The sequence below is a fragment of the Fundulus heteroclitus genome, chromosome 1 (genome assembly GCF_011125445.2).
Source record: "Fundulus heteroclitus isolate FHET01 chromosome 1, MU-UCD_Fhet_4.1, whole genome shotgun sequence".
Lineage (NCBI taxonomy): Eukaryota > Metazoa > Chordata > Actinopteri > Cyprinodontiformes > Fundulidae > Fundulus > Fundulus heteroclitus.
The window spans coordinates 43,189,625-43,258,992 of NC_046361.1; the positions used below are offsets into that span (position 1 = coordinate 43,189,625).

General features: G+C 49.0%; 3 protein-coding genes across 6 annotated transcripts in view; 2 read left to right on the forward strand and 1 right to left on the reverse strand.

Moving 5' to 3' along the window:
• Window positions 1-210: 210 nt before the first annotated feature.
• Window positions 211-16,143, reverse strand: ptpn18 (protein tyrosine phosphatase non-receptor type 18). The gene is made up of 16 exons (XM_012857969.3): window positions 15,670-16,143; window positions 13,183-13,291; window positions 13,036-13,106; window positions 12,864-12,959; window positions 11,684-11,722; window positions 10,949-11,017; window positions 10,762-10,824; window positions 10,539-10,681; window positions 10,131-10,197; window positions 9,886-9,963; window positions 9,409-9,501; window positions 8,017-8,066; window positions 4,255-4,380; window positions 3,444-3,616; window positions 3,280-3,369; window positions 211-722 (listed from the first exon to the last, which is right to left on the reverse strand). The coding sequence occupies exons 1-16, from the start codon at window positions 15,751-15,753 to the stop codon at window positions 649-651; spliced, it is 1,425 nt and encodes a 474-aa protein (XP_012713423.2). The 5' UTR covers window positions 15,754-16,143; the 3' UTR covers window positions 211-648.
• Window positions 16,144-18,401: 2,258 nt separating this feature from the next.
• On the forward strand, window positions 18,402-44,319 carry gripap1 (GRIP1 associated protein 1). Of its 4 annotated transcripts, none has more exons than XM_036143563.1 (29): window positions 18,402-18,534; window positions 20,970-21,036; window positions 21,444-21,505; window positions 21,577-21,603; window positions 21,713-21,820; window positions 21,900-22,044; window positions 22,245-22,411; window positions 23,834-23,873; window positions 26,931-27,094; window positions 28,448-28,495; window positions 28,576-28,607; window positions 30,423-30,470; window positions 30,840-30,939; window positions 31,092-31,169; window positions 32,159-32,236; window positions 33,560-33,694; window positions 33,761-33,856; window positions 33,925-34,035; window positions 35,431-35,532; window positions 35,655-35,768; window positions 35,868-35,945; window positions 37,479-37,574; window positions 37,919-37,975; window positions 38,068-38,167; window positions 39,165-39,295; window positions 39,498-39,614; window positions 40,982-41,075; window positions 42,863-43,035; window positions 43,337-44,319. In XM_036143563.1, exons 1-29 carry the CDS (start codon window positions 18,487-18,489, stop codon window positions 43,415-43,417), a joined length of 2,697 nt encoding a protein of 898 aa, XP_035999456.1. In that variant the 5' UTR covers window positions 18,402-18,486; the 3' UTR covers window positions 43,418-44,319. The 4 variants fall into 4 exon arrangements, with proteins under 4 accessions (XP_035999456.1, XP_035999448.1, XP_035999452.1 ...); XM_036143555.1 differs by lacking the exon at window positions 18,402-18,534 and adding an exon at window positions 18,742-18,942; XM_036143559.1 differs by lacking the exon at window positions 18,402-18,534 and adding an exon at window positions 18,742-18,942 and having other exon boundaries at window positions 27,024-27,094.
• Window positions 44,320-66,370: 22,051 nt separating this feature from the next.
• The window catches only part of LOC105920544 (potassium voltage-gated channel, Shal-related subfamily, member 1), a 52,497-nt gene continuing 49,499 nt past the window's right edge, over window positions 66,371-69,368 (forward strand). The window contains exon 1 of the mRNA XM_036143572.1: window positions 66,371-66,554. The gene's annotated coding sequence lies outside the window, so the exon portion shown is untranslated. The remainder of the gene's footprint in view (window positions 66,555-69,368) is intronic.

The window sequence follows — 69,368 nt, forward strand, 5'->3', positions numbered from 1 at the left end:
GCCAGGGGCCCCAGATTCCCCCCACCCACCAAAAATCACTTTTGTTTGACCCCCCCCCTCCCTCCCTCCCTCCCCCAACACCCATTGGACCTGGGAGAACCCCCCCCCCCCCCAGGCCTGATAACATCGTTCCCAAGATCTTTGGGCCACTCCCATTTAAATTAAACTGGTGATTCCACAGAAATCCCCAAATGTATAAAAGCACACAGCAGAGATTCCTTACTGTCATTTTTATTCAGGAAAGATGGAGACAGATAAGAAAAGTTTGTGGAAAATTAAGAGTAAATTCTCTTAATAGGTACAACATATGCAGAACCCTGAGAGGTCTAACGGCATTGGTACTGATCTGCTTTATGTCAGGTATTGTCAGGAAATGAAACTGCTTAGACTTGAGTTAAACTTTGGGTTTTTCTACGAGACAAATTAGATAAAACTCTGGTTCAGGTTTAACCGGACTTAACAGCGTATTTGAAATAACTAATTGGACAAACACAACTAAAGCTCTTCCTACAATTCCAAACTGAAACGACAGAAAATGTCCAGAAGATTTCAGAAAGCGGCCAAATCACAGTGACGCCGGTCTGATGAACCCAAACTTGCATTTTGAATTCTTCCTGGTGGAGAACTGACTGATCCGGACTCTCTGGTTTATCTCTCCAGCCGGCCCCACTCCGCCGGGGGGTCTCTGGGTCCTTTAGGCTTCTGGATGCGACAGTTAAATCCTGAAAGAAAACCAGAGAAAAACCGTGAACCACAAAGTTTTCTAGGACTTTAACGGCGTATTCAGAAATTATTCAGTCCATGATCAGTTTCAGTATTTCCCAGCCTCATCAATAATAACCAAAGGAAACTAAAAGTCAGAATAGAAACAAACTCTGGTTTATCGACTCATCAAAGGGTCACGTATTCAAACCAACAATTTGACAAATACGTAATATTATCCGCATAATACAGACTAGCAGACCATCATGACAGTAGTTCATCTTATTTTTTATTTATTTTTATTTTATGGCTCCAGTGGCCTTTATTTGCTAGTTGCTAGACAGGAAATGGGGAAATGGGTGTTTCTGATTCATGTGTGGATTAGTGCTTCAGTCATTCTTTGATAGGAAACTGTTCATTTCTTGGTGTTAAACTAATTAAAGACTAACATGAGTAACATGGCCTTTAAAGTTTAGATGCTGTCAGTTGTTGCTGGAGCTTCTTTAATTATGAGCACCTTTAGGATCATGGATGACGACACTGAGGAAGGAGTTTATGGCGTTCAGTCATCTGACAGCAAAGAGGTAAAGTTGTAATTCAATCAGCGTTTTTATTTAGTTTCTCTGTGCAACAGGAAGCTCACATTTGACTCAGGTGGTTTAATTACCAGCGGTGTTACTGCGTTTATAAAATGTAAAAGTTTTATTGTTGTTTTATCAAACATAGCTTGCATCTCACTGAGAATACCAGTATAAACAGAGATTAGATTTAAAAATATGTAAACAATAAACGGTAATGGTCTGAGAACTGACCCTTAAGGTGCTCCACACGCTACGGTTTGGTGGAATTAAATTTTCCAAGAGATGCAAAGAGCTGTTGTTCTCTTAAACAAGGCAACGACTAACTCTCCACAGGAGCCACTGCTGCCATTATCCTTGTCTTTAACATGCTGTAGAAAGTACTCCTGGGTCAGCGACTGTCTGCCGTGGCTCCATGTTCATCCAGGAGGAGAGAACGCTGCAGGAAGCAACCTCTGAAGCAGCCTGGAGAATAAAGTCAACCTGGCTGCTTGGTTAAATAAGATCTAACTGGAATAAATACAGACTTTAAATCTGTATGCTTGGACTGAACTGACGACATCTTTCTATATAAACTGCATGTGAGTAACAGCTGATTTAGCAGGAAGCTCTTGGGTTTGAATCCCAACGTTGCACATTGTGTTATAAATAATGCTGCCTTGCCAACCTGGCTTGTTGCTGCTTCTATGTACGTTCCCCCTGCATGCATGTGTTCTCATCTAGTAATCTGGTTTCTACCCACAGCCTCATCACATGCATGTTCTAATGCATGTTCTAATGCATGTTCTAATGCATGTTCTAATGCATGCATCTAAGCCGGACAGGAAGGAGAACCTGAGCACCGATATGTTCCTGTACGCGCCATCAGAGAGTAAAACTAAAACGTAAAGTCGGCCCTGAAGGCTCAGACTAACTTACAGATATTCCTGCTGTGTGTCAGAGGACAGCTGGGTGAATTAGAAAAAAGCATATCTATAAAACAGAAATAACATTGATCGATATTGATAATTATCAACAAATTCTAAACATATTTTAAGTGCAGCCCTGGCTAGTTTATGCTGTTGCTTAGCAACTTATTTTTAGATAAAGACACAAACACTGAATTCAAACTCAACCTTTATTCAACCAACTTTTTACCAAAACTGAAAGTATTTAAAAAACAAAAATAATGCGTGCTCTCTGAACTCTTTAAAAGGGGCGGAGCTTGGCTCCTGGGTCTGCGTTGTGATTGGTTGGGAGGATGTAATGATGTAATATTAACCTACATGATTGGCTAGAATGCAAAACAAAGGAAAACTGTTTTCTATTGAAGTTTTTATTGACCCTTTTTTTTTATCATCGATATACGTCTATCGTCGATACATATTGATATTGAATTATCATCCAGCTCTATGTTAGAACGTCGGGACCGCTCCGACCTCAAATCAGGGGTATTCAGCATGTCTAGGCCCGGCGTTCCCCAGGAGAAACGCAGCCTGCTGAATGTGGCCAGCAGCCAATCAGAAAGCTCTGATGGCGCCGTCTCCTTTAACCAGAACCGTCTCCTTCAACCAGAACCGTCTCCTTCAACCAGAACTGTAACGTCACCCAGACCCGTAACGAGACCCAGACCCGTAACGAGACCCAGAACCGTAACGAGACCCAGAACCGTAACCTGAGCTGTCAACAAGGGGAACGTCTCTAATGGGACACTGGCGCCCCGCCTGGTTTCAGCCCAAGATCATTTAACACTTTATGGACCAGCAGCATTTAAAACTCCTGACCGATGGGGAGCCAGAGAGTCCAGGACCGGTTCTGATATGATCCATCTGCTGAAAACAGACCTGCTGGTTCTGCTTCCTGTTGTGACTGGAGATGTTTTAGATTTTAATTGCTTGTTGAAGTTCAGGTCTGGGTTTCTTCTGTAACCGTTTGGGCCACAGACTCTGGTTCAGTGCGGATTTCTAACCTAGCAGCAGCAAACCCAACACGGAGGTTCTGGTTCTACAGGCGTACTCACCGATGCCTCCAGGGGAGAAGAAGCTGCTGACGTCTGACACAGAAGAAGAAACATCTTCATAATCATCATCCACTGCTGACGGCGGTTCAGCTGGAAGAGAAAAGTCACACGTTGACGTCCTCCGCCCTCCTCCGCTCCCTAACACTCATCCACCGCAGACAGACCTGACACCAGGTGATAGTCAGAGCCCTCCCTGGCTGGCGTGGCTATGTCGTAAATGGCCGAGGCAGCGAGTGGCAGGGTCTGGGGTTTCACTCGGGGTTTCACGGAGCTGTAGATGGGAGCTGCAGACGCTCCCCCGATGTCGTTGTCGTAGTGATGGGGTGGAGGCAGCGTCCTGCAGGCAGAACATGGAGCGGGTCAAGACTTCTGTCACTGCAGTGCAGAGAAAAACAGACTCTGGACACACTGTGGTCCAGGAAGGTCCTGAAAATAGCATCAGATTGATTCCTACCTTCTAGTCACCAATGAAAACCTTTTAGTAATGTTATAGAACATCTGGTCCTCTTTAGTAAAATGAAGCAGCATTGGTTGGGTTGATGGTTACATGCAGGCTATAGACATTATAGCCTATAACCTTTAATTAAGATTGTGTTTTAAACTTAAATTCACTGCAGACTGCAGAGAGACGAGACATTTCACCTTCTGCTCCTCTACAATGTCCCCTCTGATGGTTCCTACATTTCACTGCAACTCTTTCCTAAAGCTCTATGCCTGTCCTGCAGATGCTGCTTCTCCTAACTCTAAAAGCTGCTCTGGTGTTACAGATACGAGGCGACAGGTGAGTTCTGATCCGTTCATCCTGCAGACTCGTCCTAACGTGTCCTAACAGCATGGGGACGGCAGGCGGCCGAGCCCCTGGGCTGCTGGTCAAAGCCATGATGGACTTCCTCAGGACCTGAAGGTTCAGGCAGGACTTCCAACCATCTCGTCACCTGGAGAACATTCAGCTCAACGTCATTTCTCTCTCTCTACCTGCTTCCAGGGTTGGACCTGGGAATGGCCACAGAGGAGTAGGCCGGTTCTGATGTGGTCCGGGTGGGTTGCTTAGGCTTGTTGACCACAGCGTACGTGTCATTCATGGTGGCCTTCTTTGATGACCTGTTAACAGACAGAGAGCAACGTGTAAGTATGCACAGGAGAAGGACACGCCTGCTAATTATGCTGTCCAGTTGGTGGCGCCATAGAGCCGCAACATAAATAACATGAACAGTAAAAGCATTTAAAGCTAGAGTCTGCGATATACCCGAAGTTTCCTCAAGTCCCTTCATGAATAACTGCGTTAGACCGTCTAACCAGCTCTTCAGGGAGATCATAGGAAAAAACCTCCTAAACCTTCTTCTTCTTCTTCTTCTTCAATTCAATTCAATTCAATTTTATTTATATAGCGCCAAATCATGAAACATGTCATCTCAAGGCACTTTACAAAGTCAAGTTCAATCATATTATACAGATTGGGTCAGATTATACAGATTGGTCAAAAATTTCCTATATAAGGAAACCAGTTGATTGCATCAAAGTCCCGACAAGCAGCATTCACTCCTGGGGAACCGTAGAGCCACAGGAAGAGTCATCTGCATTGTACATGGCTTTGCTGCAATCCCTCATACTGAGCAAGCATGAAGCGACAGTGGGAAGAAAAACCACCCATTAACGGGAAAAAAAACCTCCGGCAGAACCGGGCTCAGTATGAACGGTCATCTGCCTCGACCGACTGGGGTTACAGAAGACAGAACAGAGACACAACAAGAGAAACAAAAAAGCACAGAAGCACACATTGATCTAGTAATCTGTTCTACATTAGATGGTAGTAGCAGGTGAGCCGTCTTCTCTGGATGATGTCACAGTTAACAGAACGCCAGACCAGGTGTACCTACTATGAAGAGAAAAGAGAGAGAACAGAAAGTTAAAGCAGAAATGACAACACATAATGCATAATTGAAGAACAGTAGAACTCAATATAGTGAGAAAATTAGATCCTGATATACTCCAGTAACCTAAGCCTATAGCAGTAAAACTATAAAGGTAGCTGAGAGTAACATGAGTCACTAGTTATAATTCTTGTCAAAAAGAAAAGTTTTAAGCCTAGTCTTAAAAGTAGACAGGGTGTCTGCCTCACGGACCAAAACTGGGAGTTGGTTCCACAGGAGAGGAGCCTGATAGCTAAAGGATCTGCCTCCCATTCTACTTTTAGAGACTCTAGGAACCACCAGCAGACCTGCAGTCTGAGAGCGAAGTGCTCTGTTAGGAACATACGGGGTAATCAGAGCTCTGATATATGATGGAGCTTGATTATTAAGGGCTTTATACGTTAGAAGAAGAATTTTAAATTCTATTCTTGATTTAACAGGAAGCCAATGAAGGGAAGCTAAAATTGGAGAAATATGATCCCTCTTGTTGATTTTCATCAGAACTCTTGCTGCAGCATTTTGGATCAGCTGAAGGCTTTGAACTGCATTTTGTGGACTTCCTGATAGTAAAGAATTACAATAGTCCAGCCTTGAAGTAACAAATGCATGGACCAGTTTTTCAGCATCACTCCTGGACAGAATGTTTCTAATTTTGGCGATATTCCGGAGGTGAAAAAAGGAAACTCTGGAAACCTGTTTAATATGGGATTTAAATGACATGTCTTGGTCAAAAATAACACCAAGATTTTTTACTTTATTACCAGAGGCCAGGTTAAAGCCACCCAGATTAAGTGATTGGTTAAGAAGTTTATTTTTTGAGGACTCTGGCCCAAAGATTAAAACTTCGGTCTTGTCAGAATTTAGATGCAGGAAATTTAAAGTCATCCAGCTTTTGATGTCATCAAGACATGACTGCAGTCGAAGTAATTGATTGCATTCATCAGGATTTATGGATAAATATAGCTTCTTCTTCTTCTTCTTCTTCTCATAAACATAAACGCAACATGCATCTCATGTTCACAGTCTACGGTGAGAGCAGCGGAGCTACGATGAACAGCTAACTGCTAAGCTAACCGCTAACCTAGCTGCTAAGCTAACCGCTAACCTAGCTGCTAAGCTAAACACTAGAAGTGTGCAGCCAGCAAGAGGAAACTAAAAAGGGAGGGGGGGTGGTGAGGGCAGAACCAGAACTCTGCCATTGGGACCGATCAGCAGGGATTGGTCAGTTTTTACGGGCCTGCAGCTCCACAGAGATCTAACTTCTTGACCTTTTTACTATTTACTACTTTCAGGATGGACGGACCTTTTTATCCAGTAGAACAAAACGTGTTTCTGAACAGGATTACCAGCTGTAGCTTTAAATATCAAGTTAAGATTTTATAGTCTCTGGTTGACTTTCAGACAAACACCATAAAACACCAGCTGAGCGTTTCAGTCCCTTTGAACATTAACTGGATCCAGCAGCAGTTCCAACACACAGTAGCGCCCAGTTCCTCCTACAGCCACAAGCTGGTTCTGTTTGAACTGTAGTTCCTCCAGAATCCAGCCACACGAGGCCCAGAACCTCAGCTCTGAAACGAATGGATCTGTTATTTTAAACTGAGGGTCTTTCTCTCGACACGCTCTTCATTCACCAGGAAGAACCGAGAGAACAAACGAGCTGAACTTGAAAGTGTTTGTGCAGTTAAAGTGAGAGAAGCGTCTGCTTACAGTTCCTCTTTTAGAGCAGACCCAGAGCTGAAAGTGAGAACAGAGCTCAGCAGAGGCTTCATGTGTGAAAGCAGGCAGCTTCCTGGAGACGTCCTGCAGCTTCTGCTGCACCAGCTCTGTCGCCTCACTGAGGCAACGGGGGGGGGGGGGGCTGAAGACAGGCGTCTCCAGCTACAGAACCCATAGTCAGTTTGGGTCAGTTTGGGTCTGTCTGGATCAGTCTGGATCAGTCTGGGTCAGTCTGGGTCAGTCTGAGTCAGTCTGGATCAGTCTGGATCAATCTGGGTCAATCTGAGTCAGTCTGGATCAGTCTGAGTCAGTTTGGATCAGTCTGGGTCAGTTTGGAACAGTCTGGATCAGTTTGAGTCAGTCTGGGTCAGTTTGAGTCAGTCTGGGTCAGTCTGAGTCAGTCTGGATCAGTCTGGATCAATCTGGGTCAATCTGAGTCAGTCTGGATCAGTCTGAGTCAGTTTGGATCAGTCTGGGTCAGTTTGGAACAGTCTGGATCAGTTTGAGTCAGTCTGGGTCAGTTTGAGTCAGTCTGGGTCAGTTTGGGTCAGTGCGGATCAGTCTGGATCAATCTGGGTCAGTTTGGGTCAGTCTGGGTCAGTTTGAGTCAGTCTGAGTCAGTCTGGGTCAGGTTTCCTGGATGTTCATCATGGATCCCTGCAGCAGCTCCACTGCAGTGCCCCCCCCCCCCCACACCCAGCTGTAGAGGTTCAGAGGTCATCATGGGCCTGGTTGACCAGAACCATCTGACCAGAACCATCTGACCGGATCCATCGAGCCCAGCCTAAGTCAACCAGCTGGTCTCTAACGGCTGCTGCTGATTGGTCACATCTCCACAGGAAGTTAATCTGCCCTCCAGGTAAGCAACACCTGCCTACCTGCTGATCTTTGAGCTCCTCGTCTGCTCTCCCTCACCTCTCCTTGCTTTTTAACTCCATCCCTTACTGCCCCCCCCCCCCCATGCGGGCCTGGTTTCCACAGTAACGAGGTAACATATGGCGATGGTGGGCTGACGGCTGACAGCGGGGTGAGAACGCGTTAATTTAACACCTCGGGGTGAAACACGCCGTCTGCCTCGCTGTGCGGCGCTCACACAGAAACTCCGTACCTGTCGGCTGACGCTGCTGCTGCCGAGCTTTTCTTCTCCCGTCTTCTCACCTGGAAACAGGAAACAGTTCAGTTCTCCCTAAAATCCTCGGAGATCATTATGACATCAAACGTATTTAGACATATTTTCTCATCACTGTCGCTTTTTAGTCCTCTCCTGTTGACATGGTAACCAATTTCTGATCAAGAGCCTGAATAAAATTCATAATCCACATGGAAAAGAAGCTGCGCATCGTTTTGGTTTGTAGGAAAGCTCCTCATGAACTAAATGGACCTGCAGGCGTACAGAAGAGCTTTGTTTCTGCAGGAAACAGACTGCTTGGTCCATCTCTCAGGACAATAAAACTAAATCGACAGATTAGCCGACAATAAAACTAATCGCTGCAGCCCTGGAGGAAAGCAGGGAAGCTGAGGGAGGGAGACTAACAGATAAATCAGGATGAATCAATCCTGATGTACGAAGAACAGAATAAAGAAACTGAACCCAGAGGGACAACCAACACCTTCTGATAATAATGACCACAGAGAAATGGACATGGCCACGCCCAGAGGACACGGATAAACGGCTAAGAAATGAAACCAAACAAACGACGGCAGCATGACACGTGTCAGCAGAACCTCAGAACCAGGACGGCGTCTCCTGGACCGAGGAGACCAGAGAGAGCTGCACCACCAGGCACGGTGGGGGACGGATGATCCTGGGGGCTCGGGTTCACTGAGGAGACCAGATGTTCTACAGGCAGCCGTAAGTCCTTCTGTCCAGGAACTAAAGCTGGGTCCAAACCGGCGCATCAACAGAACCGTGATCCCACACGCAGCACGGATCTACATCTACAGCTGGACCTGTTGGACAGAAGGACGGACCAACCAGGTGAGACACTGCTGGTCAGCCAGAAGGTCCACAGGCCGCTGGAGACGAGCAGAAGATGCTAATCATGGCCGACACACCTTTACTTCCACTCTACAGGAACAAGAGCAGAACTGCTGCCTTCAGACCGGGTCAGGAAGAACCAAAGCCGGTCTCCTGCTCCCACCGAGGAGATGAAGCCGTTTAACGGATAATAACCGTGAATCAGAGGAGCTTCAGAAGCAGCATTAAAAAGAAAGGGCCGAGGTCAAAGGAGGAAGATGTTCTCTTCCTGAGGAACCAGACGTTGGTGAGATGTTCCTCAGACCAGCGGCCCGCCAGCAGAGCCTACCTGCCAGGGATCGTCAGACCTCAGTTCTCCTGTCTAGCTTCTCTTCCTGTGATGTGAGCTTGTTGTCAGAGCGCTGCAGTATTTTCATACAGGAAGCTCGTCACGGCTCTTCCCCTTTCTGCAGAGCTTTGACAGGACTTCCTCCTGCCGCTCACGCTCTGGAGCAACACTCAGCGCCCGCCTGCGGGGTTTACCTCCGGCAGGTTGCAGTAGAGCTCGTCACCGGACGTCTGCAGGAAACGCTCAAACATGCTGATGACTGCGCTGAAGATGAACTGATACTGGTCCTGCAGAGACAATCAAAGCACAAATCAGCAGCAGCTCAGATCCATCAGGCTCAGGTCCTCCATGTCCCTCAGCTAACGGCGGTTCCTCTGATTTAAAGAGCTGCCTTCAGCTTGACTCAACATTAAAGTGTTGAAGGAACCTGGAGGAGGTTTAGGGAGCCGTGCTCCTGATGCCTGGTTCTGCCATCAGGAGCTTCAGCAGCAGGGCCAACCTCCTCCTCTCTGATGGCAGGACCAGCCCAGAAGGTCCAGCAGAGACTGTGGAGCAGCATCTGCTGCCTTCAGGACCACATCTTCTCCTGGCTGAGGAAGAGGAGACCTGCAGGAGCGCCTAGAAGCCGGGACAGAGAGGACCTGCACTGCTGCAGGACTGTGGACGCCTACTCTGGTCTGCACAGCAGAGGGCCTCTGTCTCCGGAGCTCCAGGACGATCTTCAGGATGCTGAAGTCCTCGGTGAGCCGCTGCAGGAAGGACGAGACGGAGAGTGAGCAGAGCCACCACCTAGCCAAGCTCCTGGTGTCCTGCATGTCAGCCGGTCAGCAGACGGTTCCCTGAGGAACCCTCAGCCCAGACCTGCTGCTCTGTGGAACATCTTCATCAGCTGAGCTCAGCCTGGTGAAGGCTTTACCTTGGTAACCAGAAGGTCATGGATGTAGTCCAGAGCGCAGATGACTCCCGTCCTCCCACAGCCGGCACTGCAACACACACAGTAACACAATAACACACAATAACACACACAGTAACACATAAATATACAGCAGCAGATGCAGTGAGCATGTTAACTGTGCCATCGATAGCAGGTGTTACCTGCTGCATATTCACAGCCTCCTGCTCTCCGTGCCTCAGTGTGTGTGTGTGTGTGTGTGTGTGTGTGTGTGTGTGTGTGTGTGTGTGTGTGTGTGTGTCTCAGTGTGTCGCTGCTGCTGAATGTTAATGACCAGCTGACCTGTGATCAGCGCTTCTGGCACAAACAAGCTGCAGGATGATGTGCAGCTAAGCGGCCATTAGCGGAGGAGCAGCGGGCCTCAGCGCTTACCTGCAGTGGATCAGCACAGGTGAGCTATCTGCTCCCCGGCTGCTCCTGGCCCGCTCCAGCAGGTCCAGAACTCCGTGGGTCTCATAGGGAACGTCGTGGTCGGGCCAGGATAAATACTGGAACTGCATCACTGAGTGGGTCTCCTGCAGGAGAGGGAGGGGAGGGGGGGGTGAAGGAGGAGTGAGCGGTGGTCCTGGTCAGGTGAAGCCAGGTGAGCTCCTACCTGCTGGTAGCTGACAGTCAGAGTTCTGACCACTATATCCTCATTGGGTCGCAGCTCCACCTGCTGGACATTTACAGGAAGGACACATTGCATTCAGTGCGGTGGGTTCTGGTGGGTTCTGGTGGGTCCAGTGGGTTCTGGTGGGTCCAGTGGGTTCTGGTGGGTTCTGGTGGCTCTAGGTTCTTACCGTGGTGACGGTGAACGGTCCGAAGGCTGCAGACTGATGAGGCGCGGCCCAGTAACACTCACACTTCCTCTGCAGGAGTCAGAACCACAGCAGAGAAGCAGCGTTGAGGAAACTACATGCAGATCCGTCCTCTGCAGCGGGGAGCCGCACTTTGGCCCCACGGTGCATTAAAACGCCGCTTACACATATATAGACCATGCTTTTAGATTTATGTCATTTCAGTTCACATAGAAATATTAAAACATGCACTGTAACATAAAAGTAGCTTAACTTACCGCAATAGAATAACGGGTTTAATTTATTTAATTAATTAATTATCTTTACCCCAGATTATACAGTTTATCTTAAAATAAAGTTGATATTGAGGTTATTTACACTTTAAACTCTGCATCACTCCTTCTCTTTCTGGACATTTCTGCGTTGTTTTAATTTGTTGTGGGGACATCTAGTGGTACGATGCTGTTACTACACAGTTAAAACAAAACTACACAGTTTTAGCCCCTTTATACACTTTAAAAGGATTTATGTCTCTACTTTATGACATGATTTGCCTTTTTAGGCTCTGGAGGGCCGCATAAAATCCCTTGGCGGGCCGGATTCGGCCCGCGGGCCTTGGGTTTGACACGTGTGGTTCAGAGGCTCCCGTTCCTCTGGGTTAAAAGTCTCTAGGTTCCCTGAGCTTCAAGGCGACCAATGAGAAAACATTACAGTGAGACAATAATTATAATGCGTTACCTTTCCCATCTCTGTCTCCCTGCAGGCCATGACTATCACCTGAAACACAGAGTCAGACGTTAGTCCGCCCCCGAGGAGATGAAGAGGACGGAGCTGGAATCACCTGGAGACAGGAAAGCTTCAGACACAGAAGGTTCAGTAAAGACAGTCAGTGTGGGCCGCCACCACCTGGAACCTGCTGATGGTCCTCCTCCTGATCAGCTAGGTGTTGGAGGTAGACCTCCTCCACCAGGAGCTAACCGCTCCTCCTGCAGGAAGGAGGCCCAGGCCCTCCCCTCCTCCTGGAGACTGTTGGAGGCCAGGGCGGAGATGTTTGGTTTCCCATAGCAGCAGCAGGTGGAGCACGGATGGAGGAGGACCTTCAACGGTTCCTCAGGATGCAGAGAACATCACCATGTCCGCTCTCAGCCGTGGCTCCATCTATTCTTCATGTTCTGGGACCTTCACCTGTGTCTGCTACGTCATCACCTGGTTACCTCCACCTTTAAGCGCTCGGCTGTTTCCACTCTTCTCCGTGTTCAGTTTCATTAAATGTCTTCAAATGTTACAGTATAAAACGCGAGAGAAGCGCCAAAGTCAGCTGGATTTTTGTGGAGCTGGTAATAAATAAATTAATGTAAAAAGCAGGGTGCATATTTATTAAGATGTTTCCTGATCAGCCAGCTTTCATTCTCTATTCATCTGTACCTGGACAGGTGTCCTGATGACGCAGATGAAGGTGTAACCTTTATGAGTGCAGGTGATTAGGACAGACACAGGTGATGCTGCTCCTGCTAATCATCAGAACCAGAACGGTCCGGTCCGGGACGGCACCATGTGAGGAGCTGGCCTGCTGGCCTGGCTTTAGCCCCCAGCTGCATCCTGCACACCTTCTCCACCGTCTCTGCTAGTCTAACTCCTTTGAACCAATGGAACTAATTTACCAGCTAAGGAGGCCGTTCCTCCCTCTGCTGCACCCAGAGTCTCTGAGACGATGCTCATGCAGCGATGCTCTCAGCTCAGCTTAGCAGAAACTGTTTCCTTCACATTCAGCGAAAGATGAGATTCTTTCTTTGGCTCCAAACCATGAGAAAACATCTGGGTTGGTGCTTAAATAAAACTGCAAATGGTCTCTACACCAGGACATAGCCTGACCCGCTGTGGACCCGGCTATGTCCTGGACGCTAGCGACCCGTCTGACCTTGACGCTGTGCTGCCAGATCATCCTCCAGAAGTCCGTCAGGGTGGAGCTGAGGGGCCCCTGAGAGGCGATGTAGCTGCAGGCCCCTGACGCCCCCTGCAGGACAGATGGAGGAGTTACAGCTTGCTGTGAAACAGGAACCCCAGAGCAGAGCACAGGTGTGCCGGGTCACCTGGATGAAGCTGGCGTTGATGTAGTCGGAGGCGGGGGCCTGCAGAGACAGCACCACGCGGGTCTGGTCGTCTGCAGGGCAGCGGAGTCACAGCATCATTTAAAACAGAACAGCGTTAGAACCAGTCAGAGACGGGACGTGTCCTACATGGCAGGATGTCTTTGTAGCGGTTCTTCTTGACGTTCTCCTTCAGGGACCCGGCCTCGGTGGTCAAACCGTGTTCTTTCTTTAACAGGAGGGTCTGTGAACGCACCACCTGCCAACACAAAGCGGTGGGTCAGCTACGCTAACGTAGGGCTGGACGTATCGATAAAACAGAAATCATATGGATCGATAATCATCAACAACCTTAATTTTTTTTGGAAGAAGGGGAGAAACATGCAGCAAAGGACTGTGGGTCGTCTGCATCGAGGACTAAAGGCCTCCAAACATCGCGCTACCCGCTACGCCACAACTAACAACCTTTATTTTAAGTGCAGCCCTGACGATTTTATGCTGTTGCTTAGCAACATCTTTTTACATAAAGAGCACACAGTGAATTCAAACACTTCATTCAACCAACTTTTTACCGAAACTGCAAGTTTTTAATAAAGAAAAAAGAACGCGTGCTCTCTGAACTCTTTGAAGGGGCGGAGCTTGGTTCCTGGGTCTGCGCTGTGATTGGCTGGGAGGATTTAATGATGTAATATTAACCTACATGACTAGAGTGTAAAAGTTGAACTTTTAATTGACGTTTTTTATCATGGTTATACGTCTGTTGATGGATTATATCGGTATTGAATCATCGTGCCTATGCTGACCAGCTAAAGCTGCAGAACCGTTCCAACATTATTGTCCCTAAAGCTCTTTTTTTCCCTTATTTCCAGTTTTATGCCAATCATGTTGCAGCGTTTCTTCTCAGTTGCTGTGTGAATCTGAGCTTAGAGATGTTCTCTCAGCTGAAGCAGCAGGAAAGCTGTGGTGTTCTGATCTGGTAAAGTGAAAACGGGTCATTGCTCAGCAGAACAATGATGCCCAGCAGCCTGGTGAAACGTTCTAAGGCCTTTACCCGGATCCGATCAGCACCAGGCCGCTGCATCGGGTCAGAACCTCCGGGTCTGAGTTTGGTGCCGAGCCGTTTCACATCCGTCTGTTGGACACCTTCCCTGCTGGCTGACTCACTTCCAGTTAATCATCACCTGAACCCTGGAATGAGGAACCGGGAGTTCCTCTGACGCACGGAACCAAGAACCGGACCTGAAGACTCGCCCGCTGGGGGACAGAACCTCCAGGTTCTGCAGGAGACTCCCAGAACCTTTCAGGTCACAGGAAGTAAAAGCAAAGCTGCGTGTTGCTGTTAAACTAACGCACTAAACTAGTTAACTAGTTACTGGTTAACTAGTCGTTAAACTAGTTAGTTTGGTGCGGAACCAGTTCACCCAGAGTCCCACCAACCAGCTGAGCTCCTCCTGGAGATTAACAGAGATTTAAACAGCCGATCGTTGTCATTTCGTGGTTACCGTGGCAACCGCAGGGAAAAGATCAAAGAACTGTTTATTTAACGTGAAAATCATGGATCTTTGTTTTATGGGGACGGTCCTGAGGTAGATTTCTGTGGTTCTCTGGCCGGTTCTCGTGGGTTCCCCCCCCCCCGCCGCTGCAGCCAGGCAGGATGAGGGATGGATGGATGAAGGTGCTGCAGGACTTTCTCGCTGAGAGCAGCAGGCCTGGTGGCATCCTGTAACGAGGTCAGACGTTCCTCTGATGAGAGGATGTGGTGTCAACGGACCAATGTGAAACTGAGAGACGAGACTAAAACGTTCTATTTTACGGTCCGTCTATGTTTAGACGTCGTGTGACTTTAGCCTGTGGTTTAAACCGGAGAAGCTACTGCTGCCTCGTTCTTCTCCTGCTGCGTTCACAATAAGAGTCTCAGCACCGACCAAGAGGCCAGGCCTCCATCCACAGCGAGAACATCTGGAACATCTGGAACATCTGGAACATCTGCCGTCAGCCGGCTCCACCCGCTGATCCCTGACCTGCTGGGTCCTCATCTACCGATGCCTGGCTGGTGGTCTGCTGGGATTCTAACCAGCAACCAGCTCCCAGGTTCACAAAGTCTGCAGAACATCCCCTGTGAAGGAACAGCGTGTGGAACCTGCAGCAGTCAGGCTGTCGGGTCAGAACCGGGTCAGAACATCATGGAAGCTGGGCTGCATGATGAGGAGGAGGTTTCTGTAGGTTCCCCAGGGGAGAACTCTGTAGAGTCTCTGTAGGAACGTCAGACGTTCTGCGGTGAGGACAACGCAGAATAAAGCGCTGCTCCACCTGTAAAACCTGCTTCAGTGAGAGCAGCCGGGCCGACTGGACCTTTGCATACTGTAAGCAAACGAAGCAGCAACACTGGCAGGTTTATGAAAGCTTATCGCTCCTTTGAATAACCGCTCAGAAACTAGAGCGCAGAAACACCCGCAGCTTTTTCCAGGAAACTTTCCCTCAGAGGGGAGCAGGAATAAAACGTCTGAGTTACGCATTTCATGCTTCACATTCAGTATTTCTCGGCTGTTACAGTTTACCGTGACTGTAAATGTTTGAAAGCAGCGACGCTGAGCAAACCTCCAGCTCTCCTTCACACCGAGCGATGAAAAGACTCACGCTGTACTCCTGGTCCACGGTAGCAGCATCCACGGCCTGCAGGGCGGACAGCAGCGAGGGCAGCAGCGAGGGCAGCGGCTCCATGCTGAGGGAAGCAGAGCCTGAGGCCAGGTACTGCAGCACAGCCTGCTTTTAGTTCTCTGCTGGCTTTCAGAATGACAGCGGCTCAGTTCTGCCTCTAAACTTGACGGCGTGGGTTAATAATTGAGCAGCGAGCCTCCCTCTGAGCTCAGAACGAGGAAGTGAGGGACACTGGGTGCAATAAACAGCCCAGGACTCGTTACCTCACCCGTTTTATTGTGTCAGGCCATCACAGGGAGGCAGCCTTCCTCAAAACGCACGCTACAGTCTGCGCTGTCAACCCGCTTCACCTGCAGCCGCTCAGAACCAGGGCCAACCTTCAGAACCAGGCCCAACCTTCAGAACCAGGGCCAACCTTCAGAACCAGGCCCAACCTTCAGAACCAGGGCCAACCTTCAGAACCACAACCCTCCTCAGAAACTGCAGTGTGAAAAAGCCCAAAAAAAGCCAGGAGCAGCTCACTGATGGGGGACTGAGGGCGCTTTGGGTCAGGGTCAGGGTCAGGGTTAGGCTAACCCTGACCCATTTAGCAGCAGATACAAAACTACTGGAAAGTTTTCAAATAACAGAACAAGAAACCAACCAGAGAACCACTCACTTTGATACAATGAAAGAAAAAGAAAGAGATGCAGAACAGACACCGACACTCTGATTTAAACACAACCTGGGTTTAATTCAGTAAAACCTGGCAGGACCAGTTTAAACGTCTTGTTTTAAAGTTTAATTCACATCTATACGGCCAGAAGAGATGATGATCAGAGGCTGAATGGTTAGAGTTCAGTGGCCTAAATGCTGAGGGCCTCCATTCAACAAGCGCATGAGGAAAATAACAGAGAAGCTAAAGGAATATGTACATATGTGACATTAAAAAAACCCACAAAATATAAAAAAATCCATGGAATATATGAAGGATTTCTGTAATTAATGAAATGGTAAATGGACAGAACCTTTAACACAGCTCACCACTGTCAGGGTTACTGACTGGTGTAAAGCGCTGTGGGGTCATCGGACTAATTAAAGCTACATGCTGACCAGAGAAAGCGCTGCTGTAGCTCATAGATTAAATATTAAAGCTGCTGCAGATGGATGGCAGACCTGATGAGAAGCTTATTGTCATAAATCATAAAGCATTAACTGATAAATGGTGATTAATGTGCACATGTTGCTCCTCCAAGGCTCATGTGACCTGTGATAACAAAGAACCTCACTACCAGAACATTTAGTCTTCACAAAAACCAGCAGGACTTCAGACTTTTAGTAACCCATTAATTATCTAAATGTCCATTTTGACTAGTTATGGGACCTTAATTGAGCCCAGAATCAAAACATCATGGCTACAGCTTCTGGTGCAGTTCTCCTCCTCCATCATTGAGTCCATCCTCACCTCCTCCATCACCATCTGGTACGCTGGTGCCACCGCTAAGGACCAGAGCAGACTGCAGCGTGTCATCAGGTCTGCAGAGAAGCTGATTGGCTGCAATCTTCCATCTCTCCAGGACCTGTACGCCTCCAGGACTCTGAGGCGTGCAGGAAGATTGTGGCTGATCCCTTCACCCCAGTCACAGACTATTTCAGTCACTTCCCTCTGGCAGGAGGCTGCGGTCCATCAGGACCAGAACCAGAACAGGCTGCGCTCCATCAGGACCACAACCTCACGCCACAACAACAGTTTTTCCATCTGCTATCAGCCTGATGAACAAGGCCCAGAGCCGCCTGTGACTCTGGACACTGACTCTCTCCCCCGTTCAGGACTTACAAGCTTCTGCTTTACATTAACGCACAGTTTACTGTGTATATTGCCCTAGATTCTGTGTGTGTGTGTATTTTTATATATATATATTTATTTATTTATTGTTTTTATTTTTTTTGTCTGCACCATCAACACTGCAACAATGCAAATTAGCATCATGCTAACCGTTAGTCGTCTGTCTTTTCAGATTCAGTAAAGTGTAAGATGTGATATAAAAGTCATGTTAACTTATTCTATGTTACAGTTCTACTATGCTGGGTTGCTAGGTGAGGGGCGGGGCTATGCTGGGTTGCTAGGTGAGGGTTTATTTTCCAGACACCAACAAAATATTTACTTATGACCAGAAAACAGCTGCATGTATATTTTGTTCCTGGACTGGTTCTAGAAGTGATAGAGACCGAAATGGAAGAACCAAAACAATAAGTTATCTTTACATGATAGGTCCTCTTTAATTTTCACAATAAACTGATGCAGGGGAAATAATTTAATATGATTTGAATATATAACTAACTGTAGTTTTAACTTTACTGACTTATTTACACATTTAGTCAATTGTTGTATATCTGACACATTTATAGGAATGTTTTACTCAGACTATGATGCTGGAATGTGTCTCGTTTGGCCTAACAGATAAAATCTTCCTCTGAAAGCAGCTAAGGAGAAGAAAAACCGAAACTAAGAGAGAAAGCGGCCAAAGTCAACAGACTTTGACCTTCAGAAACCGTCTTATCCAAATCTAACAGACTACAGGGAGCCGAGCTGCTGCAAGGAGCTCAGAACCAGAACCAGAACCAGAACTAGAACCAGAACTTTTCCCGGTTCTGGGTTTGCTCTGTTCTGCGTCTGTGGCTCTGCGCTCGCAGCAGTCAGAGTGAGACCTCTGTCAGAGTTTCCCTCAGTCAGAGTGAGACCTCTGTCGCGGGCCATCTCTGCAGCTCTCCTCCCGTTAGCCGCCACTAGCCGCTAGCTGGCAGCGCTGCGGGAACATGGCCATGTCGCAGGCGCTGTCCGAGGAGGAGTTCCACCGGATGCAGGTGAGAAGGAGCGGCGGGAGGCCGCCTTGTCTCTCCGCAGGGTGACTACCGGCAGGAGGAGCACCTGAGGGCGCGGCGGCCAGGTGCGGCATCCCCGCTGGAGCCGCTAGCCCTCCGTGCTAACCGTTAGCCGGGTAACGGTTAGCTGGTGGGGCTGGAGGGTTTCATCCGGAGCCGTGAGGGGCGCAGGGCTCGGTGAGAGCACCGGAACCTCCCGGAGCGATGAGCCGTTCGCTCCCAGCGGCTGTCAGCGGGGAGCTAGCCGCGGCTAGCCGCTGTGTTCCGGCTGTCAGGCGGCCACGGTCTGCTGAGAGTCACGGGGTTTGGGCGAGGCAGCTGGCCGTGTTCCGGTCCCGCTGCCGCGGTCCCTGGTGCCGGCAGGGCCCGGTGGGCCGGTGGGGTTCAAAGGTAGGAGCCTTCAGGTAGTTCAGTGAGTCATCAGTCAGGTGATGCTGCAGGAACAACAGGACCAGGATGTGCAGGTGCTGCAGCAGGACATCCTGGTACAGGTACTGCAGGTTCTGCAGGTTCTGCAGGTACCGAGCTGCCGTGAAGGATGGCTGTGAGATGGGCTCAACACCAACAGGAGTGGAGATGGTTGACCAGAGGGTCAGCTCAGGTGTTGCAGGTGAAGCAGAGGTGAGCGAGGATGTTGTTGCCCACCTGGATGTAGTGAAGGGCGGTCTCTTATAGTCAGACCATAAGAATGGAGCATTAAAATGAAACGCTGACATTCTGGGGATGTTTGATGTTGTGCATGAAGCGCCTCAGACCTTCCAGAGGAGCTGGTGTCCTGCTGAAGACGTGAAGGTCTGGCATCTCTGACGCGTCTGAAGAGTCAAACTGCAGCAGCAAAACATTTAACACTGAGAAGAGTTCAGCGCCAGGCAAGGCTGAGAAGCTGGTCTGCTCCCAGTCGCCACGGCGACCGCTGAGTGATGCGGTCAGTCGCCACGGCGACCACTGAGATTAGCGGTCAGTCACCACGGCGACCACTCAGTGATGCGGTCAGTCACCACGGCGACCACTGAGTGATGCTCCCAGTCACCACGGCGACCGTTCAGTGATGCGGTCAGTCGCCACGGCGACCACTGAGATAAGCAGTCAATCGCCACGGCGACCACTGAGATAAGCGGTCAGTCGCCACGGCGACCACTGAGATAAGCGGTCAGTCGCCACGGCGACGACTGAGATAAGCGGTCAGTCGCCACGGCGACGACTGAGATAAGCGGTCAGTCGCCATGGCGACCACTGAGATAAACAGTCAATCGCCACGGCGACCACTGATGCTGAAGCAGGAAGTGCTTCAAGCCTCCAAACCTTCAGGTTCTAGAGTAACAACACCGGGCCACTGGTGGGCTGGACGTCTGTGACTGGGAAAGGCTGCAGAGGTTGCCGGTTTGAAGCCCAGTCTGCCACTCTGGGCCCCTGAGCAAGGCCCCTGACTCCAGTTTTATCAGAGACTCACCGTTAGTCAGCGGTTGAAAGAGAGCGATGCGTACGATCTAATAAATATAACACTGACTGTGAACACCTACAGTTAATACAAGCCGCCATCTTCTTTTTTATGGGGGGGGGGGGGGGGGGATAGTGGCCGTCTTTCTGGAACAGGAAATGAGCTAATGCTCTGACAGGAAGTGGCGGTACGAACGGCCCTGGGGGCGTCCTGAAGGCCTGGCTGCTGGTTCCTGGAGGAGCCCAGGTCTGGATCAACTCACGGTTCTCCAGATGTTCTTAGGTAGAACCAGGATTTCTCCCTCGGTGCCCTGAGGCCTGCAGACGTTCTCAGCTGAACCGGCTCTCCTTACAGCCTGAACTGTTTCAGGGCGGTTCTCTGCTGCAGATGTTCTGCGTCTCTGTGTTTCAGCCTCACCACCAACCTGCAGGAGTCAGGGGAACCTTTGGGTCCCTGCGTACGAAACGTGGAACTTAGACGTTTTATGGTGAAGGTGAGCGCTGGACTCAGCAGCCTGCAGGTAGACGTTGGTCACATGACCTGAGCAGGTAGTCAGTGGTGTTTGAGCAAACACTTCCTGCTCTGCAGCAGGTTAACGCTCAGCCTCCAGAGAGCTGCTGCTCCGCCTCAGTCAACCTGCAGGTGATCAGGTATCAGCTGGAGCTTACCTGGCAGGTAGCCCAGGTAGCTCAGGTAGCTGGCAGCAGACTGAATTACACGCAGCGGCGCCTCCTGTCTCGTTGTAGCAAAGAGCCGCTGACGGCGCGTCAGAAACCCACAGGCTGGTTCTGTTAGCTCCACCAGAACCAGCCTGTGGGTCAGAACTTTACTGATTCTTTGTAAAGAAGGAATTTTTCATGTTTGTAGTCGTGGCTGATCAGAACCGCCTCTGGACTTCAGATGAGTCTCAGGTTAGATGGTCCATAGGTCCAGCGGTACCGTCAGAACCTAACTGTGCTGTGTGCTTGTTTGTGTTCAGGCCCAGTTGTTGGAGCTGCGGACTCAGAACTACCAGCTGTCTGATGATCTCAGGAAGAACTCTGCAGGTAAAACCCAAACAGTCTGACCCCATGGCACCAAGCTGGTTCTGGTTCTGGAACCGCAAAGCAGCCACCGTGTTTACACTGGTCTGCTGGGTCTGGTTCCTCCTCCATGGTTCTGTCCATCCTGGTTCTGTCCATCCTGGTTCCTCCACTGAAGCGGTTTGTGTGTGTCTGATGGTCTCTGGCTGCGGGGAAGCAGGTTCTGGTTAGATGTTAATCAGAACCCAACTGATGGCCGGACGCTGCGGGTCAGAACACGTCCAGACCGGCAGCGTCCTGGTCCGGTTCTGCAGCGGTCCAGTTTCTCTGCTCCACGCAGGAGGCTGTAGTTTCTCTGCATGTTCAGAACGTGATGTTGTCCTGCTGCAGCAGCTAGAACCTGCCGGTCTAACCGGACCTCCGTGTTTCAGAGCTGAACGGCGTGCGTCAGAAGCTGGGGGTTCTGGAGAGAGACTGCAGCAAAGCTCAGAAGGTGAGGACCGGTCCCTCAGGTGCTTCTCACCTGTTGCTCTACCTGCTCACCTGTCTTTCTGTCTCCTTCAGGCGCTGAATAAAAGCAAAAAGGCTCAGGTGAGTCCGTCTCCTGCCTGCCTGCCGGGGTTCTGCTGGCTTCCTTAGTGCTGCCAAAGGTTCTGTGGTTCCAGCTGGTTCTGCAGAGAACGTGTTGTTGTTGCTGCAGGAGGTGGACGCCCTGCTGAGTGAGAATGAGATGCTGCAGGGGAAGCTGCACAGCCAGGAGGAGGACTTCAGGCTGCAGAACAGCACCCTGATGACCGAGCTCTCCAAGGTACCCCCCCCCCCCCCCCGCCCCACCCCCCCGGTCCAGATGTGCCGGCACGGCTCCTAACGGCAGCCTGTTCCTCCAGCTGTGCACGCAGATCGAGCAGCTGGAGCAGGAGAACCAGCGTCTGAAGGAAGGAACCTCGGTTCCCAGCGCTGCAGCCGTCCCTGTGGATGCAGAGCTGCTGCGCCTCCAGGCGGAGAACTCCGCCCTGCAGAAGAAGCTGAAGGGTGAGGGCGGCGCTGCCGGCGCTGTGGGTCCGTTTAGGGTCCAGGTGGTGCTGACCTGCAGTCAGGGGACGGGTCAGAAAGCGCTTTAGTGAGAACGTTCCCATTATAAGCAGTCTGTTCTAACAGAACCAGCCTGAACACGTGGCAGAAGCAGCTAGAACCTGCTGACTGCTCAGTTCTCTCCTCCTCCTCACCTGCAGCTCTTCAGGAGCGCTTCGATGGCGAGATGCAGAGGCAGGCCGTCGCCCACGGCAACCAGATCGCTACCACGGAGACGGACGGGTCACCTGACACCAACAGAGTCTCTGATGTCACGGCGGGCGGGGAGGAGGCAGCAGCAGAGGGAACCAATCAGAGAGAAGGACAGGTGAGTCACCTGCAGCAAAGCTGGATCAGGTGGTTCTGATCTTCAGGAGATGGTCTGAATAATTTCATTAAACCGCTCAAAGAACTGAAACATGCTCTACCTGTGTTCTAAGCGTGTTCTAAACATGCTCTAACTGTGTTCTAAGCGTGTTCTAAACATGCTCTAACTGTGTTCTAAGCGTGTTCTAAACATGCTCTAACTGTGTTCTAAACGTGTTCTAAACATGTTCTAAGCGTGTTTTAAACATGTTCTAAGCGTGTTCTAAACATGTTCTAACTGTGTTCTAAGCGTGTTCTAAACATGTTCTAAGCGTGTTTTAAACATGTTCTAAGCGTGTTCTAAACATGCTCTAACTGTGTTCTAAGCGTGTTCTAAACATGTTCTAAGCGTGTTTTAAATATGTTCTAAGCGTGTTCTAAACATGTTCTAAGCATGTTCTAAACATGCTCTGTGTTCTAAGCGTGTTCTAAACATGCTCTAACTGTGTTCTAAACGTGTTCTAAACATGTTCTAAGCGTGTTTTAAACATGTTCTAAGCGTGTTCTAAACATGTTCTAAACATGTTCTAAGCATGTTCTAAACATGCTCTAACTGTGTTCTAAGCGTGTTCTAAACATGTTCTAAGCGTGCTCTAAACATTTTTTCAGTGTTGTCTGAGCGTGTTCTAAGCATGTTCTAAACATGTTCTAAACGTGCTCTAAACATGCGCTGAACATGTTCTAAACATGCTCTAAGCGTGTTTTAAACATGTTCTAAGTGTGTTCTAAACATGTTCTAACTGTGTTCTAAGCGTGTTCTAAACATGTTCTAAACATGTTCTAAGCATGTTCTAAACATGCTCTAACTGTGTTCTAAGCGTGTTCTAAACATGTTCTAAACATGTTCTAAGCATGTTCTAAACATTTTTTCAGTGTTGTCTGAGCGTGTTCTAAGCATGTTCTAAACATGTTCTAAACGTGCTCTAAACATGCGCTGAACATGTTCTAAACATGCTCTAAGCGTGTTCTAAACATGTTCTAAGTGTGTTCTAAACATGTTCTAACTGTGTTCTAAGCGTGTTCTAAACATGTTCTAAACATGTTCTAAGCATGTTCTAAACATGCTCTAACTGTGTTCTAAGCGTGTTCTAAACATGTTCTAAACATGCTCTGAGCATGTTCTAAACATTTTCTCAGTGTTGTCTGAGCGTGTTCTAAATGTGTTCTAAACATGCACTGAACTTGTTCTAAGCGTGTTCTAAGCGTGTTCTAAACATGTTCTAAGCATGTTCTAAACATTTTCTCAGTGTTGTCTGAGCGAGTTCTAAGCATGTTCTAAACATGTTCTAAACGTGCTCTAAGCGTGTTCTAAGCGTGTTCTAAGCGTGTAGCTGTGTGCTGGAGGCGTGTTGACCGGGACTAAATGCACGTCTCTGTTCTCCAGACGGAGGCTCGGTTCCAGCAGACAGAGAAGCAGCTTCACGGTGAGTTTCCAGAACCGGGCCACAGGAACAACCATGAAGAACTTAGGATCAAAATCTACGAGGATAAAATAAAGAAATCTGCAGATTTTTCATTTCCAGAACAAAAACGTCAACATTTCAGTTTAAATTGGAGAAACAACGAAATCCATCCGTTCCAGAAATGAAATGGTTCTTATTTATGGTTCTCCTGTTGGTCTCTGATCCATTCTGTTTATTAGTCTGAGAAATGGGCTCAACAGAACCACTTCTCTGCTCTGCATCTAATCATTGAGTTTCACGTCAAACAGAACCGCTTGGTTCTGAGAAATCCAATCAGAACCTTTTCCTGTCAGCTCAAGCTCAGCATGTTCTGAGTGAAGGTCTGAGAGGTTCTGCGGTTCTGAACCCGCTGCACAAACATGATGCCGGTAAACGTGACCCAGACGGGTCGGCGCTGTAGTACGGCACACTGGGTCTGGTGGTTCTGGTGGTGATGGACCCGTGGCGCCGTCCAGAAAGCAACAAGCAGCCAGCCAACATGGCCGCCCTGCTTCAGTAACGGCCGCGGGCCGATGGGGTACTGACCCGGATGTATCAGAACCGACACGGTACTGACCCGGATGTGTTAGAACCGACACGGTACTGACCCGGATGTGTTAGAACCGACACGGTACTGACCCGGAAGATTGACCCGGATGTACGTAGCAGACGGTGCCGACCCGATGCTGGGGTCTGTGGTGCCGGTGGTCCTCTTCGGGTCGTACGTCTTACCTGCTAGAACCGGGGCAGAACCACGGTACTGTGACACTTTAAACTGGAGTTCTTTAGTTTTGACCCGGTAAAGGAAACGGTCTCAGCGCCTCAGTGGGTCATCTTTGTGCTGCGGGTTCCTGCCGGTTAATGATGGATGGAACCAGAACCAGAACTTCAGCTGTGAGCAGAGCAGCGAGCTGGGTCAGGGCGGACACACACCACCCGGTCCAAACCTCAGAACCAGAACCAGAGCTGTTAGGGAGCTCCATAGCAGCAGGTGGACCTCCACCCAGTGGTCCTCTGAGATGTTCTGTTCCTCTGGTTCTAGCTGGTCTAAACTCACTCGGTTCTGATCAGAGAGGTTCTGTTGGACCTGATGCCAGCTCCCCCAGTCATCCCAACCGTTCAGAACTCTTGGCGCTGGACCCGCCTCGGCCCGGTCACGCTCCCACCTGTAGGCAGCTTGGTGCAGGTGCCTTGCCCAGGGGCACATCCAGAAATATTTCATGGGGGGGCCCTGAAACTAAAAGCTGTAATTTCAGGATTTTATTCTACTGTTGTAGTAAAGCTGCCTGTAGAAAACTATCAGAAAGACTTAAGTAAACGCCTGCTAATATCTTTTGGTTTTTAATGGTTTTCCAAATTTTTAATGTTCCTAATGATCTAATGTGCATAGCCCAATAACAGTACAGTTAAGATTTTGAGTTGAACAACTATTTCTTTTTATTGCGTAATTGCATTAGGAATAAAGTGCACATTTATTGGAAAACAAAACAGTTACTAGGGGAAAGTAGATACTGGCAGATACAAATAAAAGCGCGATAGAAGGTCAAGAAGAGCGGCTGTCTTGCTGGCTGTGCATGATGGGATGAAATGCTAAACTGATGCTACTGTTTACACTGGCCCGGGGGCCATGTCCACCCCACTGGCCACCCCCTGGTGGCGCCCCTGGACACATCAGCACGTGAAAAGACTGGAACCCACAACCTTCAGATGGCCACTGAGTCACAGCCTGACCTCAGAGTTCCAGCTACACCAAGCTGGGACCGATTGGTTCTGTGAGTCCAGTGGGTCCAGATGGGTCAAAAGAACCAATCAGAGGCTGGCAGCTGCTTTCACTGGTGCCGACCCGGTCCAGTCAGAGAGTTCTGTTCTGATGTTTACACGCTCAATCAGAACCAGGGATCAGGAAGAGGTCCAGTCTTCCTCCACATAACCCAGTTAAAAGCTAGCGGCGCTGATAGGGGCCCGAGGCCCTGATTGGCTACAGAGCCTTGTTCTGATTGTCAGGTCCTGGTTCTGGTCCTGAGGTTCTGTTATGAGGAGGTTTGGGTCCAGTCGAACAAACACATCTGTTATGTGGGGAAGGTTCTGGTCCATCCTCACTCTGGGGAAGGTTCTGGTCCAGGCAGACTCAGGGGGAGCTCAGAGATCAGACCTAGCAGCCGGTTAGCAGCCGCCTAGCAACCGGTTAGCAGCCGGTTAGCAGCTGGCTAGCAGCTGGTTAGCAGCTGGCTAGCAGCTGGTTAGCAGCTGGCTGGCAGCTGGCTAGCAGCCAGTTAGCAGCTGGCTAACAGCTGGCTAGCAGCTGGTTAGCAGCTGGCTGGCAGCTGGCTTGCAGCCGGTTAGCAGCTAGCTAGCAGCCGGTTAGCAGCTGGCTAGCAGCCGGTTAGCAGCTGGCTAGCAGCCGGTTAGCAGCTGGCTGGCAGCTGGCTATCAGCCAGTTAGCAGCTGGCTAGCAGCTAACTAGCAGCTGGCTAGCAGCTGGCTAGCAGCTGGTTAGCAGCTGGTTAGCAGCTGGCTGGCAGCTGGCTAGCAGCCGGTTAGCAGCTAGCTAGCAGCTGGTTAGCAGCTGGCTAGCAGCTGGTTAGCAGCTGGCTGCAGCTGGTTAGCAGCTGGCAGCAGCTGGTTAGCAGCTGGCTGGCAGCTGGCTGCAGCTGGCTTGCAGCCGGTTAGCAGCTGGCTAGCAGGTGGCTAGCAGCTGGTTAGCAGTCGGCTAGCAGCCGGTTAGCAGCCGGCTAGCAGCCGGTTAGCAGCCGGCTAGCAGCCGGTTAGCATCTGGCTAGCAGCTAGCTAGCAGCCAGCTAGCAGCGGGTTAGCAGCTGGTTAGCAGCCGGCTTGCAGCTGGTTAGCAGTTGGCTAGCAGCCGGCTAGCAGCTGCCAGCCAGCTGCTAACCAGTTGCTAGCCAACTGCAGCCAGCTGCTAACCAGCTGCTAACCAGCTGCAGCCGGCTAGCAGCTGGTTAGCAGCTGGCTAGAAGCTGGACGCAGTGTTGTGTGTGTGGTTCTGTGTGTCGGTCCTAATGGACCGCCCGCTGTGTGCAGCGCCCCCTGTAGGCCGGTCACAGATTGTAGCTAAGCAGGCAGCTGTAGGCTGGTCGGCTGCTCTCTGTCCAATAACTCACTGCTTTGGACCAGAGCTGGAGATGGCGCTGAACACGGAGCAGGAGGAGAAGAGGCTGCTGAGGGAGCAGGTCCACACCCTGGAGGTACCGCACCCACTCACACTCACACACACCCACCCACTCCCACACCCACCCACTCTGTGCAGGGCAGTGTGTCCACAGGCCGCTGTCCTGCAGGTTTTAGCTGCTGTCCTGGTTCTGCTCAGCCTGATGAGTGCTCAGGGTTCAGGCGGGTCATCCAGGTTCTGGAGGGAAAAAGCCCGTCCAGAGATGAGTTCCACCCATTTGCATCTCCAGCTCCAGGGCAGAGAGTGGGGCTGCATCAGAACACCCTTACTGGGTCAGAACTCTTCAGCCAGAGCAGAACTGGGTCAGCGTCTCCATGATGCTGTCTGAACAGGAAGTCAGTGAGAAGGGAGGAAAGGAGCCTGGATGCTTCCTACCATAGCTCCTTTAGCCTAGGAGCAGGAGGTAGGAGCTAGCAGCTAGGAACTAGGAACAGGAGCTTGGAGGTAGGAGCTAGGAACAGTAGCTAGGAGCTAGAAGGTAGGAGCTAGGAGCTAGGAACAGGAGGTAGGAGATAGGAACAGGAGATAGGAGGTAGGAGGTAGAAGCTAGGACGTAGGAGCTAGGAACATGAGCTAGGAGCAGGAGGTAGGAGCAAGGAACAGGAGATAGGAGGTAGAAGCTAGGAGGTAGGAACTAGGAACAGGAGCTAGGAGGTAGGAGCTAGGAACAGGAGCTAGGAGCAGGAGCTAGGAGCAAGGAACAGGAGATAGGAGGTAGAAGCTAGGAGGTAGGAACTAGGAGCAGGAGCTAGGAGGTAGGAGCAAGGAACAGGAGATAGGAGCAGGAGCTAGGAGGTAGGAGGTAGAAGCTAGGACGTAGGAGCTAGGAACATGAGCTAGGAGCAGGAGGTAGGAGCAAGGAACAGGAGATAGGAGGTAGAAGCTAGGAGGTAGGAACTAGGAGCAGGAGCTAGGAGGTAGGAGCAAGGAACAGGAGATAGGAGCAGGAGATAGGAACTAGGAGGAAGGAATAGGAGCAAGAACTAGGACCTAGGAACAGGAACTAGGATCAGGAGCTAGGACTAGGAGGTAGGAGCTAGGAACAGCAGCAGGAGATAGGAACTAGGAACAGGAACTAGGAGCTAGGTTGGGCCTTGCTGGTCTAGCGGTCCAGGGCTGTAATGTCCGCCGCCGTTGATACTTAGGACACGAAGTTCCTGGTTAGTCTGCAGATCGCCTGCTAGGGTGTTTTATTGTTGATTCTGTTGATTCTATAAGTAAAATGTATTATTATTATTATTATTATTATTATTATTATTATACTGGCGTTCCACTGTGTGATGTTTTCACGCTGCTGGACCCCTTGGTGCGGTTTGGTTAAAAGCTTCTTCAGATCATGGACGCTGAGCCTCTCCCTGTCCTCCTCCAGGCATCCAAACAGGCCGACGTGTCCAGACTGCAGGAGGAGATCACCAAGGTGAGGCCACGCACCCAAACATCACCTCTGCACATTCCCAGAGAAGATCTCTGAGGACGTGTCGTCTGTTTGTGTTGCAGCTGTCAGACAAGGTGAAGAAGAAGCAGGAGAGGTGAGCAGTGGTTCTCCTCTGGTTCTCCTGTGGTTCTCCTCTGGCTCTCCTCTGGTTCTCCTCTGGCTCTCCTCTGGCTCTCCTCTGGTTCTGCTCTGGTTCTCCTCTGGTTCTCCTCTGGTTCTCCTCTGGTTCTCCTCTGGCTCTCCTCTGGCTCTCCTCTGGTTCTCCTCTGGTTCTCCTCTGGTTCTCCTCTGGCTCTCCTCTGGCTCTCCTCTGGCTCTCCTCTGGTTCTCCTCTGGCTCTCTTCTGGCTCTCCTCTGGTTCTCCTCTGGTTCTCCTCTGGCTCTCCTCTGGTTCTCCTCTGGTTCTCCTCTGGTTCTCCTCTGGCTCTCCTCTGGTTCTCCTCTGGCTCTCCTCTGGCTCTCCTCTGGTTCTCCTCTGGCTCTCCTCTGGCTCTCCTCTGGTTCTCCTCTGGTTCTCCTCTGGTTCTCCTCTGGCTCTCCTCTGGTTCTCCTCTGGCTCTCCTCTGGTTCTCCTCTGGCTCTCTTCTGGCTCTCCTCTGGTTCTCCTCTGGTTCTCCTCTGGCTCTCCTCTGGCTCTCCTCTGGTTCTCCTCTGGCTCTCCTCTGGCTCTCCTCTGGTTCTCCTCTGGTTCTCCTCTGGTTCTCCTCTGGCTCTCCTCTGGTTCTCCTCTGGCTCTCCTCTGGCTCTCCTCTGGTTCTCCTCTGGTTCTCCTCTGGTTCTCCTCTGGCTCTCCTCTGGTTCTCCTCTGGCTCTCCTCTGGTTCTCCTCTGGTTCTCCTCTGGTTCTCCTCTGGCTCTCCTCTGGTTCTCCTCTGGTTCTCCTCTGGCTCTCCTCTGGCTCTCCTCTGGTTCTCCTCTGGCTCTCCTCTGGCTCTCCTCTGGTTCTCCTCTGGTTCTCCTCTGGTTCTCCTCTGGCTCTCCTCTGGCTCTCCTCTGGCTCTCCTCTGGTTCTCCTCTGGTTCTCCTCTGGCTCTCCTCTGGTTCTCCTCTGGTTCTCCTCTGGCTCTCCTCTGGTTCTCCTCTGGTTCTCCTCTGGCTCTCCTCTGGTTCTCCTCTGGCTCTCCTCTGGCTCTCCTCTGGTTCTGCTCTGGTTCTCCTCTGGTTGTCCTCTGGTTCTCCTCTGGCTCTCCTCTGGCTCTCCTCTGGTTCTGCTCTGGTTCTCCTCTGGTTCTCCTCTGGTTGTCCTCTGGTTCTCCTCTGGTTCTCCTCCGGTTCTCCTCTGGTTCTCTTCTGGTTCTCTACAGTCTCTGGTCGTCAGCGCTGTAATCCAGGCGCTCTCACTGCCATTAGTGCCTCCAGCGTTCTCAGCCAATGAGCACGCTGCTCAGTGCTCACGCCTTCTGCATCGTGACGTCTGACGGCGTTTGCTGCTCAGCGTTTCTCCAGCAGGGGGCGCACCTGAGTCTCTGATTGTTTCCTAACGCTGCGTCAGACCAAACGCCTGACGGGCCTCAGGCTTCACATGAAGTCTGCGGCGCCGCCGGGGGCTGCCATGCAGCCGTCATCAGGGTGGGAAAATCTGACCCTTGGCAGCTGGACGCGGGCGTCAGCCAATCAGAGACGCCGCTATGAGACGCAGTGGCAGATGTTTTTACTTCTTACCACTGATAAAGGTAAACATGGCGCTCCTGGGCCTGGCGGCTGGGGGGGCGTAAATGGCGCTGAAGGCGGCCCTCGCCAGCGTGCAGCTCCTGCTGTAGAGCGCTGAGGCTCTGACGGCGCGTCTGCCGCGTCTGCCGTTCACACGCCTCCAAGTTGAGGCGCTGGCGGCGTTTTGGGGCTGAAAGGCGTTTGGTCTGGACGGCGTTTCTGGGTTTGCTGCGTCTGAAATGTTCTCTTTGTTCCTGCAGCTTCCAGCGTCTGCAGACTGAGAAGGAGGCTCTGTACAACGACAGCAGGTCAGAACCACAAACTGCTTCCTGCTCCCTGAATTCAGCAGTTTGCTGCTGGTCTCCCAATAAATCACCTTTGACTAAAGGATTTTCTCTCATTGTCAAAGTTAAATCAGTCTGAATCTGAGGGTCCAGTTCAGATCCGTGTTTATGACGACATTATATTAAATATTTATAACGTGTTCTTTGGATGATGATGATTATACTTTTACATTCACACTGTTGAACTGATCAGAACACAGAACAGAAATGGACCCGGGTCACAGCCTGCAGAACATCTTGTCACTCTGACCGTCTAATGAGGAGGTTCTGCTCCCAGCAGCAGAACCCTGGATGGAGGTTCATCCATGAGGCTGATGTGATCTTTGTCTCCAGGACAAAGATCGATGAGATCAACCAGAGGAAAGAAGAAGAGCTGAAGGCTGTGAACATCCGCCTCCAGAAGCTGCAGTCAGACCTGGCAGCAGCCAATCAGGTGAGAGCTCAGCAGCAGGCTCTCTGACATCATTACCCGCCGTGTTTGCTATGGAAATACCCAGAAAGCTGAGATCAGACCTCATCTAAAGTAAAAACAAACAGTGTTTTGGGTCCTGAGCTGCTCCACGTTCTCTGGCTGTTTGTGTTCAGGTGGCAGCAGAGCTGAGGGAGCAGCTGCAGAGCAAAGACAAGGAGCACCAGCTGGCTCTGCACACCTTGAAGGACCAGGTAAGGCGGCCTGCAGCGGCTACCTGTCAGTCTGGACTCAGGGCAGACGGCTGCACCTCCCTGTCTGCTCTGCTGAGGTTCTGCTGAGGTTCTGCTGGTTCTCTGCTGATGTTCTGCTGATGTTCTGCTGATGTTCTGCTGGTTCTCTGACCGGTCCGGTCCGTCTCTTCCTGTTGGCTCTTCTGTCTCTTGGCCGTGTTCACATTCAGGGCTGCATCCTCTGGAGACGGCTCTGTAGGCTGAGCAGACCCAACGGTCCTCGTCTTCCCTCCATCCTGGCCCGCTCCATCCCATGATGCATTGCAGGTTGACGTTTTAGCGATAGAGTAGACGAGCTGTGAATAAACTGGAACATATTAAGCGTTCTGTGACGTTTGTAGCTGGGAAGCCATCTACCTAATCCTGTTGATTTATCTCTTATTTTTAAAACGCTGGCCTGGCTGGCAGCATCACTGATCGCCGTGACGACAACACGCTGCTTTCCAGCTGCAGCCGGCCTAAACGATGCCTGACGTCGACGTTTGGGTTATTTTCTCTACACATAAATGACCCTCTGCTCACAGAGTTACATGGTTGCTGTTTGAAAGTGTTACCAACCAGACAGCAGCGTGAAGCAGCTCAGAAATTACTCAACTTTGTCATTGATCCCTGAATTTCTGTTATTGGTAAATTTCTATATCATCATAAAGTTACGTTGAACATTTTGCCGATTAATAAATGAGAATAAAGTGAAAATAAAGCAACATTTTAAACAGCAGATTGTAAGGGAGAAAAGAAAAACCGTGTAGTTATTTAGAGGAGACAACGGTTGCTAGGCAACGGGAGTAACACTGTAGGGGTGGGGGTGGGGGGCCCTCAGGTGGAGCGGCTCCTCTGAAGGATGCCACCCTGAAGTGGGACGGCCCGTTATGTTCCGTTCTCTCTCTGCATTCACTCTTCTTCTCCTCTCTGCTCTCTGCTGCCCCTGGCGGCGGGTGGTGGTACTGCAGGCGGCCAGTCAGCAGCAGGTGGACAACATCCTGCAGGAGAACGATGCTCTGAGGACTAACCTGGCTGCTCTGGAACAGGTAACCACCCACGCAGAGCGCCACCCTCAGGAAATGCCCCGTCACTGCACAGTCTGACCCGCCTCCATGGAACCAAGCTCCATTCCAACAGAACATTCAGGGGAACCCAACAGAACAACCCGTAGTCTAACTAAAGCTGCAGCAGAAGATGTGATGAATTACTAGAACTTTATGACTCCTGTAATTTTACCTAGAACATCCGGAACCAGCTGACACGGTTTGGACCCATGATGGCCCGTAAAGAACGGAGGAAAGATCCACTCTGTGGAGTCAGAATCAGAACCATTCCTGATTCTGATCCAATCAGTACACAATAAATCCCTTTATTGTCCCTGTTGGAGAAACTGTGGCAGGAGTTAGACGCTAGATGAGTAACATCCCACGACCATTTAACGATAAAATCTACAGCAGAAGAGAGAGAACTTAATAATAATAATAATAATAATAATAATAATAATAATAATGCATGTTCAGTTAAACAGGTGAGAGCGGAGGCTGTCCTCCTCCACCTGCACCGGGTCCAGGGGACATCCCACCACAGAACTGGTCCTCCTCAGGTCCAGAACCACCTCTCTGACCCAGGATAACATCCAGGGAACTGATGTAGAGATGGTGGACCCTCCTCAGTACCTGGGTGTTCTCCAGAACCATGAACTGGACCGGACCCATAACCCTTTACAGGACGGGTCAGAGCAGAACCTACCTGCTGAGGAGGCGGAGGTCTTCTGGCCTGCAGGGGGCGCTGCTGGGTGGAGGTCCACTCCTGACCGCTCCAGCTGGTCCTTCAGGAGTTCTGGGTGGATGGTGCTGAACGCTCTGGAGGAACCAAAGAACCTGATCCTGACGGTGCTGCCAGGGTTCTCCAGGTGGACCAGAGGATCATAATTCATCCAGAGACGGAAACCTGAAGTAGCTTCATCCCAAAGAAAGAAGCTTTCTGAATCATCTCCTGAGCTTTGTTGCTCCCAGAGTTCTGATGTGAAGCAGCAGGTCCACTGTGACGTGTCAGCTGGTGCCGCCCACATTCAGCCCTGAAGCTGCTTCCTGAGGAACGCTGCAGCTTCCTGAGCTTGTTTCCACGGGTTAGGGTTGGTCAGTAGGTGGCGCTGTCCAGCTTCAGGCCACAGACTCTTCTTCTTGTCTCCATTAAGGTTAAACTCTTATTTAAATCTAGAAGCTCAGTGGCCGTCAGCTTGCCTCCTTTCTGCCATCTTCGTCTCATCTGCACATTCCTGGTTCTGATCGGCAGCTTTGTGGTTCTGCTTTGTTCTGGAGAGCCGGCAGAACCTTTCTGGAGACTGAAGGCTGTTTCCCTGTGTTCAGATCCAGACGGCCAAGACGCAGGAGATGAACCTGCTGAGGGAGCAGCAGGAGGCGCTGACGGCTGAGCTGCAGCAGAGACGCTCTGACCAGGAGAGTCTGCTGGCCCAGAGAGACGACCTGAACTCTCAGCTGCAGGTAGGAGAAGTCCTCAGAGGCTGCGTCCCCCTGTGTCCCCCAGCAACGTCTCCGTCCTCCCTGCAGGAGTCCAGCTTCGCCAACAGGAAGCTGCTGGAGCAGCTGACGGAGGAAGGTCAGGAGAAGGAGCGGCTGCTACGGGAGCTGGAGGAGGCCAAGAAGGTAGGAGACGGCCGGTAAACGCTCACAGACGCTCAGCAGCCCCTGCAGTAACGCGTGTGTGTGAGCAGACAGCAGAGAAGAGGAAGGCCATGCTGGATGAGATGGCCACGCAGCTGAACCTGGTGAAGTCTGACCACAAGGAGGCGCTGTCAGACCTCAAACTGCAGCATGAGAAGGAGGTGAGTCTGCTACACGCCTAAATTAGCTTTATACTCCTTTACTTTAATAAACATATCTATCTATCTATCTCTATCTATCTATCTATATCTATATATATCTATATCTATCTATCTATATATATATATATATATATATATGTATGTATGTATATTAGGGCTGGGCAACGATTAAAATATTTAATCGCGATTAATCGCATTGTATTTACAAACTCCAAGAATGAATTCAAAAGTAGTGTAAAGAGCACTTTTATTTTAATGTTCTGCTGCCATATGAACAAAAGTGTTGTAACATTTGTAGCACTTATCAGTAACACATATTTAGTGTAAAGCTCAACTTAAACGTGTAAAACAAAAAATAGCAATAATAATAAATTAAAGCTTATTGCCACTGACAGGGAATTCTCTTTATGGGGAAAAAATCTACCAAAAACAGGCAATTTCTGAGGTAACAGCAGGGAGCAGCGTTACCATTTTATGTTCAATACCAAAGTTTAACTTGGCAGTGGTTCCAACTAACTTGTTTCTGTCATATTCCATGCTGGAAGAACTTTAAACTGAAATGCTTGCTAACTCGATATGCTTGCGTTTATTTGACGTTGACGCGCGGTTTTTTGTTGTTGCTTTCTCGCGTGCATATAGTGAATGGCAGGGAAAAACAGGCAAAAATACATGGATACTTTGAAACGAGAAGCGACTTCACCGACGGCGTCGATGCAGACCCCCCCCCCGCTCTGCTCCGCACAAAACTTGTTCCGTTCGCCAACTCACCGCCTCGCCTGCGGGAAACACCGCCTTCCGCATGTCGGCTTTGTTTTTTTCCGGCCAGCACTTTCTTACTCTGAATCCGAGGCTTGGCTGACAGCGAGGTTATTGGCGCATTATCGCCACCTACTGTTCTGATTCAAACCCTTACACCGCAGCAACAGACCTTCACAAAATAAAAGCATGTGAGCAACATGCGTTAATGCGCGTTAAAGAAAATATCGCCGTTAATAGTCTAATGAGTTAACGCGAAATTAACGCGTTAACTTGCCCAGCCCTTATATATATATATATATATATATATATATATATATATATATATATATATATATATATAAAATGTGTGTGTGTGTTAATATCAACATAAATAATAGTGTTAATCATTTTGTGATATTAGCATCTATCGTATCGTCGTTCTAACAAATCTATAGAACTTCATGACTGAGTCAAAGTGACACCAGAAAGCTGTTGGACTGAAGGTTTGTGTCTAATTTAGCTTTTGTAGATGAAATCCTAATAATCTGGCAGGAGGTCCCTTAAATTCCTCCCACCATCAGCGGATCGTTTCATACTCCCTCCTTCTTTAAGCGGACCACCAGAAGCTGAATGATTGAACGTGTCGACTGCCCCCAGGTTCTCGGAGTGAGAGCTCGTTATGAGAAGGAGCTGCGAGGGCTCCACGAGGAGAAGAACCGCTCTGAGGAGGAGATCCGGCAACAGCTGAGGGAGGAGAAGGTGACCACTCCCTGGGGGGAGGAACCTGGAGGGGGGGTTAGGGTCCGGGTTGGAGAAGAGGAGCAGCAGAATCGTCCCTGCTAGTTGGAAGCGGTAAGCAAACGTCTGTTTGTGGTTCCCAGGGCCGGACCAAGGAGCTGGAGGGGTTACAGCAGCGGGTGGAGGAGCTGCAGGCTCAGGTTCAGGCCATGGAGGGAACCAAAGGTTGGTTTGAGAGACGCCTGAAGGAGACTGAGGTCAGTCCAGCAACATGAAGCTGGTACCAGCAGGTCCATTTCAGTCACAGATCACTTAGAACTGTTTCCTTTCCCTGACTGCGGCTTCGCTGTGAGCAGGAGAACCTGGAGAAGAACGCTCTGCAGCATCAGGAGGACATCCAGAGGCTGCAGGAGGAACAGGCACTCCAGCTGGAGGTACACACTTAGTGACGGAGAGAAGGAAGCGCTCCGGAAATTATCCATGCTGGTTGATGCTCGGTTCTGGACGTGTGTCTGGTCCACCGTCGCTCCTCAACAGACTGAAGACCGTCTGTATAAACCAGCTTATTCCTCTCATCTCATTGTTTAGCTTTAAAATGTATTACTGCTCTATTTTAATTCTTCCTAATAAGGCGTCTGATGATGCCAGGTGAGCTTTACTGTTAAGAACGATGCCTATAAATATAATGTATCATTATAATTAAGAACGGTGACTATAAATATAATTTATTATTATAAAGCTGTCACCAGGTTGTTTGGTTCAAACTCGCAGCATTTAAACATCCATTCGTTATTTCTTTAACTAAGGCGCTACATTTATTCCAGGTTGCTAGAGAAGTGTGCAGCAGCCAGTCACCACTAGGGGGCGCAGTGAACTCAGACTGGGTTTATCTCCTCTCAGCTGATCCCAGAGCAGCTGTTCTGCTCTGTAAACAGAAATAAATCAGCGTAGGAGTCTAATTAACGTGTCTCCATGGTGATGCAGAGGTTACACGTTTCAGCAGCAGAGCTTCCTGTCAGCATCACAGCACCAGGTCTAACCCGCCGCCTTCACAGAGCAGGGAGGCGCGCAGCCACCAGGGGGCGCTGCGGCTTTACCAGCAAGGATAAAACACTGTGAAGCAATGAGAAATGACACTTATCAGATTAGAGGCTAATTCATCTAACTCAGCTCGTCTCGGGGGTTCTGCTTCCTGGATGTCTTCTGGAGCCTCAGCCGTGGCAGATGCTTCCAGAGAGGAAATAAACGTCTCCTCAGGGCGTCCGCTGTGCGATCAGCAGGAACACACGGCCCACGTCTCCTCAGGGACGCCGCGCTGATTACGGAGCGCTATCGGAGCGCCGCCAGCCTGCAAGCTGCAAACTTAATGGGAAAAGTTAATTAACCATGGAGGAGGTCCGATTAGAGGCGCCGTGGGTTCCTGCTGCTTCCAGCGACGCTGGGTCAGACCGGGTCAGACTGGTACTGATACCCAGAATCAATCAAAGAACCAGGCCAGCAGAACCTCCACAGATTCAGCTGGAGGCTGGCAGTTGATGGTTCTGATGGTTCTGACGGTTCTGGTGGTTCTGGTGGAGAAGATCTGGTTCCTAACTCTCTTAGCGCCTTTTAGGCTTCAGCGCCCTGCAGACCACAGAACCTACAGCCTGTTAGAACCTCACACTGAGCCGGTTCACTCTCTGGTTCTGAGATGTTCTGAAATGTTCTGGCTGGTTCTGTGCCTGCGGTTAAAGAGGTTCCTGAGAATTAGCAGCCGTGTTCCTCTGAGCTGCAGCCAGCGGCCTCCTTTAATCAGACGGCAGTTAATTAGCAGCAGCAGCAGATCAGAGCCAGATAAACCGGGTTCTCCCTCTGAGCGGATTATGCTTGGAGGTGGAACGTGTTCTGTGCTTCATGCTGAACCTTCCCTCTGGGAGGCGGTCCTGGTTCCGGGTCTGCAGATGTTCCAGATGTTTCTGTTTCTGCAGGAGAAGCAGGCAGAGGTGGAGGGATGGAAGCAGCAGCAGCTGGAGGCGGAGAAGCAGAGAGACGAGCTCCGTGGAACCATCGGGAAACTGAAACAGGTGAGAACCCGGCTACGCTGCTCTGCTACGACTTCCACATGTTCTAGCATGTTCTAGCATGTTCTAGCATGTTCTAGCATGTTCTAGCATGTTCTAGCAGAGCCTCATGGGGCAGAACCACCAGCCACACCGTGGAGCACGGTGGAGGCAGCATCATGCTGTGGGCAGCAGGCCAGAGCTGATGGATGAAGATAAAACCAGGACTACCTGCAGGAGAACCTGAGGCTGGGTGGAGGTCCACCTCCCTGAACCTGCAGCCTGAGGAGGTTCTGCAGAGTTCTGTGGGTCAGTTCTAGCGACCCGGTTCTGAAACCCAAACCACGTGTTCTGTGTCTGTGCTGCAGGAGATCAAGGACACCGTGGACGGCCAGAGGATCCTGGAGAAGAAGGGGAGCTCAGCGGTGAGTGGGGCGGCCGTTCCGGGTCGGAACCAGAACAGAACCAGAACATTGGGCTGTGCAGAGGAAACTGAAGCTGAACTGTGTCTCTGCAGCTGAAGGACCTGAAGCGGCAGCTGCAGCTGGAGAGGAAACGGGCCGACAAGCTGCAGGAGAGGCTGCAGGAGATCCTGACCAACAGCAGAACCAGGACAGGTAAGCACACCTGAGTCTGTGATGTCACCGCCCACAGGTCCGGCCCGGTTCTGCTCACAACCTCAGGAAAGTGTTCCGTGGCCTGAAGAGACTAAAGCGGACCTCTCTGGAAGCTGCGGTCCAACACGGCGGAGGTAGTGTGATGATCTGGAGGACCGGTTCTACCCAGAACCAGCAGAACCACCGGTTCTACCCAGAACCAGCGGTTCTACCCAGAACCAGTAGAACCGCCGGTTCTACCCAGAACCAGCGGTTCTACCCAGAACCAGTAGAACCGCTGGTTCTGCTGGTTCTACCCAGCAGAACCAGCGGTTCTACTCAGAACCAGCAGTTCTACTCAGAACCAGCAGAACAGCTGGTTCTGAGTAGAACTGCTGGTTCTACTCAGAACCAGCTGTTCTGCTGGTTCTGAGTAGAACCAGCAGAACAGCTGGTTCTGAGTAGAACTGCTGGTTCTACCCAGCAGAACCAGCTGTTCTACCCAGAACCAGTAGAACCGCTGGTTCTGCTGGTTCTACCCAGCAGAACCAGCGGTTCTACTGGGTAGAACCAGCAGAACAGCTGGTTCTGAGTAGAACTGCTGGTTCTACCCAGCAGAACTGACCCAAACAGCACCTTAGAGTGGAGCACAGTGAAGGTTTGGAGCGGCCTAGTCAAAGTCTGGATCACAGGCCCGGCTGGTTCTGGTTCTCTAAGCGATGCTCTGAAACAGTCAGCGGTCCGTTTTGAGGCGCTCCAGATAAACGGCGCCGTCTGTATCTGTAGCTGCACTGGAAGCACAGAACCAGAACCAGAACCAGAACTCCTGACCCAAAGCAGTTATCTTCTGTTCTGGCTCAGCAGAGCCTGCAGACCAACCAGGTTCCAGAACCAGGTTCCCCTGAAACCTGCCGGTTCTAACAAGTACGGCTTTCAGGTCTGGGCCCGGTTCCCTCTGAAAGGCAGAGCATCAGAACCGGCCCGTTCACGGTTCTGTTTCCTCATCCTGTGCTTCCAGGTCTGGAGGAGCTGGTTCTGTCTGAGATCAACAGTCCCAGTCGGACTCAGCAGACCGGAGACTCGTCCTCCGTCTCCTCGTTCTCCTACAAGGACGTGATGAAGGAGGTCCAGCCGACCCATCAGAACCGGGTAGGTACAGCGCCTCCTTCTGGACCGGGTCCTTCTGGACCGGGTCCCAGCAGTAGAACCCTCCAGCGCAGAGAACCGGCCCAATACCAACGGTACCATGTTCTGCCTGTGAAGGCGGGGTTCTGGTACCGGGGGGCGGGTCAGGGTTCTGGGTTCTGGGTTCTGAGGTCCGTGTGACCCGGTTCCGTCTGTGTGTCCTCAGTCCGGAGGAGGAAGTCCTCAGTCCCAGCGTCCTGCAGAACTCTCTGACGACGAGGTGGGCGAGCTCTTCCAGCGGCTCGCCGAGGTCCAGCAGGAGAAGTGGATGCTGGAGGAGAAGGTGAGCAGCTCACCTGTGTCCAGGTGAGGGGCGGGGCTGAATAGATGCTGGAGGAGAAGGTGAGCAGCTCACCTGTTGTCCAGGTGAGGGGCGGGGCTGGATAGATGCTGGAGGAGAAGGTGAGCAGCTCACCTGTGTCCAGGTGAGGGGCGGGGCTGAATGGATGCTGGAGGAGAAGGTGAGCAGCTCACCTGTGTCCAGGTGAGGGGCGGGGCTGAATGGATGCTGGAGGAGAAGGTGAGCAGCTCACCTGTGTCCAGGTGAGGGGCGGGGCTGAATAGTTGCTGGAGGAGAAGGTGAGCAGCTCACCTGTGTCCAGGTGAGGGGCGGGGCTGAATAGATGCTGGAGGAGAAGGTGAGCAGCTCACCTGGTGTCCAGGTGAGGGGTGGGGCAGAATAGATGCTGGAGGAGAAGGTGAGCAGCTCACCTGTGTCCAGGTGAGGGGCGGGGCTGAATAGATGCTGGAGGAGAAGGTGAGCAGCTCACCTGTGTCCAGGTGAGGGGCGGGGCTGAATGGATGCTGGAGGAGAAGGTGAGCAGCTCACCTGTGTCCAGGTGAGGGGCGGGGCTGAATAGTTGCTGGAGGAGAAGGTGAGCAGCTCACCTGGAGTCCAGGTGAGGGGCGGGGCTGAATAGTTGCTGGAGGAGAAGGTGAGCAGCTCACCTGTGTCCAGGTGAGGGGCGGGGCTAAATGGATGCTGGAGGAGAAGGTGAGCAGCTCACCTGTTGTCCAGGTGAGGGGCGGGGCTGAATAGATGCTGGAGGAGAAGGTGAGCAGCTCACCTGTTGTCCAGGTGAGGGGCGGGGCTGAATAGATGCTGGAGGAGAAGGTGAGCAGCTCACCTGTTGTCCAGGTGAGGGGCGGGGCTGAATAGATGCTGGAGGAGAAGGTGAGCAGCTCACCTGTTATCCAGGTGAGGGGCGGGGCAGAATAGATGCTGGAGGAGAAGGTGAGCAGCTCACCTGTTGTCCAGGTGAGGGGCGGGGCTGAATGGATGCTGGAGGAGAAGGTGAGCAGCTCACCTGTTGTCCAGGTGAGGGGCGGGGCAGAATAGATGCTGGAGGAGAAGGTGAGCAGCTCACCTGTTGTCCAGGTGAGGGGCGGGGCTGAATAGATGCTGGAGGAGAAGGTGAGCAGCTCACCTGTGTCCAGGTGAGGGGCGGGGCAGAATAGATGCTGGAGGAGAAGGTGAGCAGCTCACCTGGACACCAGGTGAGGGGCGGGGCTGAATAGATGCTGGAGGAGAAGGTGAGCAGCTCACCTGTTGTCCAGGTGAGGGGCGGGGCTGAATAGTTGCTGGAGGAGAAGGTGAGCAGCTCACCTGTGTCCAGGTGAGGGGCGGGGCTGACCGTGTCTCTGTGGCAGGTGAAACATCTGGAGGTGAGCTGCTCCTCCATGGCTGAGGACATCTGCAGGAAGAGCGCCATCATCGAGACCTACGTGATGGACAGTCGCAGAGGTGAGTCCGACCCGCACAGCCAGAACCAGAACCCGGTTCTGCGGGTCCAGATGTTCCTTCTCCTTCCCAAACCTCTGCTGCTGCTTCTCTCACTGTCTGGCTCGGCGCCGCCAGAACTTGCTCAGAACCGGACCAACGCTTCAGCTGATGATCCCGGTTAAAATGTTCTGTTGGTACCGGACCCGTTTAGGAACATTTCTGGTGGCGCCAGCCTCAGCTGGACCTCCTCCTGGTTCAGCGCTCTTATGGACCATCTGCTGGTTCTGATTGACACAGACTGGGTCTCCTTCCTCAGAGTCCAGCTGCAGGAGTTTCTGGACCCACCAGAACCTCCTGGAGCTGGACTCTGCTGCTGTTCCATGTCTGAAGGAGAGCGGTACCGACCCAGACCGTGTTCTGTAGTCTGGCCCGGCTCGCTGACTCCTCTTCCTCTCCTCTTCCTCTTTTTCCTCTCTTCTTCCTCTTTTTCCTCTCTTCTTCCTCTCCTCTTCCTCTCCTCTTCCTTTCCTCTTCCTTTCTTCTTCTTCTCCTCTTCCTCTCTTCTTCCTCTCCTCTTCGTCTCCTCTTCGTCTCCTCTTCCTCTCTTCTTCCTCTCCTCTTCCTCTCTTCTTCCTCTCCTCTTCCTTTCTTCTTCCTCTCTTCTTCCTCTCCTCTTCGTCTCCTCTTCCTCTCCTCTTCCTCTCTTCTTCCTCTCCTCTTCCTCTCCTCTTCCTTTCCTCTTCCTTTCTTCTTCTTCTCCTCTTCCTCTCTTCTTCCTCTCCTCTTCGTCTCCTCTTCCTCTCTTCTTCCTCTTCTCTTCCTCTCTTCTTCCTCTCTTCTTCCTCTCCTTTTCCTCTCTTCTTCCTCTCCTCTTCGTCTCCTCTTCCTCTCTTCTTCCTCTCCTCTTCCTTTCTTCTTCTCTTCTTCCTCTCTTCTTCCTCTCCTTTTCCTCTCCTCTTCCTCTCCTCTTCGTCTCCTCTTCGTCTCTTCTTCCTCTACTCTTCCTCTCTTCTTCCTCTACTCTTCCTCTCTTCTTCCTTTCTTCTTCCTCTACTCTTCCTCTCTTCTTCCTTCTCTCCTCTTCGCTCGTCTTGCTCCTCGCCTCTTCTCTTCTTCCTCTCTTCTCCTCTCCGTTTCCTCTCCGCTTACCTCGTCCTCTTCAAGCTCTCTTCGTCTCTTCTTCTTCCTCTACTCTTCCTCTCTTCTTCCCTCTACGCGTCCCTCTTCGTCCTACCTCTTCCTCTCTTCTTCCTCTCCTCTTCCTTTCTTCTTCTCTTCTTCCTCTCTTCTTCCTCTCCTTTTCCTCTCCTCTTCCTCTCCTCTTCGTCTCCTCTTCGTCTCTTCTTCCTTTCTTCTTCCTCTCTTCTTCCTCTACTCTTACTTCTCGGCTTCTCTTCGCCTCTTCTCTTCTTCGTCTCCTCTTCCTCTCCTCTCCTCTCCTCCTCCTCTTCCTCTCCTCTCTTCTTCCTCTCCTCCTCTTCCTCTCCTCTACTCTTCCTCTCCTCTACTCTTCCTTTCTTCTTCCTTTCTTCTTCCTCTCCTCTTCCTCACTTCTTCCTCTCCTCTTCGTCTCTTCTTCCTCTACTCTTCGTCTCTTCTTGCTCTACTCTTCCTCTCTTCTTCCTCTCCTCTTCCTCTCCTCTTCATCGTCTCCTCTTCCTCTCCTCTCCTCTCCTCTTCCTCTCCTCTTCATCGTCTCCTCTTCCTCTCTTCCTCTCTTCTTCCTCTCCTCTTCATCGTCTCCTCTTCCTCTCTTCCTCTCTTCTTCCTCTCCTCTTCATCGTCTCCTCTCCTCTTCCTCTCCTCAGACGTGTCGGGCAGCGTGCTCGGCGCTCACGGAGGCTTCCAGGCAGAGCGGGGGGGTCTGGGCTCGGTTCTGCGAGATCTGGTGAAACCAGGAGACGAGAACCTGAGGGAGATGAACAAGAAGCTGCAGAACATGCTGGAGGAGCAGCTCACCAAGAACATGCACCTGCAGAAGGTGAGGCGCTCAGACACGCAGGGTTCCTGTGGGTTCTCCTCAGGACCCAACGGGTTCCTGTGGGTTCTCCTCACATCAGATAGCAGGACCCAACGGGTTCTGAGCAGAACCGGTCATTACAAACCACCGATGGGGAGTGTTCTCCTTAACGAGATCCGCAGTGATGGTTTCTGGGTAATGCTGGGTCATAAAGAAGATCTGGCAGGTGGGACTAAGACCGGTTCTGACTCGTTAAGTCCAGCAGAACCGGACCTGGTACCATCAGGCGTCTCTCTGACCCAAACCTTCTGTCTTCCTGCAGGACCTGGAGCTTCTGTCCCAGGAATTAGTCCGGCTCAGTAAGGAGAGTCCCGCTGGCAGCAGTGCAGTCGGTTCCGGATGAGGCTACATCCTGGATCCGTCACGCTCGCTTCCCTCCATCTCAGTCGCTGCATTTACAACCTGCTGTGGGCTCCATCTACTGCCTGGAGCCGGTAACGGTTCCTGGCTGGGTCTAAATGCTGGATTTATCTGTTCATGGCGGAAGAACCTGAGAGGTTCTGGATGGAGAAGAGCTCTGAGGACATGAACATTCGGTCTCACTTCATTTCTCTGTTGAATGTACTGTAATTAGACGGCACCATCCATCGCTCTGGGTCCTGGCTATGATCTGGAAAACTCACAACTGACCTCATCGCTTCCTGTGCGCATAATTAACTCTGGGACCCGACTATGTGCTGGAGCGAGTCTGAAACGGTCACCATGACAGTAACAGCCAATCGGGGTGGAGCTCTGGTTGCCATGGTTACCGTTTCAGGTGAGCTTGCCGGCCGTTGGCTCCCCGCTCACCTGGAGACGCGGCGCTGCGTTTGTGTTTCACTACAGAATGACTTTCACTACGGAAGCCCAGCTGGACAAACAACCTGCAGCCGCAGCAGGCAGAAAGGTTCTGAATCCAAAGCGTTTGGTTCTGAACGGTTCTGTCTGGGTTCCGTCTGTCACAAACATACCTGAATGTTCTGGCTCGGCTCGGTCCGCTTCCTGCAGAACTCGGTTCAGTCACAGTTCCTCACTCTGGCCTGGCTTTGGGCTCTGACTACGTCCTGGTATTCTGTGCTGGGGCCCGGCTATGACTACGTCCTGGTATTCTGTGCTGGGGCCCGGCTATGACTACGTCCTGGCGTCAGATCTGTGGTTGAAATGTTCCGTCTGTAAATATTCGCTGTGATTTAAAGTATTTATGTTTGATCACCATGACGCTAATTATTGTATCTATGAAGACGTATAAAATCTGTGTGGAAACGAGTTGCTGCCTTTGCTCTTTCATTCAGAGGAGAACCGTTTTACAGCAGCGACCCGGTTGTGGTTCTGAAGCCAGACTACAGCACACCACAGCAGGACTGCGTCCGGGTCATGGCGGGTTCTGCTGGATCTTCCTCTCCTAGACGCTGATGCTGCGCCTCATTATTGTTGTTCAGAAAAACTTTTATCACATTTTTTTCTGGTTTCCTTAAAAACAGAACCTGACGGCACCGCTGGGTCGATTGTTTCAAGCCTGCCTGACCTGTAAACGGACCTTTGGGGTCTGCGGCGCCACGGTTCTGGCCACGGCGTGGAGCGGGCCTGGTTACCACGGCAGCATTTCCTGTCTGCAGCTCGGAGTCGAGACTTCAAAGTAAATTCAGAAATCTGAAAAATGAAGCGCGGCTCATTTTGTGGAGGAGTTACTGAAACTAAACGCGCTGGTGGAACATCTAACATCACGGCTGGTTCCCCGCTGTTAGCTCCTGAGACCATGTGGTTGTTCTGAAGGATTCTGATTGGCTGACAGGTGGCGGCCTCGCGGCAGACTGCCCCCTGCAGGCCTGGCAGGAGCTGTGCGTTTAATCCAGACCGGCTACGTGTGGACAAGGCCTCAGATGCGTTTCATTTCAGTTTGGGCTCGGTCTAATTCCTGAAGCAACCATAGTCTGAGTTCCTGAAGTTTGGTTCTCGTGTCAGAAGAAAGGTGATGAAGGTCACGTGACTGGAGACGCCACCGTGTCCGCCTTTAATTAGCGTCCCGTACTTCCTGTCCCCCGGCGGGACGGAGATTAGAGAGGTGACGCCTGCTGCTGCCGGGGTCCAGCTTCACGCCGCCGCAGCTGATTGGCCGAGGCTGAAGGTTAATTGAAGGAAGAACCGGGTCTGCTTTTAATTAAAAGCGGATTAGTGACGGCTGCGGGTCGAGCACCACACAAAGTTTTCTGAGAAGCTCATCAGACCCAGCCGGGCTGATTGTAGAGCAGATAGTCCTCGTCTGATCGCTGCAGGAAGAAGGTCCTCTCTCCATCCATCAGTTGTCTTCTGCTGATGGTGGATCACACATCTCCTCTGGAGCACCTCTCATTCTGCTGGAGGTGCTTTCAGGTCCTCCACAGGGTTCTTGGTGTCCCTCAGAGGGCTGAGGAGACCTGAGGTCCTCTCCTGATCTCCTGCCGTCCCACAGAGAACCTCCAGCCTGTTGCAGATGAAGCTGGTCCTCCGGTTCCAGACCTGACGTCTTCCAAGCTAAAAGCGGGTCAGAACCTGGAGCCCAGCTCGGTTCAGCCCGGCCCGAGAGAACCAGCCGCTTCTCTCTGGTTCTGAATGCTAGTTTAGATTTAGCACCGGTCCGGTTCTGAGGGGGGACCGTCCATTGATCCAGAACCTCAGAGCATCTGAGGAAGAGGAGGCGGCGTCGTCCCGGGAAACCAGGGGTTGCCACGGAGATCCCCGCGGGGGCGGGGCCGAGTTACAGAGCTTAAAAAATGTTGTGTAGCGGCTAAATATAGACTTCCTTTGGGGGGGGGGGACAGGTTCTGGTGGTTCTGGTGGTGCCAGAACCACCAGAACCTGATCAGATGAAGCTGGAAGCTCCGCCATCAGAGGCGGTTCCACCCGGGTCCGGATCCTCAGCAGAACCATGGATGGTCCAAACGAGTCCAGCCGGGTTTACTCTCAGAACCGGGCTGAGAGAGAGAACAGAGAGAGCTGATTGGCTGATCCACCTGAACAGAGAGAGCTGATTGGCTGAACAATGGAGGAAATGAGCTCAGAAACCTCTTTACCAATCAGACGATTATTAATATGTAGATAAAATAAATTTTATCGTCTCCATAGAGGGAAATTAGTTTTAGCGCCGTTGGGTTGAAGGTGCGGCTCTAACTGTAACATCATTTTATTGGTAAATAAATAACGGGAATAATCCTGAATAAAAACGCAGCAGCAGCTGCTCTGCTTTCTACGTGTCATGGCGCTCCTTTATCCCAGCAGGTGATGGCAGTAAGACGCTGACAGGTGAGAGGCGTTAGCAGCAGGTAGAGGAAGCAGGAAATGAGCTTAATGGAGAGGAGACAGAAGCAGCTACTCACAATGATGATGAGGATGGAGATAAGGTTCAAACATTCTGATGCTCTGACCATCAGTTTAGCTAAAGTTTCATCATCATGACACGTTTTCTGACCCCGTCTGACCGCCTCACTTCTCTCCTCTCATGCTAGCAGCACAGGTGTGTATCAGCCAATCAGCTCCCAGCAGGAAGTTAAGGCTGAGCCAGGAGCTCAGAGATCTCAGCAGATTTGGAGAACGGACCTCTGCATCTGGTTCTGCAGAATTTAAGGTTTCTGATCCGATCCAGGTCTGTTACTGGCCTGGTTGTTCTCAGTATTAACCCAGTTGGTTAAAACCAGCTTCTCCCAGAACAGAACCAGGTACTGGAACCGGTCTGGAGAAGCAGAACCCAGGGGACCCTGCTGGGTCAGCCCGGCTCATTTCACCAGAACTGAACCCGGGTCTTAGGAGGACCACGCTCAGTTTGGAGTTCTGTTCAGAACCAAGCGGCCGGGATGTGGGGCTCTGCCCTCAGAACCTCTGATCCGGGCCGGTACCGGAGGAAGGGGTCCGGTATGACCAGCGGTCTGAGCTCAGGGAACAACAGGGAGCTCCTGTAGCGGGTTCTGAGGCCCGGCTTTGTTCGTGTGCACTCAGTGTGGGCCCCCAGGGGCCCGGCAGCATTGATTGGACTCTGGGAGAGTGTAATGAGAGCCGGTGGTTCTGTTTTTAGCCCGGAGTGGGAGGACGGAGACGTGGCACTGCGGCAGAACACGAACGCTGATGCTCTGCAGCACCGCGGCTCCTTTTAGATGCACACGGCTGAGTGGGAGGCTGTAATTAAACAGCTCCTGGTTCTGTTGGTTCTGCTCGCTCAGGAACACGCCTCGGGTTATTAAAGCTGGACCCGGCCTCAGAACCGTGTGTTAGCGATGCAGGCTGAGGTAAATATTAGTGTTGCTGAACAGAGCCGTCTGTAATAAGTTCTGTTTGTCCACATGTGCAGCAGCCGAGCTTTAATTAAGCTTTCATTTCCTGTGACTGGCACCGGTTCCTCCTCACCGCCTCCTGAAACCAGACGCCAGCACGGGCCATCCGGACCCGCAGCCAGAACTCTGCAGCTCAGAGGCGCTGAGGCGGCTCGGCCACTGACCCACAGCTGGTTCAGAACCAGGGGGGGGGGGGGGGGGGGGGCTGACGGACGCTGGCGCTGAAAACCTCCACGTCTGTGACATAAAACCATCAACTGGTCCGCTGACCCGTTTTTAGATCTGATCTCTTCTTCTTATTATTATTTTAAAGGGTTTGACCTGAATAATCTGCGTCTGATGCCTCATTCATCATGCAGATGTTTGCAGGTGACATTCACACCTGGAAAAGGTTTCTTCTCCAGAAAACATCTGGATCTCTGAGGAGGCAGAAAAACCTCCACGTGTGTTTGGCTCTCCTCCTTCCTGGCTCAGGTGTTCGCTGGCGGGAGGGGCAGCCGGCCAGGTGAAGTGACAGGTAGAACCCACCTGTGATCATGTTCCCATGGAGCGTAGCGGCGCAGACGAGACAAAGGATCAGGAGACCAGACGGGCACACGGAGGCAGGATCGGGTTTCTACTGTCCCCCAAAGTTTCCACACAGACCAAGTCCTGGAGGTCCAGCAGAGAAAACGGCTTCCTGTTCACTTTGTTTCATTTCCCTTTCATTTATTCTCTATGTTTACTCTTGTTTTTATCCTCTTGCAGCAGATTTAATGTAAAAATGCTCCAGCCTCCTCATACCCTGCAGTACCACTGTTTGACCACACTGGGAAGGCCGTTCATTTCCACTGAGAGCTCAGGGGGCGCTGTTTCCCCCACACTGTGAAGCCTCTACAGTTCAGAGCAGAAGGTCCTCAGCGTTCTGCGTGTTTTAGGTGTTTCCCTGCCTCCACACGCCTGGCATAAATAAATGGGAGACTAATGGGCCCCTGCAGCTCCTGGTGGCTCCTGACGAGGTCATGTGATGATTTGATTGAGGTGTGCTGGGGCCGCAGTAGGTTAAATACCTGCTTTAGAGAAATGAGCTGAAATGGCGTCTTAAACGAACTAAGCAGCTGCTTAGGGCCCCTAAAACCAGCCAGGGCCCACAAACGAGTGAATTTAGATCATAGGTCTAAAATTAGTAGATTTGTTTTGAGAATGAGAACATTTCATTTGATTTGATGGTTTCAGAGATAAAAGATGAGAAGTATGCAAATATCTATATAAATTGGAAAGTTCACTTTGTAAAAGTGTAATTGTGTAATTAATTCTGAAGTTGCTCAGACTCCAAATCAGAAATATGAGTCGGGAATGGCGTCACGTTGTTTTATGTTCATCTGAGGTCAGTTTACTTCATGTTTTATTTAGTTTTCAGCTGGAAATGTAAGAATGTGACCTTTGAACAGGATTTCAGCCCGAATCAGACGGTGAATCGGTTTCTGTCTCGGCTGACCTAAACGACAGCAGCTGATTGGATGACTGGTTCTGGGTCCGCTGGTAAACCCTCCTTCAGAATCAGAACCAGCTTTATTTGCCAGATACATACGAGGAGTTTGACTGGCTTATATAGGGCTCACTATGTGCTAAAGTATATCTCCTCAACATTGAGGTTCAGGCAGCCTCTTCAGCTCAGACCTTTAATCAGGAGGACGGAACGTTTACATGAAACTTTATCAGGAACAAAGAAACGAGGAAAGATCAGGAGAAAACAGCTGCAGGAACCTGAAATTAATCAGATTATAAATGAAGGGTGAGCAGATCATCTGAGAGTTTAACATTAAAAAGTAGAATGGGAGGCAGATCCTTTAGCTATCAGGCTCCTCTCCTGTGGAACCAACTCCCAGTTTTGGTCCGTGAGGCAGACACCCCGTCTACTTTTAAGACTAATCTTAAAACTTTCCTTTGTGACAAAGCTTCTAGTCAGAGTGGCTCATGTTACCCTGAGCTATCTCTATAGTTATGCTGCTATAGGCTTAGGCTACTGGAGGACATCAGGGTCTATTTCTCTCTCTCTGCTGAGTTCTCCTACTGCTCTCCAATCTGCATTGGTTGTTGTTATTTCAGCTTTTAGCTTTTTATTCTCTGTAATTTTTCTCTTCATAGAAGGTACACCTGGTCTGGTGTTCTGTTAGCTGTGACATCATCAGGGGAGGCAGATCATCCTCTATTACCATCTACCATAGAAAGTACTCCTGGGTCAATGTGAGCTTCTGAGCTTTCTGTGTCTCTGCTCTGTCTTCTCTAACATAGAAAGTACTCCTGGGTCAATGTGAGCTTCTGAGCTTTCTGTGTCTCTGCTCTGTCTTCTCTACCATAGAAAGTACTCCTGGGTCAATGTGAGCTTCTGTGCTTTCTGTGTCTCTGCTCTGTCTTCTCTAACATAGAAAGTACTCCTGGGTCAATGTGAGCTTCTGAGCTTTCTGTGTCTCTGCTCTGTCTTCTCTAAGCCCCAGTGGGTGGAGGCAGATGAGCGTTCACACTGAGCCTGGTTCTGGTTCTGCTGGAGGTTCTCCTCCCTGTTAAAGGGGAGTTTTCCTCTCCACTGTCGCTTCATGCATGCTCAGTATGAGGGATTGCTGCAAAGCCATCAACAATGCAGACGACTGTCCACTGTGGCTCTACGCTCTTTCAGGAGGAGTGAATGCTGCAGGTAATTTGCTGTTTCCATCTAATGCTAATGCAAATTTTGAGCGAACCTTTAAAATATTGCAAAAAGTAAAATGTGCATCAGATGTTGTTTGTAGTGAATTAATCAGGAGACACACCGTGTAACATCATCATACGTTGCAATTGGCTGTTATAAACAGGAAGTAGAGGTTGCTAACTAGCCTGGAGGGAGGCTTTAATGAATGTGGCGAGTTTATTTCTTTACGGCTGAGACTTGGAAGTATTTGCGTCTCTTCGTCGGTCCAAACTGGAATCAACCTGCTGGGTTACTTAGAGAAATCTAGCAGCTGCTCCCTGGTGTGAACCATAGCCACATGCTGCCATCCTCCATCTCCAAATCCACATTTCCACGTCTCCCTGGATGCTGCCTGGTCGCTGGGCTCACCGTGGAGCTTTGAAATCCCTCCACAGGGTGCCGGTTTGGAAGGTTTCCAAGCTGCTTTCCTTCAGACAACGTTCCTCCTGCTAACTGGAGGAATGTTGTCTTTTTTCTCCAGCAGCAGCTTTTGGTCGAGTTCTCAGCTGCTTTGAGCTTTTCCTCATCTCTTAACTTCAGACTTGAAGCTACATGTTGGTAATTACTAGCTGGAAGAAAGAAGATGATTTATCTCCTTTTTTAGTATGAGATAAAATAAAAGCAGTAATCTGTGAGCCGTGGGAGATGTTTGGGGTGTCTGTGGATAAATGCGTGTGTGAAGCTGGAAGCGGCGCCTCAGGAGGGCTTAGTGTGAACCACGTGGCCCTCAGGGGTGGCTGACCTGTGCAGAACTATTTCTACGTCTTCATGAAACATTCAGGCTGAAGGAGCTCCGATAAATTAGTGATGGAACAAACTGCGAGCTGCAGGAGCTGCTCGGTCAGCTCTCTGAGCTGCAGGAAAACACCTTCTCACAAACATCTGAGCGATCAGCTGCAGAGGAGACATGGCGGCTCTGTGAGGCTGTTTCTTTAATATGTGCAGCAAAGCCTGGCGGGTCATCAGAACACGCTCTGAGTTTATTAGATTGGATCTCTGGAGCTTTGAGAGCAGACGATGAGGCTGATATTGGAGATCCAGCAGAGACCACAAAGTGTTTGTTGTTCAGATGAAACAGAGGAAAGTGGAGCGCTAGCAGAGGCCACTTTTATTCTGATGGTTTAAAGGTGGCTTTGTGGTTCTGGTGTTAAACTGAGCAGAAATTCTTCTCTGTCACACTTTCAGTCAGAACCTGAAACATCCTGCAGATTTAGTCCCTTCAGACTAAACCTTCATGCTTTTCCTTTTTAACGTGTTTTTGTGCGTTGGTCAGACGTGGCTTTGACCTGAGGACCATCCAGAACCTGCAGTCTGGACCTGGTCTCCGGTCTCCTCCTGGTGACCTCTCTGGACTTCAGGGACGCGACTGAAGGAGAATCTCCAGTCCTGCTGAGGAACCTCCTGCCGTCTCCTCCGTCCTTCGTCCCACGCTGAATTATTAACGAGGTTACAGAGACAGAGAGCGTCTCCTCCCGGATCGATACAGCCACAAAAAGCCCTTCTTCTGACCCGCCCTCCTCTTCATCTCACTCTGCTTCCTCAGTCGGGTTCAGAAAACGGACGCATCTTTTACCAGAACAGCGCCATCAAAGCCACGAGTCCAGCCGCTCAGCGTCGGGTCAGACGATCCAGGAACCAGAACAAAACTGGACCAGAGGGACCGCAAGGTCCTCTGAACCAAATGAGTCCAGCTCGGTCCAAACGGGCTGGTCAGCAGAACAATGATCAGCAGCAGAACTACAGCAGAACAGCTGAGAGAGAAAATGATGTAGCAGCGGTCTAGTCAAAGCCCGGACCTGTGTGCTGGGACCAGTGTTGTAGTCAAGTCACAAGTCACCTGGACTCGAGTCCGAGTGCAGGTTCCAGTCTCCAGTGTTCAAGTCCGAGTCTTTAAAAAAAAATCAGAGTCAAGTCGAGTCCAAGTTCCGCACTAAAGTAAGCATAGCCTACATGTTTTTAAACTAAAAAAAAAAAAATCCACACTCCACCACATTGCACTAATAATTTAGATATTAAAGTCGTACACCAAATAATATTCTAATGACATATTAAAACTATAGCCTTATAGCCTATTGAGTCTTTTTCTCAATTTCCGAGTCAGCATGATCTGAACGTAGGAGTCCGAGTCCAAGTTCGAGTCATCAGTGCTCAAGTCCAAGTCAAGTCACGAGTCTCTAAATTTAGCTAATGACTCGGACTCGAGTCCTACAACACTGGCTGGGACACAGGGATGGGGGTGGGGGGACCATCTGGGAGTAGAACCACTGCTGAGGAGGTCCATCTGACCCGGGTGCTGTCCGGTACCAGAACACTTCCTTCCAGAGCGAGCTGGGTTCTCTGTCTGAGGATGAGAAGAGAAAAGGATGTGAGGAAACGTTTCAGCTGAGAATATTCCGTCTGTAGAAAAGCTTCAGATGAAGCAGCAAGAAGAAGTTTGATGCTTTATATAAACCAATCAGAACCTGAAGACCCACAGGCTGTGTGTGGTTACAGGAAGTGACGTTCTCTGAGTTGAAGGCCACGTGTTCTTCGTCATGGAGCGATGATGTGGACCAGACTTCGTGCTTCAGCCATGAAACGTTCCTCCTCAGCCACAGGTGAGACCCAGAAGGTGCGAGTCGTGTCCAGGAAACCCTGCGGTGGTCCTGGTGGAAAGAAGTCCTGGTCCTGTGAGCCCTGCGGCTTCTGGGTGAACTGGCCCTTTAAATTTCTGACCTCTCACACAAACATGAATGTTTGATGCTGAGCACAGAGCTGTGAGCGGGGCTGAAGGTGTTATTCAGCTTTGACTGGATCAGAACCGACCAGCTTCAAGATGAACAATAAATCTGAGAGAAATGAAAGCTGAACTGGTTCTTGTTGCTTTATTTCAGCTTTCATAGGTTCTCCAACCTGCTGCGCCCTGTTGGCCTGAGCTTCCAGCTGGTTCTGGTTCTCCTGCCATCAGAACCGGACTAAAGATCCACATGAAGGTGACAGTGATAATCAGACTAAAATTTAAAGGTTCCCAATATTGAGGGGGGGGGGGGGGCTTGTTCAGCAGCTAAGTTCCTCCTCCTGCTGCCTTGATGTTCTACCCACAGCGTTCTTTAAGAACGTTCTGCCTGGCATAGCGTCTGATTTGACTCAGATAATAAACACGTCCCTTCTGTCAGGAGTTTTCCTCCAGTCCCTAAAAACAGCAATTATGAAACCACTGCTGAAAAAGAACAATTTAGACAAACTTCTCCTCCAGAACTTCAGGCCCATCTCAAACCTCCTTTATCAGCAGATTATAGAAAAAGCTGAGTTTCAACAATTAAACACCTTCTTAACAACGACCAGCCGCTTTGATGTTCTCCTGTCAGGTTTCCTCACCACAGTACAGAGACCGCCCTGATCAAGGTGCTGGTTCTGTTGGACCTCAGAACCTCAGTGCTGGTTCTGGTGGACCTCAGAACCTCAGTGCTGGTTCTGATGGACCTCAGAACCTCAGTGCTGGTTCTGGTGGACCTCAGAACCTCAGTGCTGGTTCTGGTGGACCTCAGAACCTCAGTGCTGGTTCTGATGGACCTCAGAACCTCAGTGCTGGTTCTGTTGGACCTCAGAACCTCAGTGGTTCTGTTGGACCTCAGTGCTGGTTCTGGTGGACCTCAGTGCAGCATTGATACTGTGGATCACTCCATCCTGGTAGAACATCTGGAGAACTGGGTCGGCCTCTCTGCTGCAGCTCTCCACTGGTTTAAATCCTACTTAAAGGACTTTTAGTGTCAGCAGGTAACTTTACATCAGAGACGACATAAATCACATGTGGGGTTCTCCAAGGTTCCATCCTGGGTTCCTCCTGTTCTAGATCTACATGCTCCTCTAGCTCAGATCATAAACATCATCAGCTACCATCACTATGCAGACGACACACAGCTCTACATCACCATGTCACCAGGTGACTATGAACCAGTTCAGCCTCTGAGGAAATAGAAGAAATCAATGCAGGAGGAGACAAAATGTTCTTTAACTGAATAAAAACTAAACTGAAGGAATAATTTCTGGACCAATAGAGGAGAGATCCAGAGTTAGCTCACAGCTTCAGCTGCTTCAGCTAGGAACCACTGATCAGGCCTGAAACCTGGGAGTAGTGATGGACTCACACCTGAACCTCCATCTGAAGACAAGGTGGACCTTCTAGAACCTGGAGAACATTTCCAGGATTAAAGGACTGATGTCTCAGCAGGATCTGGAGAAACTAATCCATGTTTATCTTTAGAAGAATCTGCTCTGCAGAACCAGAACCAGAACCAGAACCAGAACCAGAACCAGACATGGAGAAGCAGCATTTAGTTCCTATGCTCCATTGATCTGGAACAAACTCCTAGAAAACTGGAAAAGTGCTGAAAGCCTGAGTTCCTTTAAATTAAAGTTAAAAACATGTTTGTTCAGGATTTTCTTTGACTGTTGATGTTTTAGTTTGTAATCTGGTCTAAAATGTTTTTTTTTGTGGTTCTGTTCATGTTCAGCACTGAATTGTTACTGAAACGTGCAACAAATAAACTTCTGTCATCTGGCACCATGACTGCTGGTTCTGAAACGGGTCGCAGACAGACAGCAGAACAATGACTTTTACGATGTCTCTCCAGCCGCTGAGATCTGCAGGATCTCTGTGGACTTCCAACAGAACCTGTGGTGGAGAACAAGTCCACTGAAGCTGGATGTTTTTACCAATGAGAGGAGGAAGCTAGAATACACAGCGGCACCAGAAATGCCTCTGAGGAGATGAGGCTCAGTGAGTTAATGTTCTGGGTCCGGTGGGTCGACGAGGAACAGAACCGCTCAGGGATGTTGGTCTAAAACCCGGCCAGCAGGTTTCTGTTTCAGCAGCTTCAGGCTGGGCTTCAGTTTCAGGGTCCCTTCATGTGTCTGAGGAACAGACACCGGACCTCTGCCTCCTGCAGACGGACATCCTGCAGGAGACGCAGCGCTTCACCACCAAAACCAGAGAGCAAGACGGACAGAAGCAACATGTGCAGAGATAATGGAGAACAAGTCCAATTAGTCTACTTTTCAAAACTGCAAAACCAAAATTATTTCGATTATCTCCTGTAGCTGGAGGGTTGTTGGTTTGAACTCCTGCTCAAAGCATCTCAGCCGTTGTGTCCTTGGGCAAAGCGCTTCCTCTGCTGATTGTGTCAGCGTGTCCAGGGCCGCCTGAGGGTCCATGCTGATGAAGTCCAGGACGTTTACATGTCCACGTCCTGCGCTGGGGACGGTGGCGTCCCACAGCTGATGACATCACAGGTAGAGGAAGCTGCCGCGTTCTGGAACTGGACCCATTTGGTCAGAACCAGCAACACTTCATGACCCGGTACGGAACAATTAGCGAGAGCGTTTTACGGGATCAGGAGGAGGGAGCAGAAATCACAGAGAGAGCGACGGAGCAGGAGGACCAGGAGGACCAGGAGGAGCAGGAGGAGCAGGAGGTGAAAGGAGGTGAAAGGAGAAAGTTTTAGGTGAATAAAGCGTTTCTGCATGCAGCTGGTTCTGGGGTGGTGGGCTGCCAGTCCACGGTTGTTCTGGTGGCGTGAGGTTCTGGTTCTCCTCTGGTGGGCCTTCCTGGTCGGGGAGCTGATGTTCTGATCCGTCCTGAGCTCCTGAGCGATGCTGGCCCCCAGGTAGAGTTCACCAAACGGTTTACCTGAGATCTGACGTCGGCCATAATGACCGAGAGAACAAACGGTTTGAACTTTATCCTCTTCCAGGGTTTCTGCGTCGCATTAGAAGTCATTAAATTAATTTTTTTTAAATTAAGGCCTTAATTGGCATTAAAAGCCATTAAATGTGATTGTCTGTGGCATTAAAAATGCCTTTTTTTCTAAAAAAATACGGTCATAAAAACAGTTTCGTCAGATATATTATCAGATATAACTGCTTCTGGTTGATCGTAAAGCTGTTTGTTTTTATAATGTTCAGAAAAGAAGCTCGAGGCGGAGAAAGAGCTAGAGAATGGGAAAATGCAAATTTCAACAAAAGTGGATGGAAAACGAGGAATTGGGGACATGGCTGCAGCCTGTGGACGGTAAAGATGAGGAAGGATTTTGCCAGATTTGTAAAAAAAATAAGCTACACAATGAGTGTCAATGCTTTATGATCTCACATAAAGTCAGACAGTGTAGTCCAGGGTGTACGCGGGTATACGGCGCATAGCCGCTTATTATTCTGTCAGAATTACGTATACCCACTTCTGGAGTGATATTAGTGTCTTTTGTCTGAGCGCGCAGTGAGACAGGTATTCAGCGTTTAAACATCACTCTGGCTCATAACTGATTAACTCTTCTCTATCCACTATCCTCGCCCTCAGTTCCCTGTCTGCCATAACCTGCTGCTTCCACGCTCAACACCAGCTCTGCGCTCTGACTTCAAAAGCTGTCCACCTCACCAGCCAATCACAGACAGGGTTCTTTCCATCCAATCAGAGTAGGGCTTGCAAATACTGCATTCAGATGATTAAATGAAAATGCTGCAGCTTTTGGCAGAAATTACTAAACATAACAGTGAGATTGAAGAAAAAACAACAACCAATAAACAGTTTAATGTTTTAGCCTAAAATATTTAGTTTAAAATAATTCCTTGAGTTACTAAGTGAGGTGTGAAAAATGTTTTTGTCTCTTTTCTTTCCAGCTTCTGGGTGATGATGCAAAAGTTTCTTGTGATCATAATCATCATCATTGTCATCATTATTTAAAGAGCACTTTACCAGGAGGTAAAACAAAATAACATCTAATAAAATGACTTGGGTAAATACTGAACAGTTTAAAATAACAATAATAATAAGCTGTTTAAATCCTTAAAAACAAACAGAAGTTCTTTAAACTGAACTCCAAGATAAACAGGCAACCAGTGAAGGGAGGCCAGGATGGGCTAATGTGCTTTATTTTATGTTTTTCCATTAAAAGGTGTGCAGCAACATTTGAACCAGCTGCAGACATCTGAGGGAGGACTGACTGATTCAGAGATAAAGAGAATTACACTAATTCAGCCATGATGAATGAAGGCTTAGGGTAGTGTTTCCATATTTATGCCTTGAAACAATAGGTTTTACCTTTGCTTTGTTCCTTACATGATAAAAATGACTTAACTGAGGTCCTTTTTGACTGTCAAGTTTAAAATCACTGTCCATTTTTGTCATGTGTTGTCTTCATGAACCCAAACACAACCACACAAACTGAGCACAATTAGAGTTTATTTAAGAAGGTGAGTTGTGGAGGATGAAAAGCTGATGTTTTACAGGTGGAGCTGGAGGACTGGAGACCGAAGAAGAGCACCAGGAGCTGATTAGTCCTTGACTGTGACTGAGGTAAACTGAGGCTGTGATGAAGTAACTGAGGCTGTGATGAAGTAACTGAGGCTGTGATGAAGTAACTGAGGCTGTGATGAAGTAACTGAGGCAGTGATGAAGTAACTGAGGCTGTGATGAAGTAACTGAGGCTGTGATGAAGTAACTGAGGCTGTGATGAAGTAACTGAGGAAGTGATGAAGTAACTGAGGTATTGATGAAGTAACTGAGGCAGTGATGAAGTAACTGAGGCTGTGATGAAGTAACTGAGGTAGTGATGAAGTAACTGAGGCAGTGATGAAGTAACTGAGGCAGTGATGAAGTAACTGAGGAAGTGATGAAGTAACTGAGGTATTGATGAAGTAACTGAGGCAGTGATGAAGTAACTGAGGTAGTGATGAAGTAACTGAGGTATTGATAAAGTAACTAAGGCAGTGATGAAGTAACTGAGGCTGTGATGAAGTAACTGAGGCAGTGATGAAGTAACTGAGGAAGTGATGAAGTAACTGAGGTATTGATGAAGTAACTGAGGCAGTGATGAAGTAACTGAGGTAGTGATGAAGTAACTGAGGCAGTGATGAAGTAACTGAGGCTGTGATGAAGTAACTGAGGCAGTGATGAAGTAACTGAGGAAGTGATGAAGTAACTGAGGTATTGATGAAGTAACTGAGGCAGTGATGAAGTAACTGAGGTAGTGATGAAGTAACTGAGGTATTGATAAAGTAACTAAGGCAGTGATGAAGTAACTGAGGTAGTGATGAAGTAACTGAGGCAGTGATGAAGTAACTGAGGCTGTGATGAAGTAACTGAGGCTGTGATGAAGTAACTGATGCAGTGATGAAGTAACTGAGGAAGTGATGAAGTAACTGAGGTATTGATGAAGTAACTGAGGCAGTGATGAAGTAACTGAGGTAGTGATGAAGTAACTGAGGTATTGATAAAGTAACTAAGGCAGTGATGAAGTAACTGAGGCTGTGATGAAGTAACTGAGGCTGTGATGAAGTAACCGAGGCAGTGATGAAGTAACTGAGGAAGTGATGAAGTAACTGAGGTATTGATGAAGTAACTGAGGCAGTGATGAAGTAACTGAGGTAGTGATGAAGTAACTGAGGTATTGATAAAGTAACTAAGGCAGTGATGAAGTAACTGAGGTAGTGATAAAGTAACTGAGGCAGTGATGAAGTAACTGAGGTAGTGATAAAGTAACTGAGGTAGTGATGAAGTAACTGAGGCTGTGATGAAGTAACTGAGGTAGTGATGAAGTAACTGAGGCTGTGATGAAGTAACTGAGGTATTGATAAAGTAACTGAGGTAGTGATGAAGTAACTGAGGCTGTGATGAAGTAACTGAGGCTGTGATGAAGTAACTGAGGCTGTGATGAAGTAACTGAGGCTGTGATGAAGTAACCGAGGCAGTGATGAAGTAACCGAGGAAGTGATGAAGTAACTGAGGTAGTGATGAAGTAACTGAGGTATTGATAAAGTAACTAAGGCAGTGATGAAGTAACTGAGGTAGTGATGAAGTAACTGAGGTATTGATAAAGTAACTAAGGCAGTGATGAAGTAACTGAGGTAGTGATAAAGTAACTGAGGCAGTGATGAAGTAACTGAGGTAGTGATAAAGTAACTGAGGTAGTGATGAAGTAACTGAGGCTGTGATGAAGTAACTGAGGTAGTGATGAAGTAACTGAGGCTGTGATGAAGTAACTGAGGTATTGATAAAGTAACTGAGGTACTGATGAAGTAACTGAGGCTGTGATGAAGTAACTGAGGCTGTGATGAAGTAACTGAGGCTGTGATGAAGTAACTGAGGCTGTGATGAAGTAACTGAGGTAGTGATGAAGTAACTGAGGCTGTGATGAAGTAACTGAGGCTGTGATGAAGTAACTGAGGCTGTGATGAAGTAACTGAGGCTGTGATGAAGTAACTGAGGTAGTGATGAAGTAACTGAGGCTGTGATGAAGTAACTGAGGCTGTGATGAAGTAACTGAGGAAGTGATGAAGTAACTGAGGTATTGATGAAGTAACTAAGGCAGTGATGAAGTAACTGAGGCTGTGATGAAGTAACTGAGGCTGTGATGAAGTAACTGAGGTAGTGATGAAGTAACTGAGGCTGTGATGAAGTAACTGAGGCTGTGATGAAGTAACCGAGGCAGTGATGAAGTAACTGAGGTATTGATGAAGTAACTGAGGCAGTGATGAAGTAACTGAGGTAGTGATGAAGTAACTGAGGTATTGATAAAGTAACTAAGGCAGTGATGAAGTAACTGAGGTAGTGATAAAGTAACTGAGGCAGTGATGAAGTAACTGAGGTAGTGATAAAGTAACTGAGGTAGTGATGAAGTAACTGAGGCTGTGATGAAGTAACTGAGGTAGTGATGAAGTAACTGAGGCTGTGATGAAGTAACTGAGGTATTGATAAAGTAACTGAGGTAGTGATGAAGTAACTGAGGCTGTGATGAAGTAACTGAGGTAGTGATGAAGTAACTGAGGCTGTGATGAAGTAACTGAGGTATTGATGAAGTAACCGAGGCAGTGATGAAGTAACTGAGGCTGTGATGAAGTAACTGAGGTAGTGATGAAGTAACTGAGGCTGTGATGAAGTAACTGAGGCTGTGATGAAGTAACTGAGGTAGTGATGAAGTAACTGAGGTAGTGATGAAGTAACTGAGGCAGTGATGAAGTAACTGAGGTATTGATGAAGTAACCGAGGTAGTGATGAAGTAACTGAGGCAGCGATGAAGTAACTGAGGTATTGATGAAGTAACTAAGGCAGTGATGAAGTAACTGAGGCTGTGATGAAGTAACTGAGGCTGTGATGAAGTAACTGAGGTAGTGATGAAGTAACTGAGGAAGTGATGAAGTAACTGAGGCAGTGATGAAGTAACTGAGGTATTGATGAAGTAACTGAGGTATTGATGAAGTAACTGAGGCAGTGATAAAGTAACTAAGGTAGTGATGAAGTAACTGAGGCAGTGATGAAGTAACTGAGGCTGTGATGAAGTAACTGAGGCTGTGATGAAGTAACTGAGGTAGTGATGAAGTAACTGAGGCTGTGATGAAGTAACTGAGGTATTGATGAAGTAACCGAGGCAGTGATGAAGTAACTGAGGAAGTGATGAAGTAACTGAGGTATTGATAAAGTAACTAAGGCAGTGATGAAGTAACTGAGGTAGTGATAAAGTAACTGAGGCAGTGATGAAGTAACTGAGGTAGTGATAAAGTAACCGAGGTAGTGATGAAGTAACTGAGGCTGTGATGAAGTAACTGAGGTAGTGATGAAGTAACTGAGGCTGTGATGAAGTAACTGAGGTATTGATAAAGTAACTGAGGTAGTGATGAAGTAACTGAGGCTGTGATGAAGTAACTGAGGTAGTGATGAAGTAACTGAGGCTGTGATGAAGTAACTGAGGTATTGATGAAGTAACCGAGGCAGTGATGAAGTAACTGAGGCTGTGATGAAGTAACTGAGGTAGTGATGAAGTAACTGAGGCTGTGATGAAGTAACTGAGGCTGTGATGAAGTAACTGAGGTAGTGATGAAGTAACTGAGGCTGTGATGAAGTAACTGAGGTAGTGATGAAGTAACTGAGGCAGCGATGAAGTAACTGAGGCTGTGATGAAGTAACTGAGGCTGTGATGAAGTAACTGAGGTAGTGATGAAGTAACTGAGGCTGTGATGAAGTAACTGAGGTATTGATGAAGTAACCGAGGCAGTGATGAAGTAACTGAGGAAGTGATGAAGTAACTGAGGTATTGATGAAGTAACTGAGGCAGTGATGAAGTAACTGAGGTAGTGATGAAGTAACTGAGGTATTGATAAAGTAACTAAGGCAGTGATGAAGTAACTGAGGTAGTGATAAAGTAACTGAGGCAGTGATGAAGTAACTGAGGTAGTGATAAAGTAACTGAGGCAGTGATAAAGTAACTGAGGCAGTGATGAAGTAACTGAGGCTGTGATGAAGTAACTGAGGCTGTGATGAAGTAACTGAGGCTGTGATGAAGTAACTGAGGTAGTGATGAAGTAACTGAGGCTGTGATGAAGTAACTGAGGCTGTGATGAAGTAACTGAGGTAGTGATGAAGTAACTGAGGCTGTGATGAAGTAACTGAGGTATTGATGAAGTAACCGAGGCAGTGATGAAGTAACTGAGGAAGTGATGAAGTAACTGAGGTATTGATGAAGTAACTGAGGCAGTGATGAAGTAACTGAGGTAGTGATGAAGTAACTGAGGTATTGATAAAGTAACTAAGGCAGTGATGAAGTAACTGAGGTAGTGATAAAGTAACTGAGGCAGTGATGAAGTAACTGAGGTAGTGATAAAGTAACTGAGGTAGTGATGAAGTAACTGAGGCTGTGATGAAGTAACTGAGGCTGTGATGAAGTAACTGAGGTATTGATAAAGTAACTGAGGTAGTGATGAAGTAACTGAGGCTGTGATGAAGTAACTGAGGTAGTGATGAAGTAACTGAGGCTGTGATGAAGTAACTGAGGTATTGATGAAGTAACCGAGGCAGTGATGAAGTAACTGAGGCTGTGATGAAGTAACTGAGGTAGTGATGAAGTAACTGAGGCTGTGATGAAGTAACTGAGGCTGTGATGAAGTAACTGAGGTAGTGATGAAGTAACTGAGGCTGTGATGAAGTAACTAAGGCAGTGATGAAGTAACTGAGGCAGTGATGAAGTAACTGAGGTATTGATGAAGTAACTGAGGTATTGATGAAGTAACTGAGGCAGTGATAAAGTAACTAAGGTAGTGATGAAGTAACTGAGGCAGTGATGAAGTAACTGAGGCTGTGATGAAGTAACTGAGGCTGTGATGAAGTAACTGAGGTATTGATGAAGTAACCGAGGCAGTGATGAAGTAACTGAGGAAGTGATGAAGTAACTGAGGTATTGATAAAGTAACTAAGGCAGTGATGAAGTAACTGAGGTAGTGATAAAGTAACTGAGGCAGTGATGAAGTAACTGAGGTAGTGATAAAGTAACTGAGGTAGTGATGAAGTAACTGAGGCTGTGATGAAGTAACTGAGGTAGTGATGAAGTAACTGAGGCTGTGATGAAGTAACTGAGGTATTGATAAAGTAACTGAGGTAGTGATGAAGTAACTGAGGCTGTGATGAAGTAACTGAGGTAGTGATGAAGTAACTGAGGCTGTGATGAAGTAACTGAGGTATTGATGAAGTAACCGAGGCAGTGATGAAGTAACTGAGGCTGTGATGAAGTAACTGAGGTAGTGATGAAGTAACTGAGGCTGTGATGAAGTAACTGAGGCTGTGATGAAGTAACTGAGGTAGTGATGAAGTAACTGAGGCTGTGATGAAGTAACTGAGGTAGTGATGAAGTAACTGAGGCAGTGATGAAGTAACTGAGGCTGTGATGAAGTAACTGAGGCTGTGATGAAGTAACTGAGGTAGTGATGAAGTAACTGAGGCTGTGATGAAGTAACTGAGGTATTGATGAAGTAACCGAGGAAGTGATGAAGTAACTGAGGTATTGATGAAGTAACTGAGGCAGTGATGAAGTAACTGAGGTAGTGATGAAGTAACTGAGGTATTGATAAAGTAACTAAGGCAGTGATGAAGTAACTGAGGTAGTGATAAAGTAACTGAGGCAGTGATGAAGTAACTGAGGTAGTGATAAAGTAACTGAGGCAGTGATAAAGTAACTGAGGCAGTGATGAAGTAACTGAGGTATTGATGAAGTAACTGAGGTATTGATAAAGTAACTAAGGCAGTGATGAAGTAACTGAGGTAGTGATGAAGTAACTGAGGTATTGATAAAGTAACTAAGGCAGTGATGAAGTAACTGAGGTAGTGATAAAGTAACTGAGGCAGTGATAAAGTAACTAAGGCAGTGATGAAGTAACTGAGGTATTGATGAAGTAACTGAGGTATTGATAAAGTAACTAAGGCCGTGATGAAGTAACTGAGGTATTGATAAAGTAACTGAGGTAGTGATGAAGTAACTGAGGTAGTGATGAAGTAACTAAGGCAGTGATGAAGTAACTGAGGTAGTGATGAAGTAACTGAGGCTGTGATGAAGTAACTGAGGTATTGATGAAGTAACTGAGGCTGTGATGAAGTAACTGAGGTAGTGATGAAGTAACTGAGGTATTGATGAAGTAACTGAGGCAGTGATGAAGTAACTGAGGTAGTGATGAAGTAACTGAGGTATTGATAAAGTAACTAAGGCAGTGATGAAGTAACTGAGGTAGTGATGAAGTAACTGAGGTATTGATAAAGTAACTAAGGCAGTGATCAAGTAACTGAGGTATTGATAAAGTAACTAAGGCAGTGATGAAGTAACTGAGGTAGTGATGAAGTAACTGAGGTATTGATAAAGTAACTAAGGCAGTGATGAAGTAACTGAGGTAGTGATAAAGTAACTGAGGCAGTGATGAAGTAACTGAGGTAGTGATAAAGTAACTGAGGCAGTGATAAAGTAACTGAGGCAGTGATGAAGTAACTGAGGTATTGATGAAGTAACTGAGGTATTGATAAAGTAACTAAGGCAGTGATGAAGTAACTGAGGTAGTGATGAAGTAACTGAGGTATTGATAAAGTAACTAAGGCAGTGATGAAGTAACTGAGGTAGTGATAAAGTAACTGAGGCAGTGATAAAGTAACTAAGGCAGTGATGAAGTAACTGAGGTATTGATGAAGTAACTGAGGTATTGATAAAGTAACTAAGGCCGTGATGAAGTAACTGAGGTATTGATAAAGTAACTGAGGTAGTGATGAAGTAACTGAGGTAGTGATGAAGTAACTAAGGCAGTGATGAAGTAACTGAGACTGTGATGAAGTAACTGAGGTATTGATAAAGTAACTAAGGCAGTGATGAAGTAACTGAGGTATTGATAAAGTAACTAAGGCAGTGATGAAGTAACTGAGGTAGTGATGAAGTAACTGAGGTATTGATAAAGTAACTAAGGCAGTGATGAAGTAACTGAGGTAGTGATGAAGTAACTGAGGTATTGATAAAGTAACTAAGGCAGTGATGAAGTAACTGAGGTAGTGATGAAGTAACTGAGGTATTGATAAAGTAACTAAGGCAGTGATGAAGTAACTGAGGTATTGATAAAGTACTAGGCAGTGAGGAAGTAACTGAGGTAGTGATGAGTAACTGAGGTATTGATAAAGTACTAAGGCCGTGATGAAGTAACTGAGGTAGTGATAAAGTAACTGAGGCAGTGATGAAGTAACTGAGGTAGTGATAAAGTAACTGAGGCAGTGATAAAGTAACTGAGGCAGTGATGAAGTAACTGAGGTATTGATGAAGTAACTGAGGTATTGATAAAGTAACTAAGGCAGTGATGAAGTAACTGAGGTAGTGATGAAGTAACTGAGGTATTGATAAAGTAACTAAGGCAGTGATGAAGTAACTGAGGTAGTGATAAAGTAACTGAGGTAGTGATGAAGTAACTAAGGCAGTGATGAAGTAACTGAGACTGTGATGAAGTAACTGAGGTATTGATAAAGTAACTAAGGCCGTGATGAAGTAACTGAGGTATTGATAAAGTAACTGAGGTAGTGATGAAGTAACTGAGGTAGTGATGAAGTAACTAAGGCAGTGATGAAGTAACTGAGGTAGTGATGAAGTAACTGAGGTATTGATAAAGTAACTAAGGCAGTGATGAAGTAACTGAGGTATTGATAAAGTAACTAAGGCAGTGATGAAGTAACTGAGGTAGTGATGAAGTAACTGAGGTATTGATAAAGTAACTAAGGCAGTGATGAAGTAACTGAGGTAGTGATAAAGTAACTGAGGCAGTGATGAAGTAACTGAGGTAGTGATGAAGTAACTGAGGCAGTGATAAAGTAACTGAGGCAGTGATGAAGTAACTGAGGTATTGATGAAGTAACTGAGGTATTGATAAAGTAACTAAGGCAGTGATGAAGTAACTGAGGTAGTGATGAAGTAACTGAGGTATTGATAAAGTAACTAAGGCAGTGATGAAGTAACTGAGGTAGTGATAAAGTAACTGAGGCAGTGATAAAGTAACTAAGGCAGTGATGAAGTAACTGAGGTATTGATGAAGTAACTGAGGTATTGATAAAGTAACTAAGGCCGTGATGAAGTAACTGAGGTATTGATAAAGTAACTGAGGTAGTGATGAAGTAACTGAGGTAGTGATGAAGTAACTGAGGCTGTGATGAAGTAACTGAGGTAGTGATGAAGTAACTGAGGTATTGATTAAGTAACTGAGGCTGTGATGAAGTAACTGAGGTATTGATGAAGTAACTGAGGTAGTGATGAAGTAACTGAGGTATTGATGAAGTAACTGAGACTGTGATGAAGTAACTGAGGTATTGATAAAGTAACTGAGGCAGTGATGAATAACTGAGGTATTGATGAAGTAACTAAGGTAGTGATCAAGTAACTGAGGTAGTGATGAAGTAACTGAGGCAGTGATGAAGTAACTGAGGTAGTGATGAAGTAACTGGAAAGTGATGAAGTAACTGAGGCAGTGATGAAGTAACTGAGGCTGTGATGAAGTAACTGAGGTAGTGATGAAGTAACTGAGGTAGTGATGAAGTAACTGAGGTAGTGATGAAGTAACTGAGGTAGTGATGAAGTAACTGAGGTAGTGATGAAGTAACTGAGGTATTGATGAGGTAACTGAGGTAGTGATGAAGTAACTGAGGTAGTGATGAGGTAAAACATGATGCTGTGTGAGGAAGCAGCAGGTGTTGGTCCTTCATGGAAAGTTTCACCTTTAAAGAATCTAAATAACAAAGTTGGGATATTGTGAGGACCTTGCGTCTTCGTCGCCTCCATCCTGACCTCCTGTGATCATCCCAGCAGGGTGTGTGGTCTGAGGCTGAGTATTCAGGGAGGAAGGAGAGACGCTTTAAAGGACTAAAAGAGGCAGGAATGACAATAAAGAGCAGAGAGAAAGAAGTGAGAGAGTGAGAGAAGAAGAGCGCGATGGAGGGAGGGTCGAGCAAGCGAATGGGAGGAGGAGGAGTCTGAGGAAGAGGAGGGATGACAGGAGATGTGGTTGTTGCCGCGGCAGCAGAGCAGGACAGATCAGAGACAGTACAACAACTCCTCCTCCTCCTCCTTTCTTTTTTTGCTCTCCTTCCTCCTGCATCCTCCTGCGCTCCTCTGGCCGGCTCCACCTGGAAAACCTACTTCTTCTTCCTCCTCGTCCCCCTCAGCTTCATCAGCGCGCCAGCAGCGGAGGTAAGTAGGATGAAAACTGCTCCAGATTCACTGCTGAGAATAGAAAGAGAAGAAGGGAGAGGAGGAGCGGGACGGGACGATGGGGAGGAAGAGTTTGGAGAGAGAGGCAGAACTTCCAGAGGGAGGGATGGGCTTTGTTTGGATTCAGGACAGAAGGAGGAAGAGCAGGAAACAGTAACGCGTCTGTGGGATCAGTCAGGGTGTGTGTCGGTTGATGTTCCACCTGATGAATTAGTGATGAACTTCTGTTTGCTCTTAAGTGCCTCGCTCTCACGCACACACACACACACACACACACACACACACACTCACACACACACACACACACACACACACACACACACACACACACACACACACACACACACACACACAGCCTTTCTAAAATACAAAGTGAGGACCGGCCGTCCATAGACTTCCATTCATCTTCAGGCCTTTTTATGACCTGACCCTAACCTAACTATCCCTAACTATCCCTAACTAGCCTTAACTAATCCTAACTAGCCATACCCAACCTCAACCCTGAGCCCAGGATGAAAGTGAGGATCAACAAAAGGTGAAGATGTAAAATGTTCTCGCTCAGCTGTGAGAACACACAATCTGCTCGGTGAGGACCCAGATGGACCTTCAGACCGCCGCTGGACTTCTCATGGAGATGTTATGAGCCGTGGGGCCGTCCATAACTGGTGCTGCAGTAGAAGTTCAGTTCTCCTGTGTGACGCTTTCAAAGCTTCCTTTAGGATCCTGGCAGCAGGTCCACATCAGGATGTGTCGCTGTGAGCTGCTGGATTCTGCTGCAAGGACCAGATTTTACGAAGCGTCTCAGAGATCAGAGTCATAGCAGAGTCCTTCCTGCAGAACATCTCTTTGTCACAGCGTGGACCGTTGGTGGAAACTGTCTGAAGGTTTGAGGATCAGGAACGTTGATCCAGGATAAGCTTGTTCACATGAGGAACCACATGAGGCGAAGGTTATCGGAGCTCTGGGAGCCGTCAGAGCGACGCTCTGGAGATGTTTTCCAAGGAGAGAAAAGGTGATGAGCCACAATGACCTGGTCCAGGATTCAGGTGGAGCAGGTCAACCTGAACTTCTGGTTCTAAGCAGATAAAGGCTCCATCAGAACCCTTTTAGATCCCGGACGCTTTCATCCATGAGGCTTTTGAAGAACCTTTCATCAAAAGACCTGTGTCGGTACCGAATGACCAAAGCAGAAGAGCATCAGGGTCTCAGTGAGGAAGAGGAAAGGAGCCTTTATGCTTCCTCCCACAGCTAGTTTAGCCTAGGAACCTCACAACGTTCCTTACCGGCGCCAAGGAACTAAAAGGTATCCCACAATCCTTAGCGTGACATGACGTAACACCACAGCCCACCTCACAGAAACCAACTGAAACCTCCACAGAGCAGAGAGCGTCTCTGTAGCTCACGTCCAGAAGGCTGTAGGATCTGACTCCATCCTCCATGTTTCTGACTCCATCCTCCATGTTTCTGACTCCATCCTCCGTGTCTCTGACTCCATCCTCCATGTTTCTGACTCCATCCTCCGTGTCTCTGACTCCATCCTCCACGTTTCTGACTCCATCCTCCATGTTTCTGACTCCATCCTCCATCTTTCTGACTCCATCCTCCATGTCTCTGACTCCACCCTCCATGTCTCTGACTCCATCCTCCATCTTTCTGACTCCATCCTCCATGTCTCTGACTCCATCCTCCATGTCTCTGACTCCATCCTCCGTGTCTCTGACTCCATCCTCCATGTCTCTGACTCCATCCTCCGTGTCTCTGACTCCATCCTCCACGTCTCTGACTCCATCCTCCATGTCTCTGACTCCATCCTCCATGTCTCTGACTCCATCCTCCATGATTCTGACTCCATCCTCCATGTTTCTGACTCCATCCTCCATCTTTCTGACTCCATCCTCCGTGTCTCTGACTCCATCCTCCATCTTTCTGACTCCATCCTCCATGTCTCTGACTCCATCCTCCGTGTCTCTGACTCCATCCTCCATGTCTCTGACTCCATCCTCCATGTTTCTCACTCCATCCTCCATGTTTCTGACTCCATCCTCCGTGTCTCTGACTCCATCCTCCATGTCTCTGACTCCATCCTCCGTGTCTCTGACTCCATCCTCCACGTCTCTGACTCCATCCTCCATGTCTCTGACTCCATCCTCCATGTCTCTGACTCCATCCTCCATGATTCTGACTCCATCCTCCATGTTTCTGACTCCATCCTCCATCTTTCTGACTCCATCCTCCGTGTCTCTGACTCCATCCTCCATCTTTCTGACTCCATCCTCCATGTCTCTGACTCCATCCTCCGTGTCTCTGACTCCATCCTCCGTGTCTCTGACTCCATCCTCCATGTCTCTGACTCCATCCTCCATGTTTCTGACTCCATCCTCCGTGTCTCTGACTCCATCCTCCACGTTTCTGACTCCATCCTCCATGTTTCTGACTCCATCCTCCATCTTTCTGACTCCATCCTCCATGTCTCTGACTCCACCCTCCATGTCTCTGACTCCATCCTCCATCTTTCTGACTCCATCCTCCATGTCTCTGACTCCATCCTCCATGTCTCTGACTCCATCCTCCGTGTCTCTGACTCCATCCTCCATGTCTCTGACTCCATCCTCCATGTCTCTGACTCCATCCTCCATGTCTCTGACTCCATCCTCCATGTCTCTGACTCCATCCTCCATGTCTCTGACTCCATCCTCCATGTCTCTGACTCCATCCTCCATGATTCTGACTCCATCCTCCATCTTTCTGACTCCATCCTCCATCTTTCTGACTCCATCCTCCGTGTCTCTGACT

Bases quoted from the DNA above. Each gene is read 5' to 3' on its own strand.
- ptpn18 (XM_012857969.3), bottom strand. From the start codon at position 15,753: ATGGAGCCGCTGCCCTCGCTGCTGCCCTCGCTGCTGTCCGCCCTGCAG. The intron at 12,960-13,035 runs GTGACCCGGCAC...TCTGTCCTGCAG, and splicing joins TCAACGCCAGCTTCATCCAG to GGGGCGTCAGGGGCCTGCAG. The intron at 8,067-9,408 runs GTAAACCCCGCA...TCCTGTTTCCAG, and splicing joins TCTACTGCAACCTGCCGGAG to GTGAGAAGACGGGAGAAGAA.
- gripap1 (XM_036143555.1), top strand. From the start codon at position 18,757: ATGAGCCGTTCGCTCCCAGCGGCTGTCAGCGGGGAGCTAGCCGCGGCT. The intron at 30,940-31,091 runs GTGAGAGCTCAG...GTTTGTGTTCAG, and splicing joins ACCTGGCAGCAGCCAATCAG to GTGGCAGCAGAGCTGAGGGA. The intron at 33,695-33,760 runs GTAGGAGAAGTC...TCCTCCCTGCAG, and splicing joins ACCTGAACTCTCAGCTGCAG to GAGTCCAGCTTCGCCAACAG.